This window comes from Carcharodon carcharias, assembly GCF_017639515.1.
Source record: "Carcharodon carcharias isolate sCarCar2 chromosome 36 unlocalized genomic scaffold, sCarCar2.pri SUPER_36_unloc_1, whole genome shotgun sequence".
NCBI lineage: Eukaryota > Metazoa > Chordata > Chondrichthyes > Lamniformes > Lamnidae > Carcharodon > Carcharodon carcharias.
Genome location: NW_024470726.1, coordinates 931,064 through 1,000,786, shown reverse-complemented (window position 1 = coordinate 1,000,786; position 69,723 = coordinate 931,064). Strand labels below are relative to the sequence as shown.

General features: G+C 53.0%; 1 protein-coding gene across 1 annotated transcript; it reads left to right on the top strand.

The window, feature by feature from the left end:
* The first annotated feature begins 30,090 nt into the window (after positions 1-30,090).
* rab13 (RAB13, member RAS oncogene family) lies at positions 30,091-68,727 on the top strand. Its single transcript, XM_041181661.1, has 8 exons — positions 30,091-30,515; positions 58,478-58,538; positions 59,008-59,068; positions 60,951-61,028; positions 61,697-61,786; positions 63,659-63,724; positions 66,149-66,199; positions 68,460-68,727. Exons 1-8 carry the CDS (start codon positions 30,392-30,394, stop codon positions 68,538-68,540), a joined length of 612 nt encoding a protein of 203 aa, XP_041037595.1. The 5' UTR covers positions 30,091-30,391; the 3' UTR covers positions 68,541-68,727.
* The last annotated feature ends 996 nt before the right edge of the window (positions 68,728-69,723 follow it).

The following is a 69,723-nucleotide window of genomic DNA, read 5'->3' as shown; positions in this document are numbered from 1 at the left end:
AGGAGGTTAAAGAGATACGGAGGGTTGTAGCGGCTGGAGGAGGTTACAGAGATAGGGAGGGGTGTAGGGGCTGGAGGAGGTTACAGAGATAGGGAGGGGTGTGGCGCTGGAAGTGAGTACAGATATGGGGGGGTTGTAGGTGCTGGAGGAGGTTACAGAGATGTGGAGGGGTGTAGGGACTGGAGGAGGTTACAGAGATAGGGAGGGGTGTAGGGACAGGAGGAGGTTACAGAGATAGGGAGGGGTGTAGGGGCTGGAGGAGGATACAGTGATAGGGAGGGGTGTAGGGGCTGTAGGAGGTTTCAGAGATAGGGAGGAGTGTAGGGGCTGGAGGAGGTTACAGAGATAGGGAGGGATGTTGATGCTGGAGGAGGTTACAGAGATCGGGAGGGGTTTATGGGCTGGAGGAGGTTACAGAGATAGGGAGGGGTGTAGGGGCTGGTAGAGGTTACAGAGTTAGGGAGGGGTGTACGGACTGGAGGAGGTTACAGAGATAGGGAGGGGTGGAGGGGCTGGAGGAGGTTACAGAGATATGGAGGGGTGTAGGGGCTGGAGGAGATTACAGAGATAGGGAGGGGTGTAGGGGCTGGAGGAGGTTTCAGAGATAGTGAGGGGTGTTGGGGCTGGAGGACTTACAGAGATAGGGAGTGGTGTAGGGGCTGGAGGAGGTTACAGAGATAGGGAGGGGTGTAGGGGCTGGAGGAGGTTACAGAGATAGGGAGGGGTGTAGGGGCTGGTAGAGGTTACAGAGTTAGGGAGGGGTGTAGGGACTGGAGGAGGTTACAGAGATAGGGAGGGGTGGAGGGGCTGGAGGAGGTTACAGAGATATGGAGGGGTGTAGGGGCTGGAGGAGATTACAGAGATAGGGAGGGGTGTAGGGGCTGGAGGAGGTTTCAGAGATAGTGAGGGGTGTTGGGGCTGGAGGACTTACAGAGATAGGGAGTGGTGTAGGGGCTGGAGGAGGTTACAGAGATAGGGAGGGGTGTAGGGGCTGGAGGAGGTTACAGAGATAGGGAGGGGTGTGGGGCTGGACGTGGTTACAGATATGGGGGGGTTGTAGGGGCTGGAGCAGGTTACAGATATAAGGAGGGATGTTGATGCTGGAGGAGGTTACAGAGATAGGGAGGGGTGTAGGGGCTGGAGGAGGTTACAGAGATAGGGAGGGGGTGTAGGGGCTGGAGGAGGTTACAGAGATAGGGAGGTGTTTAGGGGATGGAGGACGTAACAGAGATAGGGATGGGTGTAGGGGCTGGAGGAGGTTACAGAGTTAGGGATGGGTGTAGTGGCTGGAGGAGGTTACAGAGATAGGGAGGGGTGTAGGGGCTGGAGGAGGTTACAGAGATAGGGAGGGGTGTGGGGCTGGACGTGGTTACAGATATGGGGGGGTTGTAGGGGCTGGAGGAGGTTACAGATATAGGGAGGGCTGTAGGGGCTGGAGGAGGTTACAGAGATAGGGAAGGGTGCAGGGGCTGGAGCAGGTCACAGAGATAGGGAGGAGTGCAGGGGCTGGAGCAGGTTACAGAGATAGGGACGGGTGTAGGGACTGGAGGAGGTTACAGAGATAGGGACGGGTGTAGGGACTGGAGGAGGTTACAGAGATAGGGAGGGGTGTAGGGGCTGCAGGAGGTTACAGAGATAGGGAGGGGTGTAGGGGCTGGAGGAGGATACAGTGATAGTGAGGGGTGTAGGGGCTGGAGGAGTTTTCAGAGATAGGGAGGATTGTAGGGGCTGGAGGAGGTTACAGAGATAGGGAGGGGTGTGGGGCTGGACTTGGTTACAGATATGGGGGGGTTGTAGGGGCTGGAGGAGGTTACAGATATAAGGAGGGATGTTGATGCTGGAGGAGGTTACAGAGATCGGGAGGGGTTTAGGGGCTGGAGGAGGTTACAAAGATAGGGAGGGTTGTAGGGGCTGGAGGAGGTTACAGAGATAGGGAGGGGTGTAGGGGCTGGAGGAGGTTACAGAGATATGGAGGGGTGTAGGGGCTGGAGGAGGTTATAGTGATAGGGAGGGGTGTAGGGGCTGGAGGAGGTTTCAGAGACAGGGATGGGTGTAGGGGCTGGTGGAGGTTACAGAGATAGGGAGGGGTGTAGGGGCAGGAGGAGGTTACAGAGATAGGGAGGGGTGTAGGGGCTGGAGGAGGTTACAGTGATAGGGAGGGGTGTAGGGGCTGGAGGAGGTTTCAGAGACAGGGATGGGTGTAGGGGCTGGAGGACGTTACAGAGATAGGGAGGGGTGTAGGGGCTGGAGGAGGTTACAGAGATAGGAAGGGGTGTAGGGGCTGGAGGAGGTTACAGAGATAGGGAGGGGTGTAGGGGCTGGAGGAGGTTACAGATATGGGGGGGTTGTAGGGGCTGGAGAAGATTACAGAGATAGGGAGGGGTGTAGGGGCTGGAGGAGGTTACAGAGATAGGGAGGGGTTTAGGGGATGGAGGAGGTTACAGAGATAGGGATGGGTGTAGGGGCTGGAGGAGGTTACAGAGATAGGGATGGGTGTAGGGGCTGGAGGAGATTACAGAGATAGGGAGGGGTGTAGGGGCTGGAGGAGGTTACAGAGATAGGGAGGGGTGTGGGGCTGGAAGTGAGTACAGATATGGGGGGGTTGCAGGGGCTGGAGGAGGTTACAGAGATAGGGAGGTGTGTAGGGGCTGGAGGAGGTTACAGAGATAGGGAGGAGTGTAGGGGCTGTAGGAGGTTACACAGATAGAGAGGGATGTTGATGCTGGAGGAGGTTACAGAGATCGGGAGGGGTTTAGGGGCTGGAGGAGGTTATAGAGATAGGGAGGGGTGTAGGGGCTGGTGGAGGTTACAGAGTTTGGGAGGGGTGTAGGGACTGGAGGAGGTTACAGAGATAGGGAGGAGTGGAGGGGCTGGAGGAGGTTACAGAGATATGGAGGGGTGTAGGGGCTGGAGGAGATTACAGAGATAGGGAGGAGTGTAGGGACTGGAGGCGGTTTCAGAGATAGGGAGGGGTGTAGGGGCTGGAGGAGGTTACAGAGATTGGGAGGTGTGTGGGGCCGGAGGTGCTACAGATATGGGGGTTTGTAGGGGCTGGAGTAGGTTACAGAAATAGGGAGGGGTGTAGGTGCTGGAGGAAGTTACAGAGATAGGGAGGGCTTTAGGGAGTGGAGGAGGTTACTGAGATAGGGAGTGGTGTAGGGACTGGAGGAGGTTACACAGATATGGAGTGGTGTAGGGTTTGGAGGAGGTTACAGACATAGGGAGGGATGTAGGGGCTGGAGGAGGTTTCAGAGTTAGGGAGGGGTGTAGGGACTGGAGGAGGTTACAGAGATAGGGAGGGGTGTAGGGGCTGGAGGAGTTTACAGAGATAGGGAGGGGTGTTGATACTGGAGGAGATTACAGAGATAGGCAGGGGTGTAGGGGCTGGAGGATATTACAGAGATAGGGAGGAGTGTAGGGACTGGAGGCGGTTTCAAAGATAGGGAGGGGTGGAGGGGCTGGAGGAGGTTTCAGATATAGTGAGGGGTGTAGGGGCTGGAGGAGGTTACAGAGATCGGGAGGGGTGTTGGGGCTGGAGGAGGTTACAGAGATAGGGAGGGTTGTAGGGGCTAGAGGAGGTTAAAGAGATACGGAGGGTTGTAGCGGCTGGAGGAGGTTACAGAGATATGGAGGGGTGTAGGGGCTGGAGGAGGTTACAGAGATAGGGAGGGGTGTAGGGGCTGGTGGAGGTTACAGAGATAGGGAGGGGTGTAGGGACTGGAGGAGATTACAGAGATGGGGGGTATAGGGACTGGAGGAGGTTACAGAGATAGTGAGGGGTGTAGGAGCTGGAGGAGGTTACAGAGATAGGGAGGGGTGTAGGGGCTGGAGGAGGTTACAGAGATAGGGAGGGGTGTAGGGACTGGAGGAGGTTACAGAGATAGGGAATGTTGTAGGGGCTGGAGGAGGTTACAGAGATAGACGGGTGTAGGGACTGGAGGAGGTTACAGAGATAGTGAGGGGTGTAGGGGCTGGAGGAGGTTACAGAGATAGGGAGGGGTGTAGGGGCTGGAGGAGGTCACATAGATAGGGAGAGGTGTAGGGGCTGGAGGAGGTTACAGAGATAGGGAGGGGTGTAGGGGCTGGAGGAGGTTACGGAGCTAGGGAGGGGTGTTGATACTGGAGGCGGTTTCAAAGATAGGGAGTGGTGTAGGGGCTGGAGGAGGTTACAGAGATAGGGAGGGTTGTAGGGGCTGTAGGAGGTTAAAGAGATAGTGAGGGTTGTAGGGGCTGGAGGAGGTTAGAGAGATAGGGAGAGGTGTAGGGGCTGGAGGAGGTTACAGAGATAGGGAGGGGTGTGGGGCTCGAGGTGCTACAGATATGGGGGTTTGTAAGGGCTGGAGGAGGTTACAGAAATAGGGAGGGGTGTAGGTGCTGGAGGAAGTTACAGAGATAGGGGGGCTATAGGGGCTGGAGGAGTTTACAGAGATAGGGAGGTGTGTAGGGGCTGGAGGAGGTTACAGAAATAGGGAGGGCTGTAGAGGCTGGAGGAGGTTTCGGAGATAGGGAGGTGTGTAGGGGCTGGAGGAGGTAACAGAGATAGGGAGGGGTGTTGATACTGGAGGAGATTACAGAGATAGGCAGGGGTGTAGGGGCTGGAGGAGATTACAGAGATAGTGAGGGGTGTAGGGGCTGGAGGAGGTTGCAGATATAGTGAGGGGTGTAGGGGCTGGAGGAGGTTACAGAGATCGGGAGGGGTGTTGGGGCTGGAGGAGGTTACAGAGATAGGGAGGGTTGTAGGGGCTGGAGGAGGTTAAAGAGATAGGGAGGGGTGTAGGGGCTGGAGGAAGTTTACAGAGATAGTGAGGGGTGTAGGGGCTGGAGGAGGTTACAGAGATAGGGAGGGGTATAGGGGCTGGAGGAGGTTACAGAGATAGGGAGGGGTGTAGGGGCTGGAGGAGGTTACAGAGATAGGGAGGTGTGTAGGGACTGGAGGAGGTTACAGAGATAGGGTCGGGTGTAGGGACTGGAGGAGGTTACAGAGATAGGGAGTGGTGTAGGGGCTGGAGGAGGTTACAGAGATAGGGAGTGGTGTAGGGGCTGGAGGAGGTTACAGAGATAGGGAGGGGTGTAGGGAATGGAGGAGGTTACAGAGATAGGGAGTGGTGTAGTGGCTGGAGGAGGTTACAGAGATAGGGACGGGTGTAGTGACTGGAGGAGGTTACAGAGATAGGGAGTGGTGTAGGGGCTGGAGGAGCTTACAGAGGTAGGGAGGGGTGTAGGGGCTGGAGGAGGTTACAGAGATACAGAGGGGTGTAGGGGCTGGAGGAGGTTACAGTGATAGGGAGGGGTGTAGGGGTTGGAGGAGGTTTCATAGATAGGGAGGAGTGTAGGGCCTGGAGGGGGTTACAGAGATAGGGAGGAATGTTGATGCTGGCGGAGGTTACAGAGAGAGGGAGGGGTTTAGGGGCTGGAGGAGGTTACAGAGATAGGGAGGGGTGTAGGGACTGGAGGAGGTTACAGAGTTAGGGAGGGGTGTAGGGACTGGAGGAGGTTACAGAGATAGTGAGGGGTGTAGGGGCTGGAGGAGATTACAGAGATAGGGAGGAGTGTAGGGACTGGAGGCGGTTTCAGAGATAGGGAGGGGTGTAGGGGCTGGAGGAGGTTTCAGAGATAGTGAGGGGTGTTGGGGCTGGAGGATTTACAGAGATAGGGTGTGGTGTAGGGGCTGGAGGAGGTTACAGAGATAGGGAGGGGTGTATGGGCTGGAGGAGGTTACAGAGATAGGGAGGGGTGTGGGGCTGGATGTGGTTACAGATATGGGGGGGTTGTAGGGGCTGGAGGAGTTTACAGATATAGGGAGGGGTGTAGGTGCTGGAGGAAGTTACAGAGATAGGGAGGGGCTATAGGGGCTGGAGGAGGTTACAGAGATAGGGAGGTGTGTAGGGGCTGGAGGAGGTTACAGAAATAGGGAGGGTTGTAGTGATTGGAGAAGGTTACAGAGATAGGGAGGTGTGTAGGGACTGGTGGAGGTTACAGAGATAGGGAGGGGTGTAGGGCCTGAAGCAGGTTACAGAGATAGGGATGGATGTAGGGGCTGGAGGAGGTTTCAGAGTTAGGGAGGGGTGTAGGGATTGGAGGAGGTTACAGAGATAGGGAGGGGTGTAGGGGCTGGAGGAGATTACAGAGATAGGGAGGAGTGTAGGGACTGGAGGCGGTTTCAAAGATAGGGAGGGGTGTTGGGGCTGGAGGAGGTTTCAGATATAGTGAGGGGTGTAGGGGCTGGAGGAGGTTACAGAGATCGGGAGGGGTTTTGGGGCTGGAGGAGGTTACAGAGAAAGGGAGGGTTGTAGGGGCTTGAGGAGGTTACAGAGATATGGAGGGGTGTTGGGGCTGGACGAGGTTACAGAGATAGTGAGGGTTGTAGGGGCTGGAGGAGGTTACAGAGATAGGGAGGGGTGTAGGGACTGGAGGAGGTTACAGAGATAGGGAGGGGTGTAGGGACTGGAGGAGGTTACAGAGATAGGGAGTGGTGTAGGGGCTGGAGGAGGTTACAGAGATAGGGAGGGGTGTAGGGGCTGGAAGAGGTTACAGAGATAGGGAGGGGTGTAGGGACTGGAGGAGGTTACAGAGATAGGGAGTGGTGTAGGGGCTGGAGGAGGTTACAGAGATAGGGACGGGTGTAGGGACTGGAGGAGGTTACAGAGATAGGGAGTGGTGTAGGGACTGGAGGAGGTTACAGAGATATGGAGGGGTGTAGGGGCTGGAGGAGTTTACTGAGATAGGGAGGGGTGTTGATACTGGAGGAGATTACAGAGATAGGCAGGGGTGTAGGGGCTGGAGGATATTACAGTGATAGGGAGGAGTGTATGGACTGGAGGCGGTTTCAAAGATAGGGAGGGGTGTAGGGGCTGGAGGAGGTTTCAGATATAGTGAGGGGTGTAGGGGCTGGAGGAGGTTACAGAGATCGGGAGGGGTGTTGGGGCTGGAGGAGGTTACAGAGATAGGGAGGGTTGTAGGGGCTGCAAGAGGTTAAAGAGATAGGGAGGGTTGTAGCGGCTGGAGGAGGTTACAGAGATATGGAGGGGTGTAGGGGCTGGAGGAGGTTACAGAGATAGTGAGGAGTGTAGGGGCTGGAGGAGGTTACAGAGATAGGGAGGGGTATAGGGGCTGGAGGAGGTTACAGAGATAGGGAGGGGTGTAGGGGCTGGAGCAGGTTACAGAGATAGGGAGGGCTTTAGGGACTGGAGGAGGTTACAGAGATAGGGAGTGGTGTAGGGACTGGAGGAGGTTACAAAGATATGGAGTGGTGTAGGGGTTGGAGGAGGTTACAGAGATAGGGAGGGGTGTAGGGGCTGGAGGAGGTTTCAGAGTTAGGGAGGGGTGTAGGGACTGGAGGAGGTTACAGAGATAGGGAGGGGTGTAGGGGCTGGAAGAGTTAACAGAGATAGGGAGGGGTGTTGATACTGGAGGCAGTTTCAAAGATAGGGAGGAGTGTAGGGGCTGGAGGAGGTTTCAGATATAGTGAGGGGTGTAGGGACTGGAGGAGGTTACAGAGATCGGGAGGGGTGTAGGGGCTGTAGGAGGTTTCAGAGATAGGGAGGGGTGTAGGGGCTGGAGGAGGTTACAGAGATCGGGAGGGGTGTTGGGGCTGGAGGAGGTTACAGAGATAGGGAGGGTTGTAGGGGCTGGAGGAGGTTAAAGAGATACGGAGGGTTGTAGCGGCTGGAGGAGGTTACAGAGATAGGGAGGGGTGTAGGGGCTGGAGGAGGTTACAGAGATAGGGAGGGGTGTGGCGCTGGAAGTGAGTACAGATATGGGGGGGTTGTAGGTGCTGGAGGAGGTTACAGAGATGTGGAGGGGTGTAGGGACTGGAGGAGGTTACAGAGATAGGGAGGGGTGTAGGGACAGGAGGAGGTTACAGAGATAGGGAGGGGTGTAGGGGCTGGAGGAGGATACAGTGATAGGGAGGGGTGTAGGGGCTGTAGGAGGTTTCAGAGATAGGGAGGAGTGTAGGGGCTGGAGGAGGTTACAGAGATAGGGAGGGATGTTGATGCTGGAGGAGGTTACAGAGATCGGGAGGGGTTTAGGGGCTGGAGGAGGTTACAGAGATAGGGAGGGGTGTAGGGGCTGGTGGAGGTTACAGAGTTAGGGAGGGGTGTAGGGACTGGAGGAGGTTACAGAGATAGGGAGGGGTGGAGGGGCTGGAGGAGGTTACAGAGATATGGAGGGGTGTAGGGGCTGGAGGAGATTACAGAGATAGGAGGGGTGTAGGGGCTGGAGGAGGTTTCAGAGATAGTGAGGGGTGTTGGGGCTGGAGGACTTACAGAGATAGGGAGTGGTGTAGGGGCTGGAGGAGGTTACAGAGATAGGGAGGGGTGTGGGGCTGGAGGAGGTTACAGAGATAGGGAGGGGTGTAGGGGCTGGTGGAGGTTACAGAGTTAGGGAGGGGTGTAGGGACTGGAGGAGGTTACAGAGATAGGGAGGGGTGGAGGGGCTGGAGGAGGTTACAGAGATATGGAGGGGTGTAGGGCTGGAGGAGATTACAGAGATAGGGAGGGGTGTAGGGGCTGGAGGAGGTTTCAGAGATAGTGAGGGGTGTTGGGGCTGGAGGACTTACAGAGATAGGGAGTGGTGTAGGGGCTGGAGGAGGTTACAGAGATAGGGAGGGGTGTAGGGGCTGGAGGAGGTTACAGAGATAGGGAGGGGTGTAGGGCTGGAGGAGGTTACAGAGATAGGGAGGGGTGTAGGGGCTGGAGGAGGTTACAGAGATTGGGAGGGTCGTATGGGCTGGGGAGGTTACAGAGATAGGGAGGGTGTAGGGGCTGGAGGAGGTTACAGAGATAGGGAGGGGTGTAGGGGCTGGAGGAGTTACAGAGATAGGGAGGTTTGTAGGGGCTGGAGGAGGTTACAGAGATAGGGAGGGGTGTAGGGCTGGAGGAGGTTACAGAGATAGGGAGGGGTGTAGGGGCTGGAGGAGGTTACGAGATAGGGAGGGTGTAGGGGCTGGAGGAGGTTACAGAGATAGGGAGGGTGTAGGGGCTGGAGGAGGTTACAGAGATAGGGAGGGTGTAGGGGCTGGAGGAGGTTACAGAGATAGGGAGGGGTGTAGGGCTGGAGGAGGTTACAGAGATAGGGAGGGTGTAGGGGCTGGAGGAGGTTACAGAGATAGGGAGGGGTGTAGGGGCTGGAGGAGGTTACAGAGCTAGTGAGGGGTGTAGGGGCTGGAGGAGGTTACAGAGATAGGGAGGGGTGTAGGGGCTGGAGGAGGTTACAGAGATAGGGAGGGTTGTAGGGGCTGGAGGAGGTTACAGAGATAGGGAGGGGTGTAGGGGCTGGAGGAGGTTACAGAGATAGGGAGGGTTGTAGGGGCTGGAGGAGGTTACAGAGATAGGGAGGGATGTGAGGGCTGGAGGAGGTTACAGAGATCGGAGGGGTTTAGGGGCTGGAGGAGGTTACAGAGATAGGGAGGGTTGTAGGGGCTGGAGGAGGTTACAGAGATAGGGAGGGGTGTAGGGGCTGGAGGAGGTTACAGAGATAGGGAGGGGTGTAGGGGCTGGAGGAGGTTATAGAGATAGGGAGGGGTGTAGGGGCTGGAGGAGGTTACAGAGATAGGGATGGGTGTAGGGGCTGGAGGAGGTTACAGAGATAGGGAGGGGTGTAGGGGCTGGAGGAGGTTACAGAGATAGGGAGGGGTGTAGGGGCTGGAGGAGGTTACAGAGATAGGGAGGGGTGTAGGGGCTGGAGGAGGTTACAGAGATAGGGATGGGTGTAGGGGCTGGAGGAGGTTACAGAGATAGGGAGGGGTGTAGGGGCTGGAGGAGGTTACAGAGATAGGAGGGTGTAGGGGCTGGAGACTGGTACAGAGATAGGGTGGGTGTAGGGGCTGAGAGGTTACAGATATGGGGGGGTTGTAGGGGCTGGAGGAAGATTACAGAGATAGGGAGGGGTGTAGGGGCTGGAGGAGGTTACAGAGATAGGGAGGGGTTTAGGGGATGGAGGAGGTTACAGAGATAGGGATGGGTGTAGGGGCTGGAGGAGGTTACAGAGATAGGGATGGGTGTAGGGGCTGGAGGAGATTACAGAGATAGGGAGGGGTGTGGGGCTGGAAGTGAGTACAGATATGGGGGGGTTGCAGGGGCTGGAGGAGGTTACAGAGATAGGGAGGGCTGTAGGGGCTGGAGGAGGTTACAGAGATAGGGAGGAGTGTAGGGGCTGTAGGAGGTTACACAGATAGAGAGGGATGTTGATGCTGGAGGAGGTTACAGAGATCGGGAGGGGTTTAGGGGCTGGAGGAGGTTATAGAGATAGGGAGGGGTGTAGGGGCTGGTGGAGGTTACAGAGTTTGGGAGGGGTGTAGGGACTGGAGGAGGTTACAGAGATAGGGAGGAGTGGAGGTGCTGGAGGAGGTTACAGAGATATGGAGGGGTGTAGGGGCTGGAGGAGATTACAGAGATAGGGAGGAGTGTAGGGACTGGAGGCGGTTTCAGAGATAGGGAGGGGTGTAGGGGCTGGAGGAGGTTACAGAGATTGGGAGGTGTGTGGGGGGCCGGAGGTGCTACAGATATGGGGGTTTGTAGGGGCTGGAGTAGGTTACAGAAATAGGGAGGGGTGTAGGTGCTGGAGGATGTTACAGAGATAGGGAGGGCTTTAGGGAGTGGAGGAGGTTACTGAGATAGGGAGTGGTGTAGGGACTGGAGGAGGTTACACAGATATGGAGTGGTGTAGGGTTTGGAGGAGGTTACAGACATAGGGAGGGATGTAGGGGCTGGAGGAGGTTTCAGAGTTAGGGAGGGGTGTAGGGACTGGAGGAGGTTACAGAGATAGGGAGGGGTGTAGGGGCTGGAGGAGTTTACAGAGATAGGGAGGGGTGTTGATACTGGAGGAGATTACAGAGATAGGCAGGGGTGTAGGGGCTGGAGGATATTACAGAGATAGGGAGGAGTGTAGGGACTGGAGGCGGTTTCAAAGATAGGGAGGGGAGGAGGGGCTGGAGGAGGTTTCAGATATAGTGAGGGGTGTAGGGGCTGGAGGAGGTTACAGAGATCGGGAGGGGTGTTGGGGCTGGAGGAGGTTACAGAGATAGGGAGCGTTGTAGGGGCTAGAGGAGGTTAAAGAGATACGGAGGGTTGTAGCGGCTGGAGGAGGTTACAGAGATATGGAGGGGTGTAGGGGCTGGAGGAGGTTACAGAGATAGGGAGGGGTGTAGGGGCTGGTGGAGGTTACAGAGATAGGGAGGGGTGTAGGGGCTGGAGGAGGTTACAGAGATAGGGAGGGGTGTAGGGACTGGAGGAGGTTACAGAGATAGGGACGGGTGTAGGGACTGGAGGAGGTTACAGAGATAGGGAGGTGTGTAGGGGTTGGAGGAGGTTACAGAGATAGGGAGGGGTGTAGGGGCTGGAGGAGGTTACAGAGATAGGGAGGGGTGTAGGGACTGGAGGGGGTTACAGAGATAGGGAGTGGTGTAGGGGCTGGAGGAGGTTACAGAGATAGGGACGGGTGTAGGGACTGGAGGAGGTTACAGAGATAGGGAGTGGTGTAGGGGCTGGAGGAGGTTACAGAGATAGGGAGGGGTGTAGGGGCTGGAGGAGGTCACATAGATAGGGAGAGGTGTAGGGGCTGGAGGAGGTTACAGAGATAGGGAGGGGTGTAGGGGCTGGAGGAGGTTACGGAGCTAGGGAGGGGTGTTGCTACTGGAGGCGGTTTCAAAGATAGGGAGTGGTGTAGGGGCTGGAGGAGGTTACAGAGATAGGGAGGGTTGTAGGGGCTGTAGGAGGTTAAAGAGATAGTGAGGGTTGTAGGGGCTGGAGGAGGTTAGAGAGATAGGGAGGGGTGTAGGGGCTGGAGGAGGTTACAGAGATAGGGAGGGGTGTGGGGCTCGAGGTGCTACAGATATGGGGGTTTGTAAGGGCTGGAGGAGGTTACAGAAATAGGGAGGGGTGTAGGTGCTGGAGGAAGTTACAGAGATAGGGGGGCTATAGGGGCTGGAGGAGTTTACAGAGATAGGGAGGTGTGTAGGGGCTGGAGGAGGTTACAGAAATAGGGAGGGCTGTAGAGGCTGGAGGAGGTTTCGGAGATAGGGAGGTGTGTAGGGGCTGGAGGAGGTAACAGAGATAGGGAGGGGTGTTGATACTGGAGGAGATTACAGAGATAGGCAGGGGTGTAGGGGCTGGAGGAGATTACAGAGTTAGTGAGGGGTGTAGGGGCTGGAGGAGGTTGCAGATATAGTGAGGGGTGTAGGGGCTGGAGGAGGTTACAGAGATCGGGAGGGGTGTTGGGGCTGTAGGAGGTTACAGAGATAGGGAGGGTTGTAGGGGCTGGAGGAGGTTAAAGAGATAGGGAGGGGTGTAGGGGCTGGAGGAAGTTACAGAGATAGTGAGGGGTGTAGGGGCTGGAGGAGGTTACAGAGATAGGGAGGGGTATAGGGGCTGGAGGAGGTTACAGAGATAGGGAGGGGTGTAGGGGCTGGAGGAGGTTACAGAGATAGGGAGGTGTGTAGGGACTGGAGGAGGTTACAGAGATAGGGTCGGGTGTAGGGACTGGAGGAGGTTACAGAGATAGGGAGTGGTGTAGGGGCTGGAGGAGGTTACAGAGATAGGGAGTGGTGTAGGGGCTGGAGGAGGTTACAGAGAAAGGGAGGGGTGTAGGGAATGGAGGAGGTTACAGAGATAGGGAGTGGTGTAGTGGCTGGAGGAGGTTACAGAGATAGGGACGGGTGTAGTGACTGGAGGAGGTTACAGAGATAGGGAGTGGTGTAGGGGCTGGAGGAGCTTACAGAGGTAGGGAGGGGTGTAGGGGCTGGAGGAGGTTACAGAGATACAGAGGGTTGTAGGGGCTGGAGGAGGTTACAGTGATAGGGAGGGGTGTAGGGGTTGGAGGAGGTTTCATAGATAGGGAGGAGTGTAGGGCCTGGAGGGGGTTACAGAGATAGGGAGGAATGTTGATGCTGGCGGAGGTTACAGAGAGAGGGAGGGGTTTAGGGGCTGGAGGAGGTTACAGAGATAGGGAGGGGTGTAGGGACTGGAGGAGGTTACAGAGTTAGGGAGGGGTGTAGGGACTGGAGGAGGTTACAGAGATAGTGAGGGGTGTAGGGGCTGGAGGAGATTACAGAGATAGGGAGGAGTGTAGGGACTGGAGGCGGTTTCAGAGATAGGGAGGGGTGTAGGGGCTGGAGGAGGTTTCAGAGATAGTGAGGGGTGTTGGGGCTGGAGGATTTACAGAGATAGGGTGTGGTGTAGGGGCTGGAGGAGGTTACAGAGATAGGGAGGGGTGTATGGGCTGGAGGAGGTTACAGAGATAGGGAGGGGTGTGGGGCTGGATGTGGTTACAGATATGGGGGGGTTGTAGGGGCTGGAGGAGTTTACAGATATAGGGAGGGGTGTAGGTGCTGGAGGAAGTTACAGAGATAGGGAGGGGCTATAGGGGCTGGAGGAGGTTACAGAGATAGGGAGGTGTGTAGGGGCTGGAGGAGGTTACAGAAATAGGGAGGGTTGTAGTGATTGGAGAAGGTTACAGAGATAGGGAGGTGTGTAGGGACTGGTGGAGGTTACAGAGATAGGGAGGGGTGTAGGGCCTGAAGCAGGTTACAGAGATAGGGATGGATGTAGGGGCTGGAGGAGGTTTCAGAGTTAGGGAGGGGTGTAGGGATTGGAGGAGGTTACAGAGATAGGGAGGGGTGTAGGGGCTGGAGGAGATTACAGAGATAGGGAGGAGTGTAGGGACTGGAGGCGGTTTCAAAGATAGGGAGGGGTGTTGGGGCTGGAGGAGGTTTCAGATATAGTGAGGGGTGTAGGGGCTGGAGGAGGTTACAGAGATCGGGAGGGGTTTTGGGGCTGGAGGAGGTTACAGAGAAAGGGAGGGTTGTAGGGGCTTGAGGAGGTTACAGAGAAATGGAGGGGTGTTGGGGCTGGACGAGGTTACAGAGATAGTGAGGGTTGTAGGGGCTGGAGGAGGTTACAGAGATAGGGAGGGGTGTAGGGACTGGAGGAGGTTACAGAGATAGGGAGGGGTGTAGGGACTGGAGGAGGTTACAGAGATAGGGAGTGGTGTAGGGGCTGGAGGAGGTTACAGAGATAGGGAGGGGTGTAGGGGCTGGAAGAGGATACAGAGATAGGGAGGGGTGTAGGGACTGGAGGAGGTTACAGAGATAGGGAGTGGTGTAGGGGCTGGAGGAGGTTACAGAGATAGGGACGGGTGTAGGGACTGGAGGAGGTTACAGAGATAGGGAGTGGTGTAGGGACTGGAGGAGGTTACAGAGATAGGGAGGGGTGTAGGGGCTGGAGGAGTTTACTGAGATAGGGAGGGGTGTTGATACAGGAGGAGATTACAGAGATAGGCAGGGGTGTAGGGGCTGGAGGATATTACAGTGATAGGGAGGAGTGTATGGACTGGAGGCGGTTTCAAAGATAGGGAGGGGTGTAGGGGCTGGAGGAGGTTTCAGATATAGTGAGGGGTGTAGGGGCTGGAGGAGGTTACAGAGATCGGGAGGGGTGTTGGGGCTGGAGGAGGTTACAGAGATAGGGAGGGTTGTAGGGGCTGCAAGAGGTTAAAGAGATAGGGAGGGTTGTAGCGGCTGGAGGAGGTTACAGAGATATGGAGGGGTGTAGGGGCTGGAGGAGGTTACAGAGATAGTGAGGAGTGTAGGGGCTGGAGGAGGTTACAGAGATAGGGAGGGGTATAGGGGCTGGAGGAGGTTACAGAGATAGGGAGGGGTGTAGGGGCTGGAGCAGGTTACAGAGATAGGGAGGGCTTTAGGGACTGGAGGAGGTTACAGAGATAGGGAGTGGTGTAGGGACTGGAGGAGGTTACAAAGATATGGAGTGGTGTAGGGGTTGGAGGAGGTTACAGAGATAGGGAGGGGTGTAGGGGCTGGAGGAGGTTTCAGAGTTAGGGAGGGGTGTAGGGACTGGAGGAGGTTACAGAGATAGGGAGGGGTGTAGGGGCTGGAAGAGTTAACAGAGATAGGGAGGGGTGTTGATACTGGAGGCAGTTTCAAAGATAGGGAGGAGTGTAGGGGCTGGAGGAGGTTTCAGATATAGTGAGGGGTGTAGGGACTGGAGGAGGTTACAGAGATCGGGAGGGGTGTAGGGGCTGTAGGAGGTTTCAGAGATAGGGAGGGGTGTAGGGGCTGGAGGAGGTTACAGAGATCGGGAGGGGTGTTGGGGCTGGAGGAGGTTACAGAGATAGGGAGGGTTGTAGGGCTGGAGGAGGTTAAAGAGATACGGAGGGTTGTAGCGGCTGGAGGAGGTTACAGAGATAGGGAGGGGTGTAGGGGCTGGAGGAGGTTACAGAGATAGGGAGGGGTGTGGCGCTGGAAGTGAGTACAGATATGGGGGGGTTGTAGGTGCTGGAGGAGGTTACAGAGATGTGGAGGGGTGTAGGGACTGGAGGAGGTTACAGAGATAGGGAGGGGTGTAGGGACAGGAGGAGGTTACAGAGATAGGGAGGGGTGTAGGGGCTGGAGGAGGATACAGTGATAGGGAGGGGTGTAGGGGCTGTAGGAGGTTTCAGAGATAGGGAGGAGTGTAGGGGCTGGAGGAGGTTACAGAGATAGGGAGGGATGTTGATGCTGGAGGAGGTTACAGAGATCGGGAGGGGTTTATGGGCTGGAGGAGGTTACAGAGATAGGGAGGGGTGTAGGGGCTGGTAGAGGTTACAGAGTTAGGGAGGGGTGTACGGACTGGAGGAGGTTACAGAGATAGGGAGGGGTGGAGGGGCTGGAGGAGGTTACAGAGATATGGAGGGGTGTAGGGGCTGGAGGAGATTACAGAGATAGGGAGGGGTGTAGGGGCTGGAGGAGGTTTCAGAGATAGTGAGGGGTGTTGGGGCTGGAGGACTTACAGAGATAGGGAGTGGTGTAGGGGCTGGAGGAGGTTACAGAGATAGGGAGGGGTGTAGGGGCTGCAGGAGGTTACAGAGATAGGGAGGGGTGTAGGGGCTGGAGGAGGTTACAGTGACAGGGAGTGGAGTAGGGGCTGGAGTAGGTTAGAGAGATAGGGAGGGGTGTAGGGGCTGGAGGAGGTTACAGAGATAGGGAGGGGTGTAGGGGCTGTAGGAGGTTACAGATATGGGGGGGCTGTAGGGGCTGGAGGAGGTTACAGAGATAGGGAGGGATGTTGATGCTGGAGGAGGTTACAGAGATCGGGAGGGGTTTAGGGGCTGGAGGAGGTTACAGAGATAGGGTGTGGTGTAGGGGCTGGAGGACGTTACAGAGATAGGGAGGGGTGTAGGGGCTGGAGGAGGTTACAGAGATAGGGAGGGGTGTAGGGGCTGGAGGAGGTTACAGTGATAGGGAGGGGTGTAGGGGCTGGAGGAGGTTTCAGAGACAGGGAGGGGTGTAGGGGCTGGTGGAGGTTACAGAGATAGGGAGGGGTGTAGGCGCTGGAGGAGGTTACAGAGATAGGGAGGGGTGTAGGGGCTGGAGGAGGTTACAGTGATAGGGAGGGGTGTAGGGGCTGGAGGAGGTTTCAGAGACAGGGATGGGTGTAGGGGCTGGAGGACGTTACAGAGATAGGGAGGGGTGTAGGGGCTGGAGGAGGTTACAGAGATAGGAAGGGGTGTAGGGGCTGGAGGAGGTTACAGAGATAGGGAGGGGTGTAGGGGCTGGAGGAGGTTACAGATATGGGGGGGTTGTAGGGGCTGGAGAAGATTACAGAGATAGGGAGGGGTGTAGGGGCTGGAGGAGGTTACAGAGATAGGGAGGGGTTTAGGGGATGGAGGAGGTTACAGAGATAGGGATGGGTGTAGGGGCTGGAGAAGGTTACAGAGATAGGGATGGGTGTAGGGGCTGGAGGAGATTACAGAGATAGGGAGGGGTGTAGGGGCTGGAGGAGGTTACAGAGATAGGGATGGGTGAAGGGCTGGAGCAGGTTACAGAGATAGGGAGGGCTTTAGGGACTGGAGGAGGTTACAGAGATAGGGAGGGGTGTAGGGACTGGAGGAGGTTACAGAGATATGGAGGGGTGTAGGGGTTGGAGGAGATTACAGAGATAGGGAGGGATGTAGGGGCTGGAGGAGGTTTCCGAGTTAGGGAGGGGAGTAGGGAATGGAGGAGGTTACAGAGATAGGGAGGGGTGTAGGGGCTGGAGGAGTTTACAGAGATAGGGAGCGGTGTTGATACTGAAGGAGATTACAGAGATAGACAGGGGTGTAGGGGCTGGAGGAGATTACAGAGATAGGGAGGAGTGTAGGGACTGGTGGAGGTTACAGAGATAGGGAGGGGTGTAGGGCCTGGAGCAGGTTACAGAGATAGGGATGGATGTAGGGGCTGGAGGAGGTTTCAGAGTTAGGGAGGGGTGTAGGGATTGGAGGAGGTTACAGAGATAGGGAGGGGTGTAGGGGCTGGAGGAGATTACAGAGATAGGGAGGAGTGTAGGGACTGGAGGCGGTTTCAAAGATAGGGAGGGGTGTTGGGGCTGGAGGAGGTTTCAGATATAGTGAGGGGTGTAGGGGCTGGAGGAGGTTACAGAGATCGGGAGGGGTTTTGGGGCTGGAGGAGGTTACAGAGATCGGGAGGGTTGTAGGGGCTGGAGGAGGTTACAGGGATATGGAGGGTGTGTTGGGGCTGGACGAGGTTACAGAGATAGTGAGTGTTGTAGGGGATTGGAGGAGGTTACAGAGATAGGGGGGATTGTAGAGACTGGAGGAGGTACAGAGATAGGGAGGGGTGTAGCGGACTGGAGGAGGTTACAGAGATAGGGAGTGGTGTAGGGCTGGAGGAGGTTACAGAGATAGGAAGGGGTTTAGGGGCTGTAGGAGGTTACAGAGATAGGGAGGGGTGTAGGGACTGGAGGAGGTTACAGAGATAGGGAGGGATGTAGGGGCTGGAGAAGGTTTCCGAGTTAGGGAGGGGAGTAGGGACTGGAGGAGGTTACAGAGATAGGGAGGGGTGTAGGGGCTGGAGGAGTTTACAGAGATAGGGAGGGGTGTTGATACTGAAGGAGATTACAGAGATAGACAGGGGTGTAGGGGCTGGAGGAGATTACAGAGATAGGGAGGAGTGTAGGGACTGGTGGCGGTTTCAAAGATAGGGAGGGGTGTAGGGGCTGGAGGAGGTTTCAGATATAGTGAGGGGTGTAGGGCTGGAGGAGGTTACAGAGATCGGGAGGGGTGTTGGGGCTGGAGGAGGTTACAGAGATAGGGTGGGTTGTAGGGGCTGGAGGAGGTGACAGAGATAGTGAGGGGTGTAGGGGCTGGAGGAGGTTACAGAGATAGGGAGGGGTACAGGGGCTGGAGGAGGTTACAGAGATAGGGAGGGTAGTAGGGGCTGGAGGAGGATACAGAGATAGGGAGCTTAGTAGGGACTGGAGGAGGTTACAGAGATAGGACAGGTATAGGGCCTGGAGGGGGTTACAGAGATAGGGAGGGTTGTATGGGCTGGAGGAGGTTACAGAGATAGGGAGGGGTGTAGGGCCTGGAGCAGGTTACAGAGATAGGGATGGATGTAGGGGCTGGAGGAGGTTTCAGAGTTAGGGAGGGGTGTAGGGATTGGAGGAGGTTACAGAGATAGGGAGGGGTGTAGGGGCTGGAGGAGATTACAGAGATAGGGAGGAGTGTAGGGACTGGAGGCGGTTTCAAAGATAGGGAGGGGTGTTGGGGCTGGAGGAGGTTTCAGATATAGTGAGGGGTGTAGGGGCTGGAGGAGGTTACAGAGATCGGGAGGGGTTTTGGGGCTGGAGGAGGTTACAGAGAAAGGGAGGGTTGTAGGGGCTGGAGGAGGTTACAGAGATATGGAGGGGTGTTGGGGCTGGACGAGGTTACAGAGATAGTGAGTGTTGTAGGGGCTGGAGGAGGTTACAGAGATAGGGAGGGGTGTAGGGACTGGAGGAGGTTACAGAGATAGGGAGGGGTGTAGGGACTGGAGGAGGTTACAGAGATAGGGAGTGGTGTAGGGGCTGGAGGAGGTTACAGAGATCGGGAGGGGTGTAGGGGCTGGAAGAGGTTACAGAGATAGGGAGGGGTGTAGGGACTGGAGGAGGTTACAGAGATAGGGAGTGGTGTAGGGGCTGGAGGAGGTTACAGAGATAGGGACGGGTGTAGGGACTGGAGGAGGTTACAGAGATAGGGAGTTGTGTAGGGGCTGGAGGAGTTTACAGAGATAGGGAGGGGTGTAGGGGCTGGAGGTGGTTACGGAGCTAGGGATGGGTGTTGATACTGGAGGAGATTACAGAGATAGGGAGGGGTGTAGGGGCTGGAGGAGGTTACAGTGATATGGAGGGGGGTAGGGGTTGGAGGAGATTACAGAGATAGGGAGGGGTGTTGATACTGGAGGAGATTACAGAGATAGGCAGGGGTGTAGGGGCTGGAGGAGATTACAGAGATAGGGAGGAGTGTAGGGACTGGAGGCGGTTTCAAAGATAGGGAGGGGTGTAGGGGCTGCAGGAGGTTTCAGATATAGTGAGGGGTGTCGGGGCTGGTGGAGGTTACAGAGATCGGGAGGGGTGTTGGGGCTGGAGGAGGTTACAGAGATAGGGAGGGTTGTAGGGGCTGGAGGAGGTTAAAGAGATAGGGAGGGTTGTAGCGGCTGGAGGAGGTTACAGAGATATGGAGGGGTGTAGGGGCTGGAGGAGGTTACAGAGATAGGGAGGGATGTGGGGCTGGACGTGCTACAGATATGGGGGTTTGTAGGGGCTGGAGGAGGTTACAGCAATAGGGAGGGGTGTAGGTGCTGGAGGAAGTTACAGAAATAGGGAGGGCTGTAGAGGCTGGAGGAGGTTTCGGAGATAGGGAGGTGTGTAGGGGCTGGAGGAGGTTACAGAGATATGGAGGGGTGTAGGGATTGGAGAAGGTTACAGAGATAGGGAGGGGTGTAGGGACTGGAGGAGGTTACAGAGATAGGGATGGGTGAAGGGCTGGAGCAGGTTACAGAGATAGGGAGGGCTTTAGGGACTGGAGGAGGTTACAGAGATAGGGAGGGGTGTAGGGACTGGAGGAGGTTACAGAGATATGGAGGGGTGTAGGGGTTGGAGGAGGTTACAGAGATAGGGAGGGATGTAGGGGCTGGAGGAAGTTTCCGAGTTAGGGAGGGGAGTAGGGACTGGAGGAGGTTACAGAGATAGGGAGGGGTGTAGGGGCTGCAGGAGTTTACAGAGATAGGGAGGGGTGTTGATACTGAAGGAGATTACAGAGATAGACAGGGGTGTAGGGGCTAGAGGAGATTACAGAGATAGGGAGGAGTGTAGGGACTGGTGGCGGTTTCAAAGATAGGGAGGGGTGTAGGGGCTGGAGGAGGTTTCAGATATAGTGAGGGGTGTAGGGCTGGAGGAGGTTACAGAGATCGGGAGGGGTGTTGGGGCTGGAGGAGGTTACAGAGATAGGGTGGGTTGTAGGGGCTGGAGGAGGTGACAGAGATAGTGAGGGGTGTAGGGGCTGGAGGAGGTTACAGAGATAGGGAGGGGTACAGGGGCTGGAGGAGGTTACAGAGATAGGGAGGGGTGTAGGGGCTGGAGGAGGTTACAGAGATAGGGAGGTGTGTAGGGACTGGAGGAGGTTACAGAGATAGGGACGGGTGTAGGGTCTGGAGGAGGTTACTGAGATATGGAGGGGTTTAGGGGCTGGAGGAGATTACAGAGATAGGGAGGAGTGTAGGGACTGGAGGCAGTTTCAGAGATAGGGAGTGGTGTAGGGACTGGAGGAGGTTTCAGAGATAGTGAGGGGTGTTGGGGCTGGAGGAGTTACAGAGATAGGGAGTGGTGTAGGGGCTGCAGGAGGTTACAGAGATAGGGAGGGGTGTAGGGGCTGGAGGAGGTTACAGAGATAGGGAGGGGTGTGAGGCTGGAGGTGGTTACAGATATGGGGGGGTTGTAGGGGCTGGAGGAGTTTATCGATATAGGGAGGGGTGTAGGTGCTGGAGGAAGTTACAGAGATAGGGGGGCTATAGGGGCTGGAGGAGGTTACAGAGATAGTGAGGTGTGTAGGGGCTGGAGGAGGTTACAGAAATAGGGAGGGGTGTAGAGGCTGGAGGAGGTTTCAGAGATAGGGAGGTGTGTAGGGGCTGGAGGAGGTTACAGAGATAGGGACGGTTGTAGTGATTGGAGAAGGTTACAGAGATAGGGAGGTGTGTAGGGACTGGTGGAGGTTACAGAGATAGGGAGGGGTGTAGGGCCTGGAGCAGGTTACAGAGATAGGGAGGGCTGTAGGGACTGGAGGAGGTTACAGAGATAGGGATGGATGTAGGGGCTGGAGGAGTTTACAGAGATAGGGAGGGGTGTTGATACTGGAGGAGATTACAGAGATAGGCAGGGGTGTAGGGGCTGGAGGAGATTACAGAGATAGGGAGGAGTGTATGGACTGGAGGCGGTTTCAAAGATAGGGAGGGGTGTAGGGGCTGGAGGAGGTTTCAGATATAGTGAGGGGTGTAGGGGCTGGAGGAGGTTACAGAGATCGGGAGGGGTGTTGGGGCTGGAGGAGGTTACAGAGATAGGGAGGGTTGTAGGGGCTGGAGGAGGTTAAAGAGATAGGGAGGTTTGTCGGGTCTGGAGGAGGTTACAGAGATATGGAGGGTTGTAGGGGCTGGACGAGGTTACAGAGATAGTGAGGGGTGTAGGGGCTGGAGGAGGTTACAGAGATAGGGAGGGGTATAGGGGCTGGAGGAGGTTACAGAGATAGGGAGGGGTGTAGGTGCTGGAGGAGGTTACAGAAATAGGGAGGGGTGTAGGGACTGGAGGAGGTTACAGAGATAGGGACGGGTGTACTGACTGGAGGAGGTTACAGAGATAGGGAGTGGTGTAGTGGCTGGAGGAGGTTACAGAGATAGGGAGTGGTGTAGTGGCTGGAGGAGGTTACAGAGATAGGGAGGGGTGTAGGGACTGGAGGAGGTTACAGAGATAGGGAGTGGTGTAGGGGCTGGAGGAGGTTACAGAGGTAGGGAGGGGTGTTGGGGCTGTAGGAGGTTACAGAGATAGGGAGGGGTGTAGGGGCTGGAGGAGGTTACAGTGATAGGGAGGGGTGTAGGGGTTGGAGGAGGTTTCAGAGATAGGGAGGAATGTTGATGCTGGAGGAGGTTACAGAGATAGGGAGGGGTTTAGGGGCTGGAGGAGGTTACAGAGATAGGGAGGGGTGTAGGGGCTGGAGGAGGTTACAGAGTTAGGGAGGAGTGTAGGGACTGGAGTTGGTTACAGATATGGGGGGGTTGTAGGGGCTGGAGGAGTTTATCGATATAGGGAGGGGTGTAGGTGCTGGAGGAAGTTACAGAGATAGGGGGGCTATAGGGGCTGGAGGAGGTTACAGAGATAGTGAGGTGTGTAGGGGCTGGAGGAGGTTACAGAAATAGGGAGGGGTGTAGAGGCTGGAGGAGGTTTCAGAGATAGGGAGGTGTGTAGGGGCTGGAGGAGGTTACAGAGATAGGGAGGGTTGTAGTGATTGGAGAAGGTTACAGAGATAGGGAGGTGTGTAGGGACTGGTGGAGGTTACAGAGATAGGGAGGGGTGTAGGGCCTGGAGCAGGTTACAGAGATAGGGAGGGCTGTAGGGACTGGAGGAGGTTACAGAGATAGGGATGGATGTAGGAGCTGGAGGAGTTTACAGAGATAGGGAGGGGTGTTGATACTGGAGGAGATTACAGAGATAGGCAGGGGTGTAGGGGCTGGAGGAGATTACAGAGATAGGGAGGAGTGTAGGGACTGGAGGCGGTTTCAAAGATAGGGAGGGGTGTAGGGGCTGGAGGAGGTTTCAGATATAGTGAGGGGTGTAGGGGCTGGAGGAGGTTACAGAGATCGGGAGGGGTGTTGGGGCTGGAGGAGGTTACAGAGATAGGGAGGGTTGTAGGGGCTGGAGGAGGTTAAAGAGATAGGGAGGGTTGTCGGGTCTGGAGGAGGTTACAGAGATATGGAGGGTTGTAGGGGCTGGACGAGGTTACAGAGATAGTGAGGGGTGTAGGGGCTGGAGGAGGTTACAGAGATAGGGAGGGGTATAGGGGCTGGAGGAGGTTACAGAGATAGGGAGGGGTGTAGGTGCTGGAGGAGGTTACAGAAATAGGGAGGGGTGTAGGGACTGGAGGAGGTTACAGAGATAGGGACGGGTGTACTGACTGGAGGAGGTTACAGAGATAGGGAGTGGTGTAGTGGCTGGAGGAGGTTACAGAGATATGGAGTGGTGTAGTGGCTGGAGGAGGTTACAGAGATTGGGACGGGTGTAGGGACTGGAGGAGGTTACAGAGATAGGGAGTGGTGTAGGGGCTGGAGGAGGTTACAGAGGTAGGGAGGGGTGTTGGGGCTGTAGGAGGTTACAGAGATAGGGAGGGGTGTAGGGGCTGGAGGAGGTTACAGTGATAGGGAGGGGTGTAGGGGTTGGAGGAGGTTTCAGAGATAGGGAGGAATGTTGATGCTGGAGGAGGTTACAGAGATAGGGAGGGGTTTAGGGGCTGGAGGAGGTTACAGAGATAGGGAGGGGTGTAGGGGCTGGAGGAGGTTACAGAGTTAGGGACGGGTGTAGGGACTGGAGGAGGTTACAAAGATAGGGAGGGGTGTAGGGGCTGGAGGAGGTTACAGAGATATGGAGGGGTGTAGGGGCTGGAGGAGATTACAGAGATAGGGAGGAGTGTAGGGACTGGAGGCGGTTTCAGAGATAGGGAGGGGTGTAGGGGCTGGAGGAGGTTTCAGAGATAGTGATGGGTGTTGGGGCTTTAGGAGTTACAGAGATAGGGAGTGGTTTAGGGGCTGGAGGAGGTTACAGAGATAGGGAGGGGTGTAGGGGCTGGAGGAGGTTACAGAGATAGGGAGGGGTGTGGGGCTGGAGGTTGTTACAGATATGGGGGAGTTGTAGGTGCTGGAGGAGTTTACAGATATAGGGAGGGGTGTAGGTGCTGGAGGAAGTTACAGAGATAGGGGGGCTATAGGGGCTGGAGGAGGTTACAGAGATAGGGAGGTGTGTAGGGGCTGGAGGTGGTTACAGAAATGGGGAGGGGTGTAGAGGCTGGAGGAGGTTTCAGAGATAGGGAGGTGTGTAGGGGCTGGAGGAGGTTACAGAGATAGGGAGGGGTGTAGGGACTGGTGGAGGTTACAGAGATAGGGAGGGGTGTAGGGACTGGAGGACGTTACAGTGATATGAGTGGCGTAGGGGCTGGAGGAGGTTACAGAGATAGGTATGGGTGTAGGGGCTGGAGGAGTTTACAGAGATAGGGAGGGGTGTAGGGGTTGGAGGAGGTTGCAGAGATAGGGAGGGGTGTAGGGGCTGGCGGAGGTTTCAGAGATAGGGTGAGGTGAAGGGGCTGGAGGAGGTTACAGAGAATGAGGGGGCTGTTGATACTGGAGGAGGTTACAGAGATCGGGAGGGGTGTAGGGGCTGGAGGAGGTTACAGAAATAGGGAGGGGTGTAGGTGCTGAAGGAGGTTACAGAGTTAGGGAGTGGTGTAGGGACTGGAGGAGGTTACAGAGATAGGGAGGGGTGTAGGTGCTCGAGGAGGTTACAGAGATATGGAGGGGTGTTGATACTGGAGCAGATTACAGAGATAGGGTGGGGTGTAGGGGCTGGAGGAGATTACAGAGATAGGGAGGAGTGTAGGGACTGGAGGCAGTTTCAAAGATAGGGAGGGGTGTAGGGGCTGGAGGAGGTTTCAGATATAGTGAGGGGTGTCGGGGCTGGAGGAGGTTACAGAGATCGGGAGGGGTGTTGGGGCTGGAGGAGGTTACAGAGATAGGGAGGGTTGTAGGGGCTAGAGGAGGTTACAGAGATAGGGAGGGTTGTAGGGGCTGGAGGAGGTTACAGAGATAGGGAGGGGTGTAGGGGCTGGAGGAGGTTACAGAGATAGTGAGGGGTGTAGGGGCTGGAGGTGGTTACAGAGATAGGGAGGGGTGTAGGGGCTGGAGGAGGTTACAGAGATATGGAGGGTGTAGGGGCTGTAGGATGTTACAGAGATAGGGAGGTGTGTAGGGGCTGGAGGTGGTTACAGAGATAGGGAGGGGTGTAGAGGCTGGAGGAGGTTTCCGAGATAGGGAGGTGTGTAGGGGCTGGAGGAGCTTACAGAGATCGGGAGGGGTGTCGGGGCTGGAGGAGGTTACAGAGATTGGGAGGGGTGTAAGGTCTGGAGGAGTTTACAAAGATAGTGAGGGGTGTAGGGGCTGGAGATGGTTACAGAGATAGTGAGGGGTATGGGGGCTGTAGGAGGTTACAGAGATAGGGATGAGTGTATGGGCTGGAGGAGGTTATAGAGATAGGGAGGGGTGTAGGGGCTGGAGAAGGTTACAGAGATAGGGAGGGGTGTAGGGGCTGGAGGAGGTTACGGAGATAGGGAGGGGTGTACTGGCTGGAGGAGGTTACAGAGATAGGGAGGGGTGTAGGGGCTGGAGGAGGTTACAGAGCTAGGGAGGGGTGTTGATACTGGAGGAGATTACAGAGATAGGGAGGGGTGTAGGGGCTGGAGGAGATTATAGAGATAGGGAGGAGTGTAGGGACTGGAGGCGGTTTCAAAGATAGGGAGGGGTGTAGGGGTTGGAGGAGGTTTCAGATATAGTGAGGGGTGTAGGGGCTGGAGGAGGTTACAGAAATCGGGAGGGGTGTTGGGGCTGGAGGAGGTTACAGAGATAGGGAGGGTTGTAGGGGCTGGAGGAGGTTAAAGAGATAGGGAGGGTTGTAGGGGCTGGAGGAGGTTACAGATATAGGGAGGGTTGTAGGGGCTGGAGGAGGTTACAGATATAGTGAGGGGTGTAGGGGCTGGAGGATGTTACAGAAATAGGTAGGGGTGTAGAGGCTGGAGGAGGTTTCAGATATGGGGAGGTGTGTAGCGGCTGCAGGAGGTTACAGAGATAGGGAGGGGTTTAGGGATTGGAGAAGCTTACAGAGATAGGGAGGGGTGTAGGGACTGGAGGAGGTTACAGAGATAGGGAGGGGTGTAGGGACTGGAGGAGGTTACAGAGATATGGAGTGGTGTAGGGGTTGGAGGAGGTTACAGAGATAGGGATGGGTGTAGGGGCTGGAGGAGGTTACAGAGATAGGGAGGGTTGTAGGGGTTGGAGGAGGTTACAGAGATAGGGAGGAGTGTAGGGGCTGGAGGAGGTTACAGAAATAGGGAGGGGTGTAGGGGCTGAAGGAGGTTACAGTGTTAGGGAGGGGTGTAGGGACTGGAGGAGATTACAGAGATAAGGAGGGGTGTAGGGGCTGGAGGAGGTTACAGAGATAGGGAGGTGTTTTGATACTGGAGGAGATTACAGAGATAGTGAGGGGTATAGGGGCTGGAGGAGGTTACAGAAATAGGGAGGGGTGTAGAGGCTGGAGGAGGTTTCCGAGATAGGGAGGTGTGTAGGGGCTGGAGGATGTTACAGAGATAGGGAGGTGTATAGGGGCTGGAGGAGGTTACAGAGATAGTGAGGGGTGTAGGGGATGGAGGAGGTTACCGAGATAGAGAGGGGTGTAGCGGCTGCAGGAGGTTACAGAGATAGGGAGTGGTGTAGGGTCTGGAGGAGCTTACGGAGATAGGGAGGTGTGTAGGGGGTGGTGGAGGTTACAGAGATAAGGAGGTGTGTAGGGGGTGGAGGAGGTTACAGAGATAGGGAGGTGTGTTGGTGCTGGAGGAGGTTACAGAGATAGGGAGGGCTGTAGGGACTGGAGGAGGTTACAGAGTTAGGGAGGGGTGTAGGGACTGGAGGAGGTTACAGAGATATGGAGGGGTGTAGGTGTTGGAGGAGGTTACAGAGATAGGGATGGGTGTAGGGGCTGGAGGAGGTTACAGAGATCGGGAGGGGTGTAGGGGTTGGAGGAGGTTACAGAGATATGGAGGGGTGTAGGGGCTGGAGGAGGTTACAGAAATAGGGAGGGATGTAGGGGCTGAAGGAGGTTACAGTGTTAGGGAGGGGTGTAGGGACTGGAGGAGATTACAGAGATAGGGAGGGGTGTAGGGGCTGGAGGAGGTTACAGAGATAGGGGGGGTTTTGATACTGGAGGAGATTACAGAGATAGTGAGGGGTATAGGGGCTGGAGGAGGTTACAGAAATAGGGAGGGGTGTAGAGGCTGGAGGAGGTTTCCGAGATAGGGAGTTGTGTAGGGACTGGAGGAGGTTACAGAGATAGGGAGGGGTGTAGGGGCTGGAGGAGGTTACAGAGTTAGTGAGGGGTGTAGGGGTTGGAGGAGGTTACCGAGATAGGGAGGGGTGTAGCGGCTGCAGGAGGTTACAGAGAAAGGGAGTGGTGTAGGGGCTGGAGGAGCTTACGGAGATAGGGAGTTGTGTAGGGGGTGGAGGAGGTTACAGAGATAAGGAGGTGTGTAGGGTGTGGAGGAGTTTACAGAGATAGCGAGGGGTGTAGAGGCTGGAGGAGGTTTCAGAGATAGGGAGGTGTGTAGTGGCTGGAGGAGGTTACAGAGATAGGGAGGTGTGTAGGGGCTGGAGGAGGTTACAGAGATTGGGAGTGGTGTAAGGTCTGGAGGAGGTTACGAAGATAGTGAGGGGTGTAGGGGCTGGAGATGGTTATAGAGATAATGAGCGGTATGGGGGCTGGAGGAGGTTACTGAGATAGGGGTGAGTGTAGGGGCTGGAGGAGGTTACAGAGATAGGGAGGGGTGTAGGGGCTGGAGGAGGTTACAGAGATAGGGAGGGGTGTATGGGCTGGAGGAGGTTACAGAGATAGGGAGGGGTGTATGGGCTGGAGGATGTTACAGAGCTATCGAGGGGTTTAGGGGCTGGAGGAGGTTCCAGAGATAGGGAGGGGTGTAGGGGCCGGAGGAGGTTACAGAGATAGGGAGGGAGTGTAGGGGCTGGAGGAGGTTACAGAGCTAGCGAGGGGCATAGGGGCTGGAGGAGGTTACAGAGATAGGGAGGGGTGTAGGGGCTGGAGGAAGTTACAGAGATAGGGAGGGGTTTAGGGGCTGGAGGAGGTTACAGAGATAGGGAGGGTTTTTTAGCGGTTGGAGGAGGTTACAGAGATAGGGAGGGGTGTAGGAGCTGGAGGAGGTTACAGAGATAGGGAGGGGTGTAGGGGCTGGAGGATGTTACAGAGATAGGGAGCTGTGTAGGGGCTGGAGGAAGTTACTGAGATCGGGAGATTTGTAGGGGCTGGAGGATTTTACAGAGATAGGGAGTGGTGTAGGGGCTGGAGGAGGTTACAGAGATAGGGAGGGGTGTAGGTGCTGGAGGAGGTTACAGAGATAGGGAGGGGTGTAGGTGCTGGAGGAGGTTACAGAAATAGGGAGGGGTGTAGGGGCTGGAGGAGGTTACAGAGATAGGGAGGGGTGTAGGTGCTGGAGGAGGTTACAGAAATAGGGAGGGGTGTAGGTGCTGGAGGAGGTTACAGAGATAGGGAGGGGTGTAGGGGCTGGAGGAGGTTACAGAGATAGGGAGGGGTGTAGGGGCTGGAGGAGGTTACAGAGATAGGGAGGGGTGTAGGGGCTGGAGGAGGTTACAGAAATAGGGAGGGGTGTAGGTGCTGGAGGAGGTTACAGAGATAGGGAGGGGTGTAGGGTCTGTAGGATGTTACAGAGATAGGGAGTGGTGTGGGGGCTGGAGGAGGTTACAGAGATAGGGAGGGTTTGTAGGGGTTGGAGGAGGTTACAGAGATAGGGAGGGAGGTTTCTCAAATGGTGGTTTCCCTTCCCGCTGCCTGATTTGTCAGCAGTGATATTCCCTCCACTGCCACTTCATGCTCCAAAGAGTGTTAACTGACAGGAGGCAGGCCTTGTGCTGCTCTCTTGGGGAGGGTGTCCCACCTCAGAGAGCTACCAGCCAATCTGACCGTAAAATCACGGAGAGGTGGGACCGTGCCAGAGCCCAGTGGGAAGGCCATCTGGAGAGTGTGACGGCTACACCACCCCCACCTTCAAATTCACCGACCAGGGAACGTATAATTCTGCCCCAGCAGACAAAGCAGGGATTGTTGATGGACAGCATTGCCAGTGAACAAAACTCCTCATCTCTGCCCACAATTTGAGTTCAATGCTCCCCCCCCCAACCACACATATTTACCCCAGAGCAACATTTTGCAATCCCCCACACCAGCACTTCCCAATGGTAGAGGCAAAATACTGAGGATGCCAGCAAGCTGAAACAAAAACAAACAGTGCTGGAAAAACTCAGCAGGTCCGGCAGCATCTGTGGACAGAAGGACAGAGTTAACTTTTCCATCAGCTCTCTCTTTCTCTCCACAGATACTGTCAGACCCGCTGAGTTTTTCCAGCACTGTTTGTTTTTGTTCCCAGTAGTACCCTGGGCTGAGATTGCAAGTCTAACTATCAGTCCAAACTGGGGAGAAAGCGGTGTGGTGTTAATGTCACTGGACTAGTGATCCAGAGGCCTAGGCTAATACGCTGATGATGTGGGTTCAAATCCCACCACAGCAGCTGGTGGAATTTGAATTCAGTCAATAAAATCTGGAATTGAAAAGCCAATCTCAGTGATGGTGACCAAGGCAACCATCATAGATTGTCATAAAAACCCCATCTGGTTCACTAATGCCCCCTTTAGGGAAGGAAATCTGCCATCCTTATCCGGTCTGGCCTACACGTGACTCCAGACCCACAGCAACGTGGTTGACTCTGATGTGGCCGAGCAAGGCCACCCGGTTCAAGGGGCAATTAGAGATGGGCAACAAACCTGGATGAGCACTTGGCACGTCATAACATTCAAGGCTGTGGGCCAAGTGCTGGTAAATGGGATCAGGGAGGCAGGTCTGGGTGTTTCTCACGTGTCGGTGCAGACTCGATGGGCTGAAGGGCCTCTTCTGCACCGCGTGATTCTGTGAAATGCTGGCCTTGCCAGCAATGCCCTGTGAAAGAACAATTTTTAAAAAGATTAGAGAGGCTGTATAAATGCAAATTCTGGTAATGCCAGGGAGGGGCCAAGCCGATGCTGGTAGCCGACACCCGTCTTTTTGCAAGTTTCTGCTGATTCTAACTGATTTTTAAATCTGCCTTGTGCGTTCTAAGCCATTTGCCTGATTCTACATACCAAAGCTCTCAAACTGATCCTCACATCAAAACCCACACACACACACCAAAGCGAAGCCAGAAAACTGTCATCATTCCTGGGCTTGGACTCAAGTTAATTTTTAAAAGCAAAATGGCCAACAGTTTCTGACTGCATGTGAATCATTTGTGCAAAGTAAATAAGTAGCTCTCCAGCCAAAACTGAACACAAAAGCTTGGTGAGATGGGGGGGTGGTGGTGGGGGGTGGACAGATTGTCTGACCACTCAGCTTTGTTGTCCTTTTAAGTTGGGGCAGGGTTTTTAAAAAAAAGTTTTGATATGCAAAACAGAAACAAACTTTTTGTTTGGAAACCTTCCTCTTTAGAGGAGGAGGAGAGTTGGTTTTATTGTGTGTGGGAGGGTAGCAGAACGAAATTCGCAGTGGTGGTGTCTCTGTTTAGTTGCAAAGCTGCGCTGGGAGGGAGGGCTTGCTTGAGCTGATGCTGGACAGGCAGGCAAAGGTTTGTAGCCACTCCTTGATACGAAAGGAGAGTTCCTTTCCCTTCCCTTCTCTTCTCTTCCTTCCCCTCTCTAAAGCAGACTCCTCCAAGAAGGATTGGGTCCAAGATGGCGAAAGCGTACGACTATCTCTTCAAACTGCTGCTGATCGGGGACAGCGGAGTGGGGAAGACCTGTCTGATCATTCGCTTCGCCGATGACAACTTCAACAGCACCTACATCTCCACCATCGGTAAGTTTACAGAGAGAGAGAGAGAGAAGCAAAACTTTTCTTCCCTCTGCCTCTCTGCACTTTCTGTTCTCTCCTGTCAGTCTGGGATATAACTGATCCATTGTGTGTATGTGTATGTGTGTGTGTGTATTTTATTATAATATAAAACAGATTTCACCCCCACCTCCCCCCAAAAAAATTATTTAAAAAAAAACAAGGAAAGAAGCAGTGAAAAGTTTTTTTTTAAAAAAACTTTTGCTGGGATTGGCCCTTGCTGAGCGAGTCAGACTGAAATCTCCATTTAATTTTTCTCTTTGTAAGTCATTCATCTGAAACTAAAACAGTTTTGATTCCACCCCCCGCCCCCGCCTGCTTATTCCTGTGTTTTTTTTTTGCTCCCTGTTGTTGCTCTGCAGTCGCATAGAGACCACATCTCTGTACAGTTTGGGTCTCCTTATTTAAGAAAGGATATAAATGCGTTAGAAGTAGTTCAGTGAAGGTTCACTCGACCCATACATGGGATTGGGGGTGGCTGTGGGTCACCTTATGGGGAAAGGTTGGACAGGTTGCACCTGCATCCTTTGGAGTTTAGAGGAATGAGAGGTGATCTTATTGAAACATATAAGGGGACTTGACAGGGTGGATGCTGAGAGGACATTCCCCCTTGTGGGGGACATGGTTTAAAAATAAGGGGTCTCTCATTTAAGACAGAGATGAGGAGGAATTTTTTTCTATCAGAGGGTCATGAATCTTTGGAACTCCAAAGTGGTGGAGGCAAGGCCAATGAACGTATTGGGTCAGGGCAGAGGTGGATAGATTCATGACTAACAAGGGAGTCGAGGGATACCGGTGGGGTAGTGGGAATGTGAAGTCAAGGCCACAGTCGCATCAGCTGTGATCTTATTGGATGGCGGGGCAGGCTCGAGGGGCCGAACTGCCTCCTCCTGCTCCCGAGCCATATGTTTGTATTCTGCGTTTGACTGGTCCTCGGGGCTCTGTTTGGTAAAACTTACCGCAGCACAGGAACAGCAAGACGACTGGTGCAGGGTGAGGGAAGGGAGCCACACAGGTTATGGATCACTGGCGTTCTGTTGAAGTGCAGTCAGTGTTGGTAGCATTGGTGCCCACTTTGAACTCCCCTCTCGCACCCTAAACACCCTCTATTGGATATTGCTAGTTCTGTTGAAGGGTCATGAGGACTCAAAACGTCAACTCTTTTCTTCTCCGCCGATGCTGCCAGACCTGCTGGGTTTTTCCAGGTAATTCTGTTTTTCTGTTGGATATTGTTGGGCTATATCATGCACCCCTTTCCAAGAAGATCTTTTGTGCTTGCAGTACTCTTCTTAACCTATTCTCAGTGAATATTGCCTCCCCCTTGCCTGCTAACTAAAGTATGGCTAGTCCTCCTCACTGATTAGTCCCACCCAATGTGTGGAGATATATGTTCGATTCAGTGGTAGCACTTGAAGCGGGGAGGGTGTGGGTTCGAGACCTGCTCCTAATCTCTGGAGTTTAGAAGAATGAGAGACGATCTTGTTGAAACCTACAAGATTCTGAAGAGGTTTGACAGGGTGGACGCTGAGAGATTGTTCCCGCTGGTGGGAGAATCTAAAACACTGGGGGGGGGGGGGTCCGGTCTCAGGATAAGGGGCCGATCATTCAGGACTGAGATGAGGAGAAATTACTTCACTCAAAGGGTTTGTGAATCTTTGGAATTCTCGACCCCAGAGGGGTGTGGATGCTCCATTGTTGAATATATTTAAGGCTGGGATAGACAGGTTTTTGGTCTCTTAGGGAATTAAGGGTTATGGGGGAGCGGGTGGAGAAAATGGAATTGAAGCCCAAAATCAGTCATGATTGTATAGAATGGCGGAGCAGGCTTGATGGGCCGAATGGTCTACTTCTGCCTCTATTTCTTGTGTTGGGTGCCATGTTTGCCTGCATAATGACACCCCCAGCTGTGAAGCATCTTGGCATATTCTGATTCCGTGAAAGGTCCTCTACAAATGCACTTCATCGAGCATGTAATCCAGGCCGACACTCCCGGTGCCAGTACTGAGGGAGTGCCGCTCTGTCGGAGGTGCCATCTTTCTGATGAAGCATTAAAGCGAGGCTCCATCCGCTTTGCCCAGGCGGATGTTAAAAATTCCACAGCCACTATTTGAAGAGGAGTATGGGGAGAGTTCTCTCTGATCTCCTGGGGACCAATATTTACCCCTCAATCAACATTGCTAAAAACAGATATCTGATCGTTCACCTCGTAGCTGTGAGTGTGAATTTGCTGTGCTTTGTTTCAGGATGCATGGCTGCTAACTTTGCAGATGACACAAAGGTAGGAAAATAAGTTGTCAAGAGGACATAAGGAGTCTGCAGAGGGATATAAATAGGCTAAGTGAGTGTGCAAAAATTTGGCAGGGAAAATAGAAAAGCAGTATCTTATTTAAATGGCGAGAGACTGCCGAACTCTGAGTATAGAAGGATCTGGGTGTCCTGGCACATGAATCATAAAAAGTTAGTATGCAGGTCCGGAAGTAGTTAGGCCGGCAAGTGAAATGTCATTTATTGCAAGGGGAATGGAATATAAAAGTAGAGATGTTTCGCTGAAGTTGTACAGGGTGTTGATGAGACCACATCTAGAGTACTGTATACAGTTTTGGTCTCCTTATTTAGGAAAAGACATAATTACATTAGAAGCAGTTCAGAGAAGGTTCACTCAACTGATTCCTGGGATTGGGGGGTGGGCGGTTTGATATCTTATGAGGAGAGATTGGGCACGTAGGACCTGTATCCATTGGAGTTTAGAAGAATGAGAGGTGACCTTATTGAAACATATAAGGTCCTGAGGGGACTTGACAGGGCGGATGCTGAGAGGGTGTGGGAGAGACTAGAACTAGGGGACTCAGTTTTAAAATAAAGTGGCTCCCACCTAAGACGGAGATGAGGAGAATTTTTTTTCTCTCAAGAGGGTCGTGTGTCTGTGGAACACCCTTCCCCAGAGAGCGGTGGAAGCTGGTGATTCGTATGTCCTGAAGCTACTACATTAATACAAATGTTGCTTTTCGCTTTAGTATATCGGCAAGTGTGACATAAACTTCTGTGAAGTAAAATCTGATCTGTGACATACTCAACATCGATTTAGGACTTCAGAGTATGTGTAAACCTCTGGTGCACCCTAAATTGAAGAAGGACGTTCACTGTTTTGAGTTTCCATTCCTTCCATCCAGCTAACTGATTGATGCGAGGCGAAAGAAAGAATTTGCATTTCTATAGCGTCTTTCGCAACCACAGGGTGTGCCAAGTCCCCTCACAGAGGGCGAAGCATTTTTTAAAGTACGCTTACTGTTGTAATGTAGGAAACACGGCAGCCGATTTGCGCACAGCAAGATCCCACAAACAGCAACATGGTAATGACCAGATGATGTGTTTTTTTTAATGAGATGTGGGTGTCGCTGGCTAGGCCAGGATTTATTGCCCATCCCTAAATGTCCCTTGAGGTGGTGAGCCACCTCCTTCAATGTTGCAGTCCATATGGTGTAGGTACACCCACTGTGCTGTTAGGGAGGGAGCTCCAGGATTTTGACCCAGCGGCAGTGAAGGAATGGCCGATATATTTCCAAGTCAGGATGGTGAGTGGCTTGGAGGGGAACTTGCAGGTGGTGGTGATCCCCATGTGTCTGCTGCCCTTTGTCCTTCTAGGTGGTGGAAGTTGGGGGTTTGGAAGGTGCTGTCGAAGTAGCCTTGGTGAGTTGCTGCAGTGCATCTCGTAGATGGTTCACACACTGCTGCTACTGTGCGTCAGTGGTGGAGGGGGTGAACGTTGAAGGTGGTAGATGGGGTGCCGATCAAGCGGGGCTGCTTTGTCCTGGTGTTGAGCTTCTTGAGTATTGTGGGAGCTGCACTCATCCAGGCAAGTGGAGAGTATTCCATCACACTCCTGACTTGTGCCTTGCAGTTGGTGGACAGGCTTTGGGGAGTCAGGAGGTGAGTGACTCTGTGCAGAATACCCAGCCTCTGACCTGATCTCGTAGCCGCAGTATTTATATGGCTGGTCCAGTTCAGTTTCTGGTCGATGGTAACCCCCAGGATGTTGATAGTGGGGGATTCAGTGACGGTAATGCTATTGAATGTCATGGTTAGATTCTCTCTTGTTGGAGATGGTCATTTCCCAGCACTTGTGTGGCGTGAATGTGTTTGTTTAGTGATATTTGATCGGGGGATAAATATTGGCCCCAGGACTCCGGGGAGAGCTCCCCGCTCCTCTTCATTGATATAGCGCCCTTGGGATTCTTAAAGTCCAGCTGAGTGGGCAGATGGGGACTGGGGTTTAAAGTCTGTATCGACCAATAGAAGCGCTGCCATTTGTCTTGGTGCTCACCGAGCGAAGTCTGACATTAGTGAACAAAAACCACAGACCCTTTTGAATAGGTATTTTAAGCCAGGCTTTTACATTAAATTGGATGGCTACAGTACAGCTAGAATAGGACAGCAGAGCTGATCCAAATGCAGTGGTTAGGGGATGCCAGCCTTGGGTGCCTAATGCAGGCAGAAGGAGGGGTAGACGTGGGGGAGGTGAGGAGCTCTTGACTTCTTTTGGGCAAGGAATTGAGTTAGAGTCAGAGATGATGAGGACACAGGGAACGATAGCTTGCATTTATATGGCACCCTTAACCTAAAATATCCCGAGTTGCTTGACAGGAACATGATCAGACAAGGTTTGGCACCAAACCACACAACAAGATATGTGACTAAAGGTTTGGTCACAGAGAGTTGGTCTTAAGGAGCATCTTAAAGGAGGAGAGAGAGAAGCAGAGAGGTTTAGGGAGGGAATTCCAGAGCTGAAGGCCTCAGGCAGCTGAAGGCACAGCCAATGGTGGAGCGATGGGAATTGGGGGATGCTCAAAATGCTCACACACCACCCTAACTTGGAAATATATCGGCCGTTCCTTCACTGTCACTGAGTCAAAATCCTGGAACTCCCTCCCTAACAGCATGGTGGGTGTACCTACACCACAGGGACCGCAGTGGCTCAAGGTGGCAGCTCACCCCCACCTTCTCAAGGGGGCAATTAGGGATGGGCAATAAATGCTGGGCCTTGCCAGCGACACCCACATCCCATGAACAAATACATTTTTAAAAAGGCCAGAATTGGAGGCGTGCAGAGGTTTCGAAGCATTGTAGGGGCTGGCGGGTTTACAGAGATTGGGAGTGGGGGGGTAGCGGGCGGTAGGGGTTTGGGGGGGGTGCAAGAATTTGAAAAGAGGGGTGGGGGAATTTTAAAATGGAGGCATTGCTAGACCAGGAGTCAATGCAGGCCAGCGAGCACAGTGGGTGATAGGTGAATGGGACTTGATGCAGGTTAGGATACAGGGGCAGCAGAGTTTTGAATGAGCTCAATTTTATGGAGAGTGGAAGGTGGGAGGCGAGCGATGGAATAGTCAAGGCAACGGATGAAGGAGGAAAGGTGTGTAGGGTCAGGGTGTCGGGGGGAGTTGTGGGGGGGGGGGTGTGGGTGCAATTCGGAGGGACAGGAGAGAGGAGTTCAGAGCAGAACTGAGGAGTTGGAGACCAATGCTGAGGGAAAGCTTACCTGGCAGGAAGCAAACAGACAATCGACTCCCTGAGGAAACTCAAAGTGCTCAGGGAAATCGAAGAATCCCTCAAGGATAAAGGGGGTCCAAGAGGGACGTATGAAGGATATGGCGCGGATGAAGTTGGTGTCTTAATGGGGTGGACGGATATTACCCAAACGTCCAGACCGAAACCCGTCAACAGATCCACAGCTTGGAGGGAGGTTGAATATTTAAAGTGGACCGAACTCCAGTGCCAAGGAACGGGCATCAAATACTACGGTAATGACTATACCTCAAACTCCTGGATCAAAGCCTGCTTTAACCTCAGACAATCTAGTTTTATAAAACAGTGTTTTACTGCGGTGTAACCGCTATCCAACGAGATCCACCATAAACAGGGGAAGGCAACACGCTAACAAATCCTGCAGACGATATGAGACCCCCTTTTGAATCATTGGCTCACATCTCCGGTAACCGTCCCTTCCAGTGTTGGGTGCTCCTCTTGTATTCCTGTTGGCTCCCTTTAGTCCCGTGGGTCACCCAGCATTGCGTTGTTTTGTGTTAGGGCAGAGCGGGTGAAAGATGAGACACCCAGCCTATTACGCCATGCTGTGACCCATGAGTTGTTTCGGAAAAACTGGGTTAGGCTGTTTGTGGGCATCGAAGGAGTTACAAAAGCCGCAGGCCCCAACCTCAACTGCAAATCCTTTTGTCAGAGTAGATCACTTTCTCTCTTCCGAATACATTCCATAACCACAGTAATTATTTGGGCAAAGTTATTTATGCTTGGATCATAATTAGATAATTGCATCATTAAGAGTTAATGCTTTGCAAATCGAGAGATGGTTATGTTTTCTTCACCACCGCCCGTCCCCATTTCCTTGCCTCTTTTCTTTTTATGTCGCTCCTCCAGCACTGAAACAGGCCATTCAGCCCAACTGGACCAACAAGACGGGGTCCTCGATTTAACCTCTTCCAGCACTCGGTGCCCCCGACAGCGCAGCACTCCATCAGTACTGTCACTAGGAGCGTCGTCGGCCTGGGTTTTGGTGCTCTAGCCTATCTGGAGGGTCACTCAAAGCCACGACCTTCTGACTCAGAGGCGAGAGAGAGAGAGCGAGTCAGTGAGCTACAGCCTGACACTTGCTTGAGAGATTAGGTAATGGAATTTTCACTTCTGGGACCTGATCCACTCCAACCCAAGTGAAGGCCTCCTCTATCTTTTCGTAGGAGCAGTGGAGCTCCTAGGGTCACCCAGGGTCAGAACGCTGCACTTACAGCTCAGGGGTGTTACATTGAAGGCATCCCTCAAAACGGATCATGAGGAGTGGTACGTGAGGGAGATTCGAATAAGATTGCCTCTGCCTGTGGCCTACACCACAGACCTTCCATCCTAAGCTGCAGTTAAAAAACCTCTTTCGGTAAACGTCCTAAATTCAAGAAAATTCTGGAAAAACCTACGGAAAATGCTTTTGAAGTGTCTCCAATGAACGAGAGGAAGGAAGTGGGTGGATGTTGGGTGCTGAAGTATTTAAATTGTTTTGCATCATGGTGTCCTCTTCTATTTTCTTTAATTCTAGTTATTTTCTCTAATCTTTTGAAGGACCTAAACAATCATTTCTGCCCCAGCCCCCACCCCACCCTTCCCCACTGCTGCTCCACCAAGAAGACTCTGATCCCAGGCTTCTGTCAATTCTGCTAGGCCAGGTTTACGAATGCCGCCACCCCCCCCCCCCCCCCCCGCCCCCTCGGGCCTTGTGTCTGAGGTTGCCACCTCCTTCCTGTCAGGATCATAATCTCCAGGCTGCTGGGAGTTGTCAGTGTCTCAGTGGGTTTTACTTGCACCTCTTGAAAGATAATGGGTTCGAGATCCACTTCAGACCTGAGCACAAAATCCAAGCTGACACAATTCCCAGTGCCAGTGTTGAATGTCGGCCGCACTGCACTTTTCCGATGAGACGATAAACATGAGGGCTCACCTGCCCTCTTAGGTGGACATAAAGATCATTGGCTGCTGTGTTTCCTACATTATGATGCTTCTAATTTATTGGCTGTACGGGTTACAGAGTAAAACTCCCTCTGCACTGTCCCCATCAAACACTCCCAGGACAGGTACAGGACGGGGTTAGATACAGAGTAAAGCTCCCTCTACACTGTCCCCATCAAACACTCCCAGGACAGGTACAGCACGGGGTTAGATACAGAGTAAAACTCCCTCTGCACTGTCCCCATCAAACACTCCCAGGACAGGTACAGCACGGGGTTAGATACAGAGTAAAGCTCCCTCTACACTGTCCCCATCAAACACTCCCAGGACAGGTACAGCACGGGGTTAGATACAGAGTAAAACTCCCTCTGCACTGTCCCCATCAAACACTCCCAGGACAGGTACAGGACGGGGTTAGATACAGAGTAAAGCTCCCTCTACACTGTGCCAAACAAACACTCCATGGACAGGTACAGCACGGAGTTAGATACAGAGTAAAGCTCCCTCTACACTGTCCCCATCAAACACTCCCAGGACAGGTACAGCACGGGGTTAGATACAGAGTAAAGTTCCCTCTACACTGTCCCCATCAAACACTCCCAGGACAGGTACAGCACGGGGTTAGATACAGAGTAAAGGTCCCTCTACACTGTCCCCATCAAACACTCCCAGGACAGATACAGCACGGGGTTAGATACAGAGTAAAGCTCCCTGTACACTGTCCCTATCAAACACTCCCAGGACAGGTACAGCACGGGGTTAGATACAGAGTAAAGCTCCCTGTACACTGTCCCTATCAAACACTCCCAGGACACGTACAGCACGGGGTTAGATACAGAGTAAAGCTCCCTGTACACTGTCCCTATCAAACACTCCCAGGACAGGTACAGCACGGGGTTAGATACAGAGTAAAGCTCCCTCTACGCCGTCGCCATCAAACACTGCCAGGACAGGTACAGCATGGGGTTAGATACAGAGTAAAGCTCCCTCTACACTGTCCCCATCAAACACTCCCAGGACAGGTACAGCACGGGGTTAGATACAGAGTAAAGCTCCCTCTACACTGTCCCCATCAAGCGCAGTTGACTTTGCTAACGTGCCAAGTGCTTTATCAAGGAGGAAGATATTCAAACCTCCTCCAGATGTGGGCAAAACTCTGGTTACCAGTTCAGCGTTGCTGGTGTTTTTCTTGTGCCGTCCTTCCGTCCCTTACCTCCAAGGTGCTGTCTGACCCCCCCCCCTACTCCCTGCAGGATGCTGGCACCTAACTGGCCCTCCTCCAGTGTGAGCTGAGGCGGGGAGAAAAAGCAGGGCATTCGGCCAAATAGGGCATTGAAGCTGGGTCCTTGCCAGACAGCCACACATGCTGACTTGCCGGCATGAAGTCCAGCCTTTAGAATCAGGAGACATGGCTGATCTTTTTACCTCTCTTTTTGTTCCCTGCATCCCTCCCTCTCCAAACCCATGGCTCCGAGGCTTGCACTGCTCCCCTGGTCATTCCCGGGATCAGTCTGGTACCCTTTCTGTCACGTGAGATGGGAATTGGGTGGGAGAAACCTGCAAAGGACTGGGTCTCCCTCCTGTTTGTTTCCCCAGAAGCAGAGGGTGACGAGGGGTGGGGGCAATGGAGAGAGAAACGAGCAAAGATTTGCCAAGGAAAATCCCCTTCAAAATATGCACAGAGATAATTTGGTGACCAATGCTGCCAGGTTCAACAACTGGGATTTATACAGCGCCGTTAATGCAGCATTATATCCCAAGGTGCTCCACTGCAGCATTATTGGGTAAAATCTGACCCTGAGCCTCATAAAGTGATATTAGAGCAGGTGATTGAAGGCTCAGCCAAAGAGCTCGGTTTTAAGAAGCGTCTTAAAGCTGGAGCGAGAGAGAGAGAGAGAGAGAGGGGCGGAGAGGTTAAGGGAGGGAATTCCAGAGCTTAGGACCCCATGTACCTGAAGGCACAGCCGCTAATGGTGGAGCAATGGGAATCGGGGGATGCTCAAGAGGCCGGAATTGGAGCAGAGCAGAGATCTCGGATGGTTGTAGGGGCTGGAAGAGCTTACAGAGATAGGGAGGGGTGTAGGGGCTGGAAGAGGTTACAGAGATAGGGAGGGGTGTAGGGGCTGGAGGAGGTTACAGAGATAGGGAGGGGTGTAGGGGCTGCAAGAGGTTACAGAGATAGGGAGGGGTGTAGGGAGCTGGAGGAGGTTACAGAGATAGGGAGGGGTGTAGGGGCTGGAGGAGGTTACAGAGATAGGGAGGGGTGCAGGGGCTGGAGGAGGTTACAGAGATAGGGAGGGGTGTAGGGGCTGGAGGAGGTTACAGAGATAGGGAGGGGTGTAGGGGCTGGAGGAGGTTACAGAGATAGGGAGGGGTGTAGGGGCTGGAAGAGGTTACAGAGATAGGGAGGGGTGTAGGGGGCTGGAGGAGGTTACAGAGATAGGGAGGGGTGTAGGGGCTGGAGAAGGTTACAGAGATAGGGAGGGGTATAGGGGCTGGAGGAGGTTACAGAGATAGGGAGGGGTGTAGGGGCTGGAGGAGGTTACAGAGATAGGGAGGGATGTAGGGGTGGGAAGAGGTTACAGAGATCAGGGGAGTGTAGGGACTGGAGGAGGTTACAGAGAATAGGGAGGGGTGTAGGGGCTGGAGGAGGTTACAGAGATAGGGAGGGGTGGAGGGGCTGGCGGAGATTACAGAGATGAGGAGGGGTGTAGGGGCTGGAGGAGGTTACAGAGATAGGGAGGGATGTAGGGGTTGGAAGAGGTTACAGAGATCAGGGGAGTGTAGGGACTGGAGGAGGTTACAGAGAATAGGGAGGGGTGTAGGGGCTGGAGGAGATTACTGAGATCGGGAGGGGTGTAGGGGCTGGAGGAGGTTACAGAGAATAGGGAGGGGTGTAGGGGCTGGAGGAGGTTACAGAGATAGGGAGGAGTGTAGGGCTGGAGGAGGTTACAGAGATAGGGAGGGGTGTAGGGGCTGGAGGAGGTTACAGAGATAGGGAAGGGTGTAGGGGCTGGAGGAGGTTACAGAGATAGGGAGGGGTATAGGGGCTGGAGGAGGTTACAGAGATAGGGAGGGGTGTAGGGGCTGGAGGAGGTTACAGAGATAGGGAGGGGTGTAGGGGCTGGAGGAGCTTACAGAGACACGGAGAGGTGTAGGGGCTGGAGGAGGTTACAGAGATAGGGAGGGGTGTAAGGGCTGGAGGAGGTTACAGAGATAGGGAGGGGTGTAGGGGCTGGAGGAGGTTACAGAGATAGGGAGGGGTGTAGGGGCTGGAGGAGGTTACAGAGATAGGGAGGGATGTAGGGGTTGGAAGAGGTTACAGAGATCAGGGGAGTGTAGGGACTGGAGGAGGTTACAGAGAATAGGGAGGGGTGTAGGGGCTGGAGGAGGTTACAGAGATAGGGAGGGGTGGAGGGGCTGGCGGAGATTACAGAGATGAGGAGGGGTGTAGGGGCTGGAGGAGGTTACAGAGATAGGGAGGGATGTAGGGGTTGGAAGAGGTTACAGAGATCAGGGGAGTGTAGGGACTGGAGGAGGTTACAGAGAATAGGGAGGGGTGTAGGGGCTGGAGGAGGTTACAGAGATAGGGAGGGGTGTAGGGGCTGGAGGAGGTTACAGAGATAGGGAGGGGTGTAGGGGCTGGAGGAGGTTACAGAGATAGGGAGGGGTGTAGGGGCTGGAGGAGCTTACAGAGACACGGAGAGGTGTAGGGGCTGGAGGAGGTTACAGAGATAGGGAGGGGTGTAGGGGCTGGAGGAGCTTACAGAGATAGGGAGGAGTGTAGGGGCTGGAGGAGGTTACAGAGATGGGGAGGGGTGTAGGGGCTGGAGGAGCTTACAGAGATAGGGAGGAGTGCGTGAGCCATTGGAAACAAACAAAGCTGAAATTTTGAAATCTTTGTGGTCTCCTGCAGAATCCCAAGCCACCAGCACCCCCGTGTTGATTTGCGAGTTAAAGAATGCTTAGAAATGCCAGAATGCAGCATATTTAACATGCTTGTATATCTGAAGTGGCATATCTGCACCACACGGCCCTGTTGGTATGTGCCCTGTCATCGGAATTCCTGCAATTAAAAGTAGCCTGAGCTTTGTCACTTACCCTGTCGCCAAACAAAGTAAACAGCACTCCATAACAGAAAATCTCCTCTCTAAACTGTGTCTACTGTTCCTGCATCACCCTCGCTGGGGCCATGTCTCTCACTGTGGGGGCAGTTCCTGACGGTCCTGACTCTCACTGGGGGGGCAGTTCCTGACGGTGCTGACTCTCACTGGGGGGGCAGTTCCTGATGGTCCTGTCTCTCACTGGGGGGGCAGTTCCTGACGGTCCTGACTCTCACTGGGGGGGCAGTTCCTGACGGTCCTGACTCTCACTGGGGGGGCAGTTCCTGACGGTCCTGACTCTCACTGGGGGGGCAGTTCCTGACGGTCCTGACTCTCACTGGGGGTGCAGTTCCTGATGGTCCTGACTCTCACTGGGGGGCAGTTCCTGAAGGTGCTGACTCTCACTGGGGGGGCAGTTCCTGACGGTCCTGACTCTCACTGGGGGGGCAGTTCCTGAAGGTCCTGACTCTCACTTGGGGGCAGTTCCTGACGGTCCTGACTCTCACTGGGGGGCAGTTCCTGAAGGTGCTGACTCTCACTGGGTGGGGGGGCAGTTCCTGAAGGTGCTGACTCTCACTTGGAGGCAGTTCCTGAAGGTGCTGACTCTCACTGGGGGGCAGTTCCTGAAGGTGCTGACTCTCACTTGGGGGCAGTTCCTGACGGTCCTGACTCTCACTGGGGGGCAGTTCCTGAAGGTGCTGACTCTCAATGGGGGGCAGTTCCTGACGGTCCTGACTCTCACTGGGGGGCAGTTCCTGATGGTCCTGACTCTCACTGTGGGGGGCAGTTCCTGAAGGTGCTGACTCTCACTGGGGGGGCAGTTCCTGAAGGTGCTGACTCTCACTGGGGGGGGGGGCAGTTCCTGATGGTCCTGACTCTCACTGGGGGGCAGTTCCTGATGGTCCTGACTCTCACTGGGGGGCAGTTCCTGAAGGTGCTGACTCTCACTGGGGGGGGCAGTTCCTGATGGTCCTGACTCTCACTGGGGGGGGCAGTTCCTGACGGTCCTGACTCTTATTTGGGGGGCAGTTCCTGAAGGTGCTGACTCTCACTGGGGGGGTAGTTCCTGAAGATGCTGACTCTTACTTGGGGGCAGTTCCTGACGGTCCTGACTCTCACTGGGGGGGCAGTTCCTGACGGTCCTGACTCTCACTGTGGGGGGGCAGTTCCTGAAGGTCCTGACTCTCACTGGGGGGGCAGTTCCTGACGGTCCTGACTCTCACTGGGGGGGCAGTTCCTGACGGTCCTGACTCTCACTGCGGGGGCAGTTCCTGATGGTCCTGACTCTCACTTGGGGGCAGTTCCTGACGGTCCTGACTCTCACTGGGGGGGCAGTTCCTGACGGTCCTGACTCTCACTGAGGGACAGTTCCTGAAGGTGCTGACTCTCACTGGGGGGGCAGTTCCTGAAGATGCTGACTCTCACTGGGGGGGCAGTTCCTGATGGTCCTGACTCTCACTGGGGGGCAGTTCCTGATGGTCCTGACTCTCACTGGGGGGGCAGTTCCTAAAGGTCCTGACTCTCACTGTGGGGGGGGGGGGCAGTTCCTGATGGTCCTGACTCTCACTGTGGGGGGGGGGGGCAGTTCCTGATGGTCCTGACTCTCACTGGGGGGGCAGTTCCTGACGGTCCTGACTCTCACTGGGGGGGCAGTTCCTGAAGGTCCTGACTCTCACTGGGGGGCAGTTCCTGACGGTCCTGACTCTCACTGGGGGGGCAGTTCCTGAAGGTCCTGACTCTCACTGGGGGGGGCAGTTCCTGAAGGTCCTGACGGTCCTGTTTCTCACTGGGGGGGCAGTTCCTAAAGGTGCTGACTCTCACTGCAGGGGCAGTTCCTGACGGTCCTGACTCTCACTGGGGGGGCAGTTCTTGACGGTCCTGACTCTCACTGGGGGGGCAGTTCCTGAAGGTCCTGACTCTCACTGGGGGGGGCAGTTCCTGAAGGTCCTGACGGTCCTGTTTCTCACTGGGGGGGCAGTTCCTAAAGGTGCTGACTCTCACTGCGGGGGCAGTTCCTGACGGTCCTGACTCTCACTGGGGGGGCAGTTCCTGACGGTCCTGACTCTCACTGGGGGGGCAGTTCCTGACGGTCCTGACTCTCACTGGGGGGGCAGTTCCTGACGGTCCTGACTCTCACTGGGGGGGCAGTTCCTGACGGTCCTGACTCTCACTGGGGGGGCAGTTCCTGACGGTCCTGACTCTCACTGAGGGGGCAGTTCCTGAAGGTGCTGACTCTCACTGGGGGGGACAGTTCCTGAAGGTGCTGACTCTCACTGGGGGGGACAGTTCCTAAAGGTGCTGACTCTCACTGGGGGGGGAGACAGTTCCTGAAGGTGCTGACTCTCACTGGGGAATAGTTCCATGTGCACCCCACCCAGATGTGGCTTTGCACAGTAGATGAATAGAATTTTATAGGACGGAGACATTTGGCCCAGTGTCTCTGGGTCTGCTCTGTCCTTCATTTAGACTGTGCCTGATCTCTGGCCTTTCAAAAGGAAATATGGATTCCTCTTTCCATTCAGGTGTTCTGTGTGTATCAGAAACCAAAGCTACTATCCTTCGTTCTTTTGCCCTGAGGGAGCAGCAGACAACTATTCGACTCGGGGAGGGGGCATTGCCGTGCAGCCCAATCCAACCCAGTTCTGATTGGAAGCCTTGTCCTCTCACACTTTTGGTGTGAGTTGACACCTGACTGGATTTTCATTTTGCCCTCCCCCATCCCAGCCCCAAGGCTCACGGCAGTACTTCCAACGCTGCCCCTTGCTGACTTGGTATAGGCTAAGGAGTGAAACTTAGTCCACACCGTGTGTCCCCACACATACAGCTCTGATCCACACACTTGTTGCGGAAGCTCTGAATTTGTTAACATGTTTCAAAAGAGGAATAATTTATTGCTGCTGGTTTTCCCAATCAGGTTGACTAACAGCCAAGCCTCAGAGGGTAACTCTCTCTCATCAGAGTCCCGGAAGGTTCGAGTCCCACTCTCGAGGCTTGAGCACATGATCAGGCAGCTCACCACCACTTTTTCAACGGCAGTTAGGGTTAGATAATAAACGCTGGCCTAGCCAGCAACGCCCACGTTCCGTGAACAAATAAAACTAAAAAACCCAGGTTAGTACTCCCATTCCCAGTGCTGAGGGAGCGCCGCACTGTCGGAGGGTCAGTACTGAGGGAGCGCCGCACTGTCGGAGGGTCAGTACTGAGGGAGCGCCGCACTGTCGGAGGGTCAGTACTGAGGGAGCGCCGCACTGCTGGAGGGTCAGTACTGAGGGAGCGCCGCACTGTCAGAGGGTCAGTACTGAGGGAGTGCCGCACTGTCGGAGGGTCAGTACTGAGGGAGTGCCGCACTGTCGGAGGGTCAGTACTGAGGGAGTGCCACACTGTCGGAGGGTCAGTACTGAGGGAGCGCCACACATTCGGGTGGTCAGTACTGAGGGAGTACCGCACATTCGGGAGGTCAGTACTGAGGGAGTGCCACACTATCGGAGGGTCAGTACTGAGGGAGCACCGCACTGTCGGAGGGTCAGTACTGAGGGAGTGCCGCACTGTCGGAGGGTCAGTACTGAGGGAGCGCCGCACATTCAGGTGGTCAGTACTGAGGGAGTACCGCACATTCGGGAGGTCAGTACTGAGGGAGTGCCACACTGTCGGAGGGTTAGTACTGAGGGAGTGCCACACTGTCGGAGGGTCAGTACTGAGGGAGCGCCGCACAATCGGAGGGTCAGTACTGAGGGAGTGCCGCACTGTCTGAGGGTCAGTACTGAGGGCGCGCCGCACTGTCGGAGTGTCAGTACTGAGGGAGCGCCGCACAGTCGGAGGGTCGGTACTGAGGGAGTGCCGCACTGTCGGAGGGTCAGTACTGAGGGAGCGCCGCACATTCAGGTGGTCAGTACTGAGGGAGTACCGCACATTCGGGAGGTCAGTACTGAGGGAGTGCCACACTGTCGGAGGGTTAGTACTGAGGGAGTGCCACACTGTCGGAGGGTCAGTACTGAGGGAGCGCCGCACAATCGGAGGGTCAGTACTGAGGGAGTGCCGCACTGTCTGAGGGTCAGTACTGAGGGCGCGCCGCACTGTCGGAGTGTCAGTACTGAGGGAGCGCCGCACAGTCGGAGGGTCGGTACTGAGGGAGCGCCGCACTGTCGGAGTGTCGGTACTGAGGGAGTGCCGCACTGTCTGAGGGTCAGTACTGAGGGAGTGTTGCACTGTCGGAGGGTCAGTACTGAGGGAATGCCACATTGTTGGACGATCAGTACTGAGGGAGTGCCGCACTGTCGGAGGGTCAGTACTGAGGGAGCGCCGCACTGTCGGAGGGTCAGTACTGAGGGAGTGCCGCACTTTCGGAGGGTCAGTACTGAGGGAGTGCCGCACTGTCTGAGGGTCAGTACTGAGGGAGAGCTGCACATACGGGAGGTCAGTACTGAGGGAGCGCCGCACTGTCTGAGGGTCAGTACTGAGGAAGTGCCGCACTGTCGGAGGGTCAGTACTGAGGGAGGGCCGCACTGTCGGAGGGTCAGTACTGAGGGAGGGCCGCACTGTCGGAGTGTCAGTACTGAGGGAGCGCCGCACAGTCGGAGGGTCAGTACTGAGGGAGCGCCGCACAGTCGGAGGGTCAGTACTGAGGGAGCGCCGCACTATCGGAGGGTCAGTACTGAGGGAGCGCCGCACTATCGGAGGGTCAGTACTGAGGGAGTGTTGCACTGTCGGAGGGTCAGTACTGAGGGAGTGTTGCACTGTCGGAGGGTCAGTACTGAGGGAGTGCCGCACTGTCTTTCACATGAGATGTTAAACTGAGATCTCGCGTGGCCTTTCTAGTGTGCATAAAAGATTAAAAGATCCCACGGCCACTATTTTAAAGAAAATCAGGGAAGTTCTTCCCAGTGTTCAGCTGCCTCTATTTAGCCCTAAAGTAACATCGTTTTTAAAAAAAAGATTATCTGATCATTGTCACATTGCTGTTTGGGGGAGCTTGCCGTGCGCAAATTGGCTGCATCGTGTCCCACATTGCAACAGTGGCCACGTCACAGAAGTGCTTGGTTGGCTGTGAAGCGCTTTGGGACGTCCTGAGGTGGTGAAAGGCGCGAGAGAAAAGCACGCTCTTCCTCCACTACTCCTCGGGAGAAGCTGACAGACGCCTCCTGCTCGGAACGATTCCAAAGGGAGTGTTTGGCTTTGAAGCCCTGCAAGTCCATTCAGGCTGTGTTCGCCACGAAGCAATGCTTCCTGACATCCAGAGGAAGGTGTGGTGAAGAGCATTGCCTGGAACCCACTAGTTGGGAAGCCAGAGGCAGCAGCTGATAGGAACAGGAGACCATTCAGCCCCTCAAGCCTGCCATTCACTTTGATCACAGCTAACCTGTACCTTCCGCCTGCCCTCCTTGGTTCCTTAACACTTCATAACGTTTATAGCCAACAAAAATCTATCAATGGGGAGAGAAACCGAGTTAATGTTTTGAGTTGAGTATGACTCTCCTTCAATCATATTCGACTCGAAAGGTTAACCCTGTTTCTTTCTCCACAGCTGCTGTCTAACCTGCTGTCTAACCTGTTTCTATTTCAGATCTCTGGCACCCGCAGTATTTTGCTTTTATAAAAACCCTCCGATCTCTGCTTTGAATTTTCTTATTGACCCCCCCCAGCTTTCTGAGGGAGGGAGAGTTCCAGGTTTCGACTTCCCTTAAAAACGAAAGCAAAGTACCGCAGATGCTGGAAGTCTGAAACAAAAACCGGAAAACGCTGGGAAAACTCAGCAGGCCTGTCGGCGTGGGTGGAGAGAGAGAGAGAAGCAGAGTTAAGGTTTCGAATCCGCAGGACTCCTCTTCAGAGCTGAGTGGAGGTAGAAATGGGATGGATTTTATACTGTTTAAGTTTGTGGGGTGGGGGGGGGGCGGTGGAACAAAATGGAAGATCAGCGATAGGTGGGAGTTCAGGAGAGATTGACAAAGATGTCATGGACATAAGATAAAGGGAGTGGTGATGGCAGTGTTAAAGACTAAAGAAGCACCATTAGCAACATCTTTAGTCTTTAACACCACCATTAACACTCCCTTTGTCTTGTGTCCATGACATCTTTCTCATCTCTCCTGCGCTCCCACCTGTCCCTGACCTTCCATATTGCTTCACCAACCCCCACCCAACCACCCCACCACCACCACCACCCCCCCCCCCCCCCCCCCCCCCCCCCCCCCCCCCCCGCCAGGCCTGCTGAATTTTTCCAGCATTTCCTGTCTTTCTTCCCACAAAGGAGAGTGTGAGTGATTGTTTCCCAACACTTGTTTGACTCGGTGCCACTCACTCTCCTGCCTCTTCCTCATAACCCCTGCCCGTTGTTTCTATTTAAATAACCATCCCATGCCCCCCTGAACGCCTCGACCGAACCTGCCTCCACCACACTCCCAGGCAAGCGCATTCCAGACCCGAACCACTCGCTGTGTGAAAAAGATTTTTCCTCACGTTGCTTTTGCACCTTTGGCAGATTAATTTTAAATCTGTGCCCTCTCATCTCGACCCTGTTGTGAGCGGGAACAGATTCTCCCCATCTACTCTGTCCAGCCCCCTTCATGATTTTGAACACCTTCACAGCCGAAGTTCCTCATCCTGGGAAGCATTTTTATAAACCTCTTCTGCACTCTCTCCAACGTGTTCACATCCTTCCTATAATGTGGCGCCCGGAACTGCACACAATACTCCAGCTGAGGTCTATCAAGTGTCCAAACAAGTTCTGCATAACCTCCTTGCTCTTGTATTCTATGCCCCTATTAGTAAAGCCTAGGATACTGTATGCTTTATTAACTGCTCTCCCAACCTGGCCTGCCACCTTTAATGACTTATGCACATATACACCCCAGCCCCTCTGCTCCTGTACACCCTTTAGAGTTCTACCCCTTATTTTATATTGTGTCCCCATCTTGTGCCATATCCCCAATCTCCTACTCCTATTGTATCCCTTTCTCCAATCCTCATGATTAATATTCTTACTGCTCTCCCATTACAAATATGGTGGCTGATTCAGCCCTCCAGCAAACAGCCCAATCCCAACCCCATCCACCCAATCCTATCTGATAATCTCAACTGCTCAATCCCATCCGCACAATCCCAACCATTTAATCCCACCTACCCCACTCACCCAATCCAACCCAACCCCAGTTGCTTAATCTAATCCACTCAATCCCACATACCCAACTCATCTGCCCAATCCCAATCTCATCTACCCAATCACATCACCCCACAAACAGCCTGGCATCCCATTTTTAATGTTCTGCCCCCTGCCACAAAGTAGTTTCCTCTCTCTAAAGCAGAAACATTTCTGTGCATGAACACACCTTCCTTGGCCAACAAGTCCTGGGGTGGGACTCGAACCTGGAATTTCTGGGTCAGAGGCAGGGACGCTACCCACTGCGCCACAAGAGACCTCCCTAATGTTGAGAGGTTATGTTAAATTTCTGCAGAATCTTGCGTGTACCATTCTTGGAATAGTGTGGACTGTTCTGGTCTCAATATTCTAAAAATCGCGACCACAGGGAGCGGTCGAGTTGAAAAGCAGAGATGCATTGAAGAGGGGAAGCTGGTCAAACACATGAGGGAGAAAGGATTAGAAGGATATGTTGATGGGGGCTGAGATGAAGAGAGGGGTGGGGAGGAGGCTTGTGTGGAGCAGAAACACCAGCACGGAGCAGAGGGGCCGAATGCCCTGTTTCTGTGCTGGGAATGTTTTGTAATACTTATACCATTTCACTTCCTTCAGTCAGCTGAATCACCTCAATCTGATCACACCTTAATCTTCTGTAGTTAATGGAATACAAACCTAGTCTATTTAATCTGTCATCATAACTTAACCTCTTTACTTCAGGCATCATTCTGATGTAGGACAGCTTATACTGGAGTGTGCCTGTGTCTGTGTCACCGAGCTATTGACATTCAAATATGCAGCAGTTCCAGGTGAGTTAACAGAGAAGTACGTAGTAGTATTAATAGTACCTGGCTTATCTTATGAGGAAAGATTGAACAGGTTGGGCCTATACCCATTGGAGTTTAGAAGAATGAGAGGTGATCTTATTGAAACCTATAAGATCCTGAGGGACCTTGACAGGGTGGATGCTGAAAGGGTGTTTCCCCTTGTGGGAGAGACTAGAATGAGGGGACACGGTTGAAAAATAAAGGGTCTCCCAAAACTGGGGGACAGAGTTTAAGAGGTCTCCCATTTCAGACGGAGATGAGGAAGAATTTCTTCTCTCAGAGGGTCGTCAGTCTGTGGAATTCTCTCCCCCAGAGAATATCCAAGGCAGAGTTAGACAGATTTTAGATCGACGAGGGAGTCGGGGGTTATGGGGGTGCAGACCGGAAAGTGGAGTTCAGACCACAATCAGATCGCCATGATCTTATCGAATGGTGGAGCAGGCTCAAGGGGCCGAATGGCCTACTCCTCCTAAGTCCCACATTCTAGAAACAAGCCACTTGGCTCCATGCTGGAGCTTCTGCTTCACCCGAGCCTCCTCCCATCTCACCCCATCAACTTATCCTTGTATTCCTGACTCCCTCATGTGTTTATCCAGCTTCCCCCTTAAAAACATCTCTGCCTTGCACCTCGACCACTCCCGGTGGGAGCGAGTTCCACATTCTCCCAACTCTCTGCGTGAAGAAGTCTCTCCTGAATTCCCTATTGGATTTATTAGTGACTATCTTCTATCTAGGAGGTCTTGTGGCACAATGGGTGACGTCCCTGCCTGAGCCAAAAGCTCCAGATTTGAGTCCTACTCCAAGACTTGATGGCAAGTATCAACCTGTGAATCCTTCCAGCACACGCCAATGGCGGGCGGTAAGAGTGGGAGAGATTCCTGGTCAGCTGTGTGATGGAAGGAAAGTTGGAGCCTCCACTATCGCTATCCATAGCTGTTGACTACAACGTGCGTGTAAAAGTGCATGTTACCATAAGACATAGAAGCAGAAATTCGGCCCGTTGAGTCTGCTCTGCCATTCAATCATGGCTGATAAGTTTTTCAACCCCATTCTCCCGCCTTCTCCCCGTAACCTTTGATCCCCTTACCAATCAACCATGGCAACTTGGACTCCCTGAGTGACCTGTAACATAGCAACATGGATGGCCCCCTTGTTTTGGACTCGACCTTAAGTGGAAACGTCTCTTAAATCTATCCAAAGAACCATTTTAAGAACGTAAGAGACCTCCGTCTAGTCACCCCTGGGCCTTCCCTTTTCCACCACTCCACTCAGTCTTTCCTGACAGTTGTACCCTCTCAGCTCTGGCCTCATCCTCGTAAAACTTCCCTCTTCACACGGAAACAAGAGAAAGGGAGTTGACCATTGGGCCCATCGAGCCTGCTCCCCCATTCAACATGATCATGGCTGATCTTGGGCTTCAACTCCATGTTCCCCGCCCGGTCCCCATATCCGTCGATTCCCCAAAAGCCTGTCTATCCCACCCCTTTAAACATATTCAGCGATGGAGCATCCACAACCCTCTGGGGTAGAGAATTCCAGAGATTCGCAACCCTTTGAACGAAGTAAATTTCCTGCTTCTCAGTCCTAAATAGTCGGCCCCCTTATCCTGAGACTGTGCCCCCATTTTTTAGGTTCCCTGAAATCCTTCCGCAGTGCCCCGATAATGTTTCATGGTGTGGCGAGTCGAACTGTACACTATAAGTTCAAGCAAGGTCTAACCAAGGTTCAGTACAAGTAGAAAGTCTCTGCTTTTCAATTCTATCCCTCTCAAAATTAGCCCCTGTATGATGCTTGCTTTTTTTATGGCCTTATTAACCAGCCTCGTTACTTTCACTGATGTGTCTATCCGAACCCTTTTCTCCTGCGCACCATTTAGGCTTTTTTTTTCCCTATTAGTTGACCTCCTTGTTCTTCTTGTCAAAATATACCACCTTGACTTATACTGAAGTTTACATGCCCATTCTGCAAGCTTATTAATGCCTCCTTGTACTTTGTCCCAGCATTTACTGACATTTTGGGACCAGATCCAGTTAGGACCTGTAGCCTGCCAACAGAAAGTGTGGAGAGAAAGACCTCAGTGTGCCCTGTTCCCATCTGTTTCTGGAGGCTACAACCCCATGTTTATTCTAGCTCTCCTCCACTGCTGGCTTGCTGTGCCGCCAATGCGTTAAGCAATGATTGTCGTTAACAATTATATTGGCCGTTCTTTCACTGTCGCTGGGTCAAAATCCTGGAGCTCCCTCCCTAACAGCACGGTGGGTGTACCTACACCATATCGACTGCAGCAGCTCAAGAAGGCTGCTGAAAGGAAATTAGGAATAGGCAATAAACGCTGGGCCCAGCCAGCGACACCCACATCCCATGAAAGAATTTTTTTAAAAATTGGGCGCTGGTAGAGGGTTGTGTTTTTAAAAATAATGTTACAATTGGCCTTCAGCTGTGTCTGAGCCTTTGCGCTCTCGCTTCTGAGTCAGAAGGTTGTGCTCTAGCCCCTGGAGTAGGACTTCAATCCGTGCCTTTCTGTCATGAGACGTTTTACATCTGCCCGAGAACCCAGTGCTTCTTTAGTCTTTCTTGATGTACTATAACTCTTTACAGCCAACACTTTTAGTACTTTTCGTTAATGTCTTGTCAATTACGTTGTTAAGGTTAAGAGAAACAGGTGATGAGTATTAATTGTCTTTAAGCAGGTATAAATAGGGGACAGCTGGGACACTGGGTGTTTGGGACGTGAGCTGTGAGACTGAACAAGTTAGTAAACCCCTCACAATAACGAAAAGCTCTGTGTCTTGGTTTTGGCTTCACCATTTTGGGTACCTTTAACAGTTTTGGCTTTGGACAAAATCCTGGAAAACCCTCCCTAATGGCACTCTGGATATAGCTATACCACACGGACCGCAGCAGTTCAAGAAGGCAGCTGACCACCTACCTTCTCAAGGGCAACGAAGGATGGGCAATAAGTGCTGGCCTAGCCAGTGACGCCCAAATCTCCTTGAAAGAATGATTTTTAAAAACCGTAGTCACTTATGTAACGGCAGCCATTTTGTGCACAGCAAGCTTCCACAAATAGCCATGTGACAATGACCAGGTAACCTGTAATTTTAGTGAGGGATTGGTTCTGGCTCAGGACGCTTTGGGGTTGGGGGCGGGCAGGGGGGGAGATTGCCCCTACTCTTCCAATCATGACCCCGGGATCTTTGGCGTCCACCCGAAAGGGCAGACAGGGCCTCGGTTCGGCGTCTCATCTGAAAGATAGCACCCCCGACTCATTCATAGAGCGGGGCCTGAACACGCAAACTTCAGACAGAGAGGCCAGAGTGAACCAGAGCTCGATCTGCAGCCACTCAGTGGAAGTGCTGAATGCTCCCTCAGCACCCATAGCGAAAACACAGCCCCAGCTTTGAAGCAATGGTCACGCAGGGAGGGGAACCGGAAACTTTCTGGAATCGAAAAATAAACCACCCTTCCAAGGGGGCTGAACCAAGTTTTTATTTTTTTGAGGAATGTGGACTGGCATGAGTCTGAAACCAAAACCTGTGCCAGACGCAAACGATGTTGAACTTTCTGCTTCGCAGATGTTGGCTGATGTTATCAGTGGGGAGGGGTGGTGGTGACAGGGAGATGTGTTTGCGCACAGATTCCTGCACTGCAGCAAACACAGTCAGGCATGTTCCCAAAGCGTGATCAGGCAGGCAGAGCTCGATTTCCCTCTCTCTCTCTCTCTCTCTCTCTCTCTCCCTCTCCCCCTCTCTCGCGCAGAGCCAAAGACCGCAGCTCCTTCCGCCCCAGCTCAGATCCCAGCACCTCCCACCTCCGAGTTCGGAAGGTCGTGGGGGTCGATGCCCACCCAATCCAGGCTGACGCTCCCAGCGCGGCACTCGGGGAGCGCTGCACTGCCGGAGGTGATCAGTGGGAGCAGTGATCAGTTTAGCGCTATATATAACTGTATGTAATCCGTTGCCATGCTTCAGGGAGAAGAAATGTTCAAATACCAACTTTACTTTTCTTTCACAAACACCATGGGGAGGTGGTGGCATGGTGGTAGTGTCACTGGACTGGTAATCTAGGGTAATGCTCTGGGGACCAGCGTTCAAATCCCACCACAGCAGATGATGGAGTTTGAGTTAAATAAATGATGACCTTGAAACCATTGTTAATTATCATAATAAACTTAATGTCCTTTAGGGAAGGAAATCTGCTGTCCTTACCTAGTTTGGCCTACATGTGACTCCATAGCATTAAAAAAATGAACATTTAGGGATGGGTAAATAATTGCTGGCCTAGCCAGTGATATCCACAAATAAAAAAAACACAACTTTTTTATTATGTATTGGAACAGGAGGAGAAACGATTTGATTGTATACTTCTACAATTTGACCATCTACTTGTAATTCCATCTGTCTGCCTTCGTTCCCAAACCCTTAATACCCTGACCCAACAATGAGAACATCCTGAAGAATAGGGAACACCTCTAACAACCTGCCCCTGATTAGGAAGGCTAATTATTATTATAAGCACACAGCAGTGACCTATCTGTGAAGCGCTTCGAGACGTCGCTGAGAGATAATGTCCTCCGTATACCTTTCCCTGAACCAACACTTTATCACGCAGTAGTATAGAGTCTAAGTTGACACATTGGCCGTACTTTGACCTGGAGTTGCTAGGAACCAGCACGTTTAAACATTGAGTGACAGACCAACACCCTTAGGGCAAAGGTTTCCTACATTAGAATTTTAAAACCAACTCCCGCCCCCGCCCCCCCATCCTCAACAGCTGCTGGAGGAGAGTTCCTGATTTCCACTATGTGTGAGGAAGTGCCTACTGCCCTAAATGATCCAGCTCTAATTTTAGGGTTACGCTCTCTTGTTCTGTGCAAGTGTTGGCCATGTTTTCTCCCAATAAGCCAGTTAGCCTGACATCTCTCGTTGGGAAATTGCTGCAATCTATCAGGAAGGACGTGGTAGCAGGACATTTAGAAAATCAGAATACAATCAAGCAGCTCGCTGTCTCAATCTCTGGTGATAGACTGTCCACCAATATCCATTACAAGCCTACCGACTCCCACAGCTACCTTGACTACAGCTCCTCACACTCCGCTTCCTGTAACGACTCCATCCCATTCTCTCAGTTCCTTCACCTCCGTTGCATCTGTTCTGATGATGCTACCTTCAAAAACAGTTCCTCTGACATGTCCTCCTTCTTCCTTAACCGAGGTTTTCCACCCACGGTGGTTGACAGGGCCCTCAACCATGTCTGGCCCATCTCCCGCGCATCCGCCCTCACGCCTTCTCCTCCCTCCCAGAAACATGATAGGGTCCCCCTTGTCCTCAATTATCACCCCACCAGCCTCCGCATTCAAAGGATCATCCTCCGCCATTTCCGCCAACTCCAGCATGATGCCACTACCAAACACATCTTCCCTTCACCCCTACTGTCGGCATTCCGTAGGGATTGTTCCCTCCGGGACACCCTGGTCCACTCCTCCATCACCCCCTACTCCTCAACCCCCTCCTATGGCACCACCCCATGCACACGCAAAAGATGCAACACCTGCCCCTTCACTTCCTCTCTCCTCACCGTCCAAGGGCCCAAACACTCCTTTCAAGTGAAGCAACATTTCACTTGCATTTCCCCCAACTTAGTCTACTGCATTCGTTGCTCCCAATGCGGTCTCCTCTACATTGGAGAGACCAAACGTAAACTGGGCGACTGCTTTGCAGAACACCTGCGGTCTGTCCGCAAGAATGACCCAAACCTCCCGGTCGCTTGCCATTTCAACACTCCACCCTGCTCTCTTGCCCACATGTCTGTCCTTGGCTTGCTGCATTGTTCCAGTGAAGCCCAACGCAAACTGGAGGAACAACACCTCATCTTCCGACTAGGCACTTTACAGCCTTCCGGACTGAATTCAACAACTTTAGGTCTTGACCTCCCTCCTCCATCCCCACCCCCCTTCTGTTTCTTACCCCTTCCTTTTGTTTTTTTTCCAATAAATTATATAGATTTTTCTTTTTCCCTCTTATTTCCATTATTTTAAAATATTTTTAAATCTTTTATGCTCCCCCCACCCCCACTAGAGCTATACCTTGAGTGCCCTACCATCCATTCTTAATTAGCACATTCGTTTAGATAATATCACCAACTTTAACACCTATGTGTTCTTTTGTTCTGCCGTCTGTGACATCTTTTGATGATCTGCTTCTATCACTGCTTTTGCCTACAACCACACCACCCCCCTCCACTTCTCTCCCCCCACCCAACCGCAGCCCCCCCCCCCCCCCCCCCCCCCCCCCCCCCCCCCCCACCCCACCACCACCACCACCTTAAACCAGCTTATATTTCAACCCTTCCTGGGATTCACCTAGTTCTGTCGAAGGGTCATGAGGACTCGAAACGTCAACTCTCTTCTTCTCCGCCAATGCTGCCAGACCTGCTGAGTTTTTCCAGGTAATTCTGTTTTTGTTTTGGATTTTCAGCATCCGCAGTTTTTTGTTTTTATATTATAGCGTTAACATGGTTTTGGGAAAGGGAAAATCGTGTTTGACAAATTTATTACAGTCCTTTGAAGATGTAACCAGCAGGATGGATAAAGGGGAACCAGTAGATGTGTGCTTGGATTTCCAGATGGAATTCGGTAAGATGCCATGCAAAAGGTTACTCCACAAGATAAGAACACATGGTGTTGGGGGTAATAGCCTGGACAGAGGATTGGCTAACGAACAGGAAACAGAGAGATGGGATAAATGAGTCACCTTCAGCTCGGCAAACTGTAACTAGCAGAGTGCCACAGGGATCAATGCTGGGGCCTCAGCTATTTACAATCTGCATTCACGTCTTGGACAAAGGGACCATATTGTAGCCAAGTTTGCTGACAATGCAAAGATAGGCAGGAAAGCAAGTTGCGGGGAGGACACAAAGAGTCTGCAAAGGGATATAGATAGATTAAGTGAATGGGCAAAAAATTTGGCAGATAGAGTAGAATGTTGGAAAATGTGAGGTTGTCCACTTTGGCAGGAAGAATAGAAAAGCAGAATATTATTTAAGTGGAGAGAGACAGCAGAATGCTGCGGGAACGAGGGATCTGGGTGTCCTGGTAGACGAATCAGAAAAAGTCAGTGTGCAGGTGCAGCAAGTGATTGGGAAGGCAAATGGAATGTTGGCCTTTATTGCAAGGGGGATGGGGAATAAAAGTAGGGAAGTCTTACTACAGCTATACAGGATACGGGTGAGACTGCACCTAGAATACTTTGCACAGTTTTGGTTTCCTTACTTAAGGAGGGATTAATTTGCACTGGAGACAGCTCAGAGAAGCTTCGCTAAGCTGATACCTGGGATGAAGGGTTTGACTTATGAGAAAAGGTTGAGCAGGTTGGGACTGCACTCATTAGTGTTTAGAAGAGTGAGAAGTGGATCTTAGTGAAACATCATAAGATCCTGAGGGGACTTGACAGGGTAGACACCGAGAGGATCTTTCCTCTTGTGGGGGGAATCTAGAACAAGGGGGCAGATTTTAAAGGTGAGGGGTCTCTCATTTAAGAGGAGGTGAGGAGGAATTTCTTCTCTCAGAGGGTGGAATTCTCTCCCCCAGAGAGCAGTAGAGACTGCGGGTCATCGAATATATTCAAAGGTTGCAGGACAGGCAGGAAAGTGGAGCTGAGGCCACAATCAGATCAGCCATGATTGTATTTAATAGCAGAGCAGGCTCGAGGGGCTGAATGGCCTACCCCTGTTCCTACAGACTGTGATCTTAGGTTGTACCTTGCATAAGTTTCATCTGCTATTGTTCCAACCAACTTGCTTATTCAGACCAACACATTCTGTAGTGTTTTTTATTTGAAGAGGCTAGTTTGCACGGCTATTTATGCACCTCCAAGTGCCGTAACCTGCAGGGCTCTAGTGCTGGAAAGTGGGTTAGGCTAGGTGGCTCCTTCTCCGGATGGTGCAGACACGATGGGCCTCCTCCTGTGTGGTGCGTTTCCCACGATTCATAGAGCAGGCAGAGGCCCTTGTGGAACAACGGGTAGCGCCCCAGCCTCTGGGCCAAAATCTCCGGGTACAAGTCCCACTTCGGGAGGCGTGGTTCATAACGCGGCCAAACGGGTCGATCATCGAGCCCGTGAGCCCTCCTGTTACGCCCAACGGCGAGTGGGTAAAGGGCAGGAGAGTTTCCTAGTCGGAAGGCAACTGCCAACCACTGCGGTACTTTGCCAAGTGCGGTGAAAGTCCATGGTCGCCCATGGTGTGGTAACTGGAGGAGGAGGATAGTTAACTTGTTTCTTCCCTCCTCTGGTGCTGTGAGTCTGTGTGTTTTCTCCTCCGTTCTCTTCCCTTAGCCCATAAGTTAAAAACCTTCCCTTATCTCCTCAGGTATCGACTTCAAAATTAAAACGGTAGATGTCGGCGGGAAGAAAATCAAGTTGCAGGTCTGGTGAGTGTTGAATCATCACAGCCTGTGGACCGTGACTGTTACCATTCCCGAGCTACAGCCGATCCTCGAACCAGTCAAAGGGATGGTCACCCACTGGTGTGTCAGTGGCCTCGCAGGACTCGAGAGGGAGGTGGAGGGGTTTTAGGGAGGGAATTCCGGAGCTCAGGCCCCCCCCCCCCACCCCGCCCCCCGCAGGCAGCTGAAGGCACGGCCGCTAATGGCGGAGCGATGGGAATCGGGAGGATGGGCAAGAGGCCGGAATTGGAGGAGCGCGGAGGGAGGAGAGACTGGAGTGAATAAACGTGAATACATGGATTAAAGTGCCTGGGAATTCTGGTACCCGCCTCACCACATCCCCTCAGCCGTCTGGCCAGTTAACATTCCTCTCCAGAGCTCCCTGTGGTTTAGCTCCTTGAAGCTTTGTTGTCCTGTCCAGGTAGTGATTCCTTTCCATTGTTTTCACTTCTAGGGATACAGCCGGACAAGAAAGATTTAAAACTATCACAACCGCGTATTACAGAGGAGCAATGGTAGGAAGAGCTTTGCCTTTCTTTAATTTTCTTTTTTTTCTTGGTTTTAATTTTTTTTTCATTCTTTATCTTTTTCTGTGTTTTTCTTTCTGTCTGTATTTTCGTTTATCTCTCTCTCTTTCTGTGCCCCTCATTCCCTTTCTCTCTCTCTCCCTCTCCATCTCCTCTCTCCCTCCCTCCTCTGCCTCCCCCTTTCTCTCTCCCCTTTCTCTCTCCCCTCTCTCTCTCCCCCTCTCTCTCTCCCCCTCTCTCTCTCCCCTCACTCTCTCCCCCTCTCTCTCTCCCCCACTCTCCCTCTCACTCTCACTCCCTCTCTCTCTTACCCTCTCTCTCTCAGCCTCTCTCTCTCCCACTCTCCCACCCACTCTCTGCCTCCCACTCTCCCCCTCCCCCTCTTCACCTCCCCCTCTTCACCCCCTCTCTCCCTCCCCCTCTCTCCCTCCCCCCCGTCTCTCCATCTCCCTCTCTCCATCTCCCTCTCTCCATCTCCCTCTCTCCATCTCCCTCTCTCCATCTCCCTCTCTCCATCTCCCTCTCTCCATCTCCCTCTCCATCTCCCTCTCTCCCTCCCTCCTCTGACTCCCCCTTTCTCTCCCCCCTCAGGCCCCCTCCCTCTCGCCCCTCTATCTCGCCCCTCTATCTCCCCCCCTCTCTCCCTCCCCCTCTCTCCCTCTTCTCTCTCCTTCCCCTTCTCCCAGCCTCTCCTTTTTCTCTCTCCCTACCTCCCTTTCTCCCTCCCTCCTTCCCTCTCACCCACTCTGTCACCCCCTTCCTCCCCCCACTCCCACCCCTCCTTCCCCCCTCTCCTCCCCCTCACCCCCTCTCCTCCCACCACTCCCCCCCTTGTCCCCCCTCCTCCCCCTTCTCACCCCCTCTCTCTCCCCCTTCTCACCCCCTCTCTCTCCCTCCAACCCCCCCACTGCTTTTTCTCACACTTTCTCAGCCTTTTGCTTTCATTTTTTTCTTTTTCTCCTGCACTCTCTCTGATTGTCTCTGCCCTTTATCTCTCCCTTTCTCTTTTCTTCCTCTGCCTGTCTTGCTGTGTATACAATAGCTGCTGTACTTGCAAACGTAGCAGTCACTAAACTTCAGAATTATTGATTGTATGTGAACAACATGGAGATACTTCTGAACAATTGAAAAGGTGCTGTTTAAATGCCAGTTTCTCACTCTCTGCTTAAATGCCAGTTTCTCGCTCTCTATCTCACTCTGTTTTTAAATGCCAGTTTCTCTCTCTCTCTCTGTTAAATGCCAGTTTCTCTCTCTCTGTTTAAATGCCGGTCTCTCTCTCTCTGTTTAAATGTCGGTCTCTCTCTCTCTGTTTAAATGCTGGTCTCTCTCTCTATCTCTCTGTTTAAATGCTGGTCTCTCTCTCTATCTCTCTGTTTAAATGCCAGTCTCTCTCTCTCTGTTTAAATGGCAGTCTCTCTCTCTGTTTAAATGCCAGTCTCTCTCTCTGTTTAAATGCCAGTCTCTCTCTTTCTGTTTAAATGCCAGTCTCTCTCTCTCTGTTTAAATGCCAGTCTCTCTCTCTCTCTGTTTAAATGCCAGTCTCTCTCTCTCTCTGTTTAAATGCCAGTCTCTCTCTCTGTTTAAATGCCAGTCTCTCTCTCTCTGTTTAAAGGTCAGTATCTCTCTCTCTCTATCTCTCTCTGTTTAATGCTAGTCTCTCTCTCTCTCTCTATCTCTCTCTGTTTAAAGGCCAGTATCTCTCTCTCCCACTCTCTCTCTGTTTAAATGCCAGTCTCTCTCTCTATCTCTCTCTGTTTAAATGCCAGTCTCTCTCTCTATCTCTCTCTGTTTAAATGCCAGTCTCTCTCTCTCTCTCTGTTTAAATGCCAGTCTCTCTCTCTCTCTCTATCTCTCTCTGTCTGTTTTGCAGGGGATAATATTGGTTTACGACATCACCGATGAGAAGTCTTTTGAGAATATACAGAATTGGATGAAAAGCATAAAAGAGGTGAGATCAATTTCCAGATCAACTCCAACTGGAAATAGCTTTCAGCCCGCGTTCCCGGCCCGCGCTCCCCCCCTGTTGTCGAGGGAATATCTTATCACGTCAGTTCGCCAGGAACTTTCTTTGAACACTGGACCGAGCTGCGGTGTACCAGCCGTGGCTCTGTGGGCCTGTCTCCCGCCTCTGGGTCAGAAGGCTGCGGATTCAAGCCCCGTTCCAGAGGCCTGAGCACGTAATCCAGGCCAACACTCCAGTGCGCGGTACTGAGGGAGTGCCACCCTGTCAGAGATGCCCTTTTGGACGAGATGTTAAACTGAGGCCCCCGTCTGCTCACCGGCCCCACGGCCCCCGGCAGGAGGATGTAAAAGACTCCATAGCCATCTTGTCAAAAGAGAGCAGAGGGCAGTTCTTCCTAATGTTCTGGACGATAGTTGGCTCACGTTGCTGTTTGTGGGAGCTTGCTGTGCACAAATTGGCTGCCTCGTTTCCAACATGACAACAGTGTCTACACTTAAAAAAAAAAAATTGCTTGATTAGCAATAAAACACTTTTGGAGAATCCCGGGATGGTGAAAAGCACTATATAAATGAAAGTTTTTGTTCTATTCATTTTGTGGCTGGAAAAACGTTAACCATCACGGGTCCTGATGACCGTTGCTTTCCTCTACACAGAACGCTTCAGCAACCGTAGAGCGAATGTTACTGGGAAACAAGTGCGACATGGAAAACAAAAGGAAGGTGCCCAAGGACAAGGCCGAGAAGGTCAGTTGGGACAACCTTTGCTCCCGCCCTGCTTCCTGGGGTCAGAGCTTCGAGCCCGACTTGGTTGGAGCTTGGCCGCTCTGACTCAGACCGCCTCAACGGCTGATCGCCTCCCGATGGTTCAATCTCTTCTCCTGAGACTGCGTTCCCCAGGATTCACAGAGCTGCGCTCCCATCTCGCATTGCCGGCACAATCCTGGCCCTTTCGCAGACCGCTGGTTTCCCCTAAGCTGTCAGAAGTGCGCACCGGCGGGTCACATCAGCAAGCTAGGCTAAAGCAGGGTTGGAGACGAGGCACATCGGAAAGCAGTGCTTGCACTTTAGAGTAGGCTGATCAGAATTCGACAGCGCAGTCAGAATGAGCTAAGAGTAGGTAGGAGGTGGTGCATTGAGACTTGGTTTCAGCATTAGCAGACATTGAGCCACATAAGGAGATACTAGGATAGGTGACCAAACGTTTAGTCAAAAGGGAAGGGTTTAAGGAGTGTCTTACAGGAGGAGAGAGAGAGGTGAACAGGTTTAGGGAGGGAATTCCAGAGCTTAGGGCCCAGGCAGCTGAAGGCACGGCCACCAGTGGTGGAATGATGGGAATCGGGGGATACTCAGGTGAACTGGAGGAGCACAGAGATGTCGGAGGGTGTAGGGAAGGCATTTATCCCATTTTCTACAGCTAAACTTTAATTATCCCAGAACTAAACATTACCTCTAGAATATTAACATGAACCATGAACCAGATATTCACCGCAAGCGTAGAGTGCTTTTGGGACATCTGGTAGTCATGCAAAGCACTACATAAATGCCGGCCTTTCTCTATGCTTGTTTACTGTAAAATTAACTTGAGGGGATGCACTCACCACAGATGTAGTCGCAGTGCCTGTGACATGACTGCCAGTGAGACCAACCTGCTCGAAGAACACTGAAATGGAACTAACACAAGCAGAAAGAACAGTAATACCTGTAGCTCAGTGACAGGGCAATCGGGCCATTTGACTCAGTGACTGATTTGATTGAAGTCCTGCAAGTTCCCCTCCGAGCCACTCCCCACCCTGACTTGGAAATATATCAGCCGTTCCTTCACTGTCGCTGGGTCAAAATCCTGGAACTCCCTCCCTAACAGCACAGTGGGTGTACCTGCACCACAGGGAGTGCAGCGGCTCAAGAAGGCAGCTCACCCACCACCTTCTCAAGGGGGCAATTAGGGATGGGCAATAAATGCTGGGCCCAGCCAGTGATGCCCACATCCCGGTGGCAAGAGAAACAGCGTCATACAAAACCTTTCTAAGTCACTTATCTATTTAAGGAACTATACTTTAGAAAAGATGTCAGAATACTGGGGAGGGTGCGGGAGGGAGATTTACCCTGAATGGGACCCGGGATGAGGGACTTCAGTCCATGTGGGAGAGACTGGGAGAAGCTGGGATTGTTCTCCTTAGAGCGGAGAAGGTTAAGGGGGAGATTTAATCGAGGCGTTCAAAGTCAGGAAGGGGCTCGGATCAAGTAAATGAGGAGAAACTGTTTCCATTGGCGGGGGGGTGCGGTCGGTAACCAGTGGGCAGAAATTTCCAAGGGGAACATGGTGGGAATTTTTTTTTTTACGTGGGGAATTGCTGTGATCTGGAAGGCGCTGCCTGAAAGGGCGGTGGAAGCAGATTCAATAGGAACTTTCAAAAGGGGGGGAATCAGATAAATACCTGAAGGGGAAACGGGGGGAGGGTGGGGCTAATGGGATAGCTCTTTCCAAAAGCTGGCGCAGGCATGATGGGCCGAATGGCTGTATTGTTTTATAAACAAAGTAGTAGCACTCTCCGCCTCCACACACCAAACCTGTACATCCCATAATTTATTTATCGATTTGTGTTCCCTTGGCTACAGCTGGCAAAAGATCATGGAATTCGATTCTTCGAAACAAGCGCCAAGTCTAGTTTGAACGTGGAAGAGGTAAGACACCAGATGTCTCGATTTAATCGGAAAGTTTATTTTAAAAAAAAAACCAAGAGATATCCCGCAAGAAAATTTTCCGGCTCCCTTTCCCCTCCCTCAGCCCGCCCTTCCCGATCCCACTCGTACAGTGGTCCAGGGGGGAGCAGAGCTCGTGACTCGGTGTAAAGAACGGTCCTTATTCTGCTGTGCGTTGCTTTAACTACACTGAGCCCCGGTCACCCATCAACCGCGCTGACCCGCATTGTCTCCCGGTCCGGCAACGCCTCGGTTTGCAAATTCTCATCCTTGTTTCCAATCCCATCCGGCCTGCCCCACCCCCCAGGGCCTCACCAACTCTGTTGCCGCCTCCGGCCCTCCAAGATCTCCACGTTTCACCAAATTCTGGCCTCTCGCTCATTGTCAGTTTGAATCGCAGCATCTTTGGTGGCCCTCTGCTGCCTGGGCCTTTAGCTGGGGAATTCCAACCCCTAAACCTCTCAGCCCCTTCCTCCCCCTTTTAAGACGCTCCTTAAAACCGACCTCTTTGACTGAGCTTTTGGTCAACCTGTCCCTAACGTCTCCTCACGTAGGGCAAGTGCCCAAATTTTGTCTGATTTATGCTCCTGTGAAATGCTCTATTAGGTTAAAGATGCGAAAGAAATGCGAGTGTCGTTGAGAGGAGCTATCCTGCTGTCAGTTTTACAGCTTGCCCCCCCACCCCCCCCCGCCCCACCACTCCTCTCAGGGCGACAGCTCGTGAGTGGGGTTTTGGGGGAGGGGGTTGGGGATGTGGGGGAAGGGAGCTCAGTGGGGAGCAGCTGCTCTTTAGTAACTTGGCCTAGTCCTCATTCGTCTTAAGCGTCGGCAGGCAATTCAACTGCTGGGGCTTCACAACCAAGCTCATTCATCTGCATGAGGGCCCGCTTTTCACCAGGGCTGACTGAACAGTGATCAGGCGCAGGAACCCTGGCTTGCTAACCTGTACCTCACTCTCTTACGCCAGCCCCAACACTGATAAAGCATTGAGATAAAAACTTGATTTTATTGTAAACTTGCACTGTAACACCTTCTCAAATCAACAGCACCTTGCATCCGTATAATCATTTGGTAATACTCTTCCCTCTGGTTCAGATTATTCAAGCCCCACGCCGGTACTTGACACACAGTTCAGGCTAACACTGTAGCACCAAGGGAGTGCCACAGTGTCAGAGGTGCCGCGTTTTGGATAGGTTGGTAAAATGGCTGCCGGTTCAGGTGGAGCTAAAAAATTTCCATGGCACCTGTTCTTTTTTGTTTGTTCTTTCATGGGACGTGGGGTCGCTGGTGAGGCCAGCATTTGTTGCCCATCCCTAATTGCCCCTTGAACTGAGTGGTCTCGCTCGGCCATTTCAGAGGGGCAGTTAAGAGTCGACCACATGGCTGTGGGTCTGGAGTCACATGTAGGCCAGACCGGGTAAGGATGGCAGATTTCCTTCCCTAAAGGGGCATTAGTGACCCAGATGGGTTTTTACAACAATCCATGATAGTTTCACGTCACCATTACAGAGACTAGCTTTAGCTTCCAGATTTATTATTAATTGAATTTAAATTCCACCAACTGCTGTGGTGGGATTTGAACCCGTGCCACCCAGAGCATAAGACTGGGCCTCTGGATTACTAGTCCCAGTGATACTACGGCACCATCTCCCCTCTGTCTCAGGTGTACAAATAGTCACTTGATATGGCTGACAAAAGAGACATGCTGCCAAAGCTTTTCATCTTGCACTCATCAGGACAAATGCAAGAGTGCCAAATTTCAAAGGGAAGGACAATTTACGTTGCACGAGAAAAAGGGGCTGCTGGATTGGCAAGTGGACTCTAGTCGAGGCGTTGACACTTGGGAATGAACACCAACACAGCCTTGGGTCCGATACACGTCTGGAGAGATTCGACAGATGATGTAACTCTTCTTAACTTACCCCGTGAGCTGGACTGTTTCCTTTGAGATTTGGTTTTCTCACGTTTGTCCTGATGAGTGCAGGATGAAAAGCTTCGACAGCAGGTCTCTCTTTTACAGCAATTCCGCAGCATTATTCGAAGAATAGTGGGGAGGGGTGCAGGTGGGTAGGCATTCTCCCGCCCCCAATATTTTCACGCGACCTTCGTCGAATCAAACAGCATACGCTCTGGGCACTGGTCGCATTGCTTTTTGTGGCATCCTGCTACGTGGCAAATTGGCTGCCAGTGTCGATCGGTGTGCATTTGGACACCCTAAGCTCGCGAGAGGCGCCAGGCAAATGCGAGCCTTTGGCGATTCAACTTCCACGATAGTTCATTGTGTAAAACGCTCTTTGTTGCAGTGAGGCAACAGATGATTTTATTTTCCTGGTTAGTCTAAGAACACTCCAGCCCGTCCGCTGACCTGTCCGTGCTGAATTCAGCCCCCTGTTTTGTTTCTAACAGGCTTTTCGATCACTAGCCCACGACATCTTGACAAAGACGAGCAAGAAATCGGTAAGTTTGCTGCAGGACTGATTCACCTTGCACTGGTTACAATGGACTCGCCCCAACATCCTGGCAAAAGAGCCCAGTATCACTGCAGCCTTTCCTACTGCTCCTGCCGTTTGCTTTAAAATAGGAGTTTGATAGCGGGTGTGTTTGGGACATTGATGTCTTAAATGCCTGCCCCCCCCCCCACCCCCCCACTCCCCCACCCTCTGAGCCTCTCCCAGAGCCTAGCCCCGAGTGATTAGTTCCTCGTGTCTTCATAGCATGGGGCAGTACAGAAGGAGGCCATTCACAAGAAACAGGAGCAGGAGTAGGCCACTCAGCCCATCGAGCCTGCTCCGCCATTCAGTCCGACCATGGCTGATGTCAGGCTTCAGTTCCGTTTTCCCTCTCACCCCCATCCCATCCTTTAATTCCTTGCGAGACCAAAAATCCCAGCCTTCAGTATTCAACGATGGAGTACCCACAACCCTCTGGAGAATTCACAGCCCTTTGAGTGAAGTAATTTCTCCTCATCTCAGTCCTAAACGATCGGCCCCTTATCCTGAGACTGGGCCTCCCCCCCGTGTTTTAGATTCTCCCACCAGCGGGGAACAATCTCTCAGCGTCCACCCTGTCAAACGCCTTCAGAATCTTGTAGGTTTCAATGAAATCGCCTCTCATTCTCCTAAACTCCAGAGAATATAAGCCAAATTTACTCAGCTTCTCATTGTTGGACAACCCCCTCATCCCAGGGACCAATCTAGTGAACCTTCGCTGTTCCGCCTCCAATGCAATTATATCCTTTCTTAAATGTGGAGACCAAAACTGCGCACAGTGTTCCAGATGTGGTCTCACCAAAACCCTGCACAACTGCAGCAAAACTTCTTTACTCTTGCTCTCCAATCCCCTTGTGATAAAGGCCAACCTGCCATTTGCCACCCACACGGTGGGTGTACCTATACCACATGGACTGCAGCGGTTCAAGAAGGCAACTCACCCACCACCTTCTCAAGGGGGCAATTAGGGATGGGCAAGAAATGCTGGGCCCAGCCCAGCGACGCCCACATCCTGTAAACGAAATTTAAAAACTCAGCCCGTCATGACTGTCCCGGCTAGAGAGTATGAGGAGAGTTTGAGTAGGTTGGGCCTGTGTTCATTGGAGTTTAGAAGAATGAGAGGCGACCTTATTGAAACATATAAGATTCTTAGAGGGCTTGACAGGGTAGATGCTGAGAGGCTGTTTCCCCTTGTGGGAGAGTCTAGGACCATGGGGCATAGTGAGAGTGAGGGGTCACCCATTTAAAACAGAGATGAGGAGGAATTTCTTCTCTCAGAGGATAGTGAATCTGTGGCTCTCTTTACCGCAGAGGGCTGTGGCGTTGTTAGATATATTCAAGGCTGAGATAGACAGGTTTTTAACCAGTGAGGGAATCGAGGGTAATGGGGAAAAGGCAGGAAAGTGGAGTTGAGGATTATCAGGTCAGCCTCATTGAATGGTGGAGCAGAATCGATGGGCCAAGTGGCCTACTTCTGCTCCTAAGTCTTATAGGCTATTCAACAAATGGGGGTGAGGGGGGGCGGGGGAAACATCCAGCACCCTTAGACAGGCAGTCCCCACTGGATTTTGAACCAGAGTAGGAAACCCTGGCTGATTTCACTCCCCGACTGGTTCCTGTGACTCCTGCCAAGTTTAAAGTCGCCCACTGGCTCTCTTGTGACTGGGCTACTTGGGACAGCTAACTCGCGGGGACTATCGTTGGAGTTATTTCCTTGCAAGCGGCACTCCCTCGACGACAGCGAGAGATCGGGGGGGTGGGGGAGACCCGCGAACGAGAGAACTTTCATTTCTCTATCGCCTTTCACAACACCCCAAAGCACTTTACAGCCAACTTTGGGGTTTTTTTGGAAGTGTAGCCACTGTTGTAATGTAGAAAAGGGCGTCAGCCAGTTTGTGCACAGCAAGCTCCCACAAACAGCTGTGTGATAATGACCATTTTTAAAAAAAATTATTTTGGGTGAAGGATAAATATTACCCCCCACCCCCCCCCACCTCCGGGGTGAACACCACCTGCTTTCCTTCCATAGTGGCCGTGGGATCTTTCAGATCCACGTGAGAGGGTGGGGGCCCTTGGCTTAACACCTTATCAGAGAGGGCAAGGGAAAATGTGGCTCAAAAATAATTTATGGCCTTGCAAATCAGAAATTGCCAACAATGTCTCCCTCTCTCTCTACATATATATATTTTTTTTTGGCTAACTCTTCTATTTATGCTCCCTAAACCTAGGGCTTTGGGTCACCGAGCTGCAAGACCCCCCTGGACAGCCCGCAGAAGACCTCCAGTGCCTCCAAGTGCTCCTTGGCTTAAGACTCAAACCATTCATCGCCCACCGGAGAGCCTCATAACCTCCTGGGAGACCTATCACGGATAACTTATTGAAATCGAATATTGGACCCGCCTGGGGATGCAACAGTTAAAAATGGATCGTTCAGGATCCACTCCTGGGCTTAACTTCACAACAATCCCGCCCCTTTGTTCCCCACCCCCCCCCACCCACCCCATTCCCCTGTTCCCTGCCCCTACCCCATTCCTCAGTGGAAGATGCTAAACTACTGCCCTCTCTCTCTCTTTGACTGAGATTTTCCCCACCTAAGTCGGCAGGTCAAGCCTGGGAAGTGCTATTCCACTTTCGTATCCCTGTACGACGTTTTGAATACCGTTGTGGGGTTAGGGGCTGTAGGTGGATGTGTGCTGGATGAGGAACTTTTTCAATCTCAGCCGCTCTGCAATGGGGTTGGAGAGAGAGGAGACAGAAGCGTGTTGAGCTGTCAGCAGCCTTGATGCCTTTTGTTTTAACCAGAGTCTTAACCGGCGCCATGTTATTCGCTGTTTCTACGTTTTCAGTTTTTATAGTTTCTTCTCCCTGAAGGGAGGGCCTCCCTCTCTTTAGTTTTTGAGGCTTTGACATGCTTTTGCAGGGCAGGTGTGAGAATTTCCCAGTCAACTGTCCTGAACCCCTGGGCCCGAGAGCGTGGAATGAAGATTGAGGGGAGGGAATCAGGACCGGCAAGTGAATTTTGCTGGCACTTATTCCCTCCCCCACCAACCTCGGATTCCAAAATCCCTTGGTCCGGGAAGGAGTGGGGAGCAAGGCCAGGTTGTTACAAAGCCATCGGTTCACGTTGACAGACCAGCCACACACAGATGGCTTTTATTGTAAATAATTGTTTCGGTTGTCATGCCCCCCCCCCCCACCCCCCGCCAACCGACCCCTCCCGCCATGGAGCTGTGATGTGTCGCACATGTCCCCTCACCCCAGGACCAAAGGTTCGGGATGGGGGCTCGGTGCCAGATCGTGCCGGGAGTCTGCAGAATCCTGCGTGCTCCAGACCCTGGTGGATTGATCGATCGGGGAGGTTCCCCCAGGCTGTCGGGCGATAGGCCTGGCGATCTAGGATCCTTTGGCCACAATTGACCAACTAGATAACGGTGCAGAACTGATCTCGATGGAGCCCAGAAAAAAATTGATCCGGATCCCATCCGTGATCTG

What these genes read in the sequence shown, in the direction of transcription:
- rab13 (XM_041181661.1), top strand. Translation starts at nt 30,392, where the DNA reads ATGGCGAAAGCGTACGACTATCTCTTCAAACTGCTGCTGATCGGGGAC. An exon ending in CACCTACATCTCCACCATCG is followed by an intron (nt 30,516 to 58,477) that starts GTAAGTTTACAG and finishes TTATCTCCTCAG; the next exon opens with GTATCGACTTCAAAATTAAA. An exon ending in CCAAGGACAAGGCCGAGAAG is followed by an intron (nt 61,787 to 63,658) that starts GTCAGTTGGGAC and finishes CCTTGGCTACAG; the next exon opens with CTGGCAAAAGATCATGGAAT.